The following is a 72089-nucleotide window of genomic DNA, read 5'->3' as shown; positions in this document are numbered from 1 at the left end:
CAGCAAAACAACATTATGCACATTAATTTAAAATTTCAAAGCAGAAGATGGTGACATCAATAAATTATCAAAATACAATTTTTAGCAATCAATTTCAGAGCGGGCCATCCTTATCTCTAACACGAATTTGGACTTGCATGTGTGGTAATGGGCTAACACATGCGGACAAAAGCAAAAAAGGAAAAGAAAATCTAATTTGGAAATATCTAAGTAGGGCAACTTTCTATAAAAATATGATCCTGTATTTATCTAAGCTGGAAAGGAAACAATAAATCACATTTAGTTATACCACTCCGCGTGGGACACCAGACAGGATAGTTCAGATGAGCGTTCACCTTCTTGCGGCATCAGTAGACAGCAGCATCAGGACAGTGCAGAACACGGGCTGCGCATAAGTCAGGTCAGCAGTTCAGAATTGATTGGGCATATTAGTACTGAACAGCGTTTGCAAATAGGGCAATTAAAAGGAATGACTTTATTCTTCAGAGGATAAGTAAGGGTTAGAGGGATTCAGAAGGAGCAGCACCCCGTCTGGAATCACCAGTGCATCGAGGCTGACTCTAGCAGAGTTCAAGGCGGACTCACCCTCTCAGGGTATTCCGCCTTGGTCAGCTGGAACAAATACTGTTACATAGTTTACACTGAAACATGTTCTTTGCCTTCAATACAATAGGACATTCAACATCACGTGAGCAACCTAGGGAAAAATTCAGGTCAGAGGGAAAAGAATAAGCAAGTCATTTTCCTCTACTACTACAAGAATGAAACTTCAAGCGTAGTCCCGCTAAGAAAGCGTAAATGCACATTAATAAAATTAATAGACATAAATCCTATTACGCACCTTACCATTGAATCATATATAACAAGCTAATTATTTTAACTGCAAAGGTTATTACCGGCATATTAGAACACAATTGAAACGCATTCATTTTTCTGCACACATGTAACCCATGTTAATACATTTCATTTAAATCAATGTAAATACAATTAATTAATGTTCATTTAATACTTCAGTTCTAAAATTCCTCTAATAAAAACACTCTTAGCATTAATTTATGTTAATAGCGTACTCAAAAATAAATGCACAAAGTCTTCATGTTAAATGTGATGTCAAATACAAATGGAGGCCACATTGTCCATCATAATTCAAACGTGCACATTTTACATTGCCATGTTAATTTTCTCTGTTAGACTTTTAAATGAAGGCTTGTAAGTCACCATATGCTAACTTTTATGCCCATAAGGCATTAGTCAAATGCGATCTCTAGCAAGTGCGAAATGTTGGCAAACAGTAATTGTATGCTTCAGCGGGGGAAACACAAGACCAAAGGGGCATAAAATTACACTTTTGACTTTTGTCGAAAAGAAATTGCATCGAGAAACTCAGACAACAACCACAGAGTGTGCCATGCTTTATCCTGGGGTTCACTCCAGCACAGGAAAAAGGAATCTGCAGAAGGCAGTGGCCTGTGTGTTGTAGGCTACAGCTAGCATGTTGTTTCAGTGGTTTATATAGGTACTATCTGAATTGATACCACCCCTTTCCAACTGTTCATTAATCATATAAGTATTTGTATTATGAAAACAAGTCTGACTGTACCTTTATCAGTTAAATTAGTGTCGAAATATAATAATTTCATCTGTTTACAAATTTCCAAATAAAGATGGCTGAAGACAAATAAAATTAGCAAACCAATGTCCAAAAATAAATGCCATATAACAGAGAGCCTTAGTTCTAATACAGTACTGAAATGAATGAGTAAAGACACCATACATAATTTAATACCAGTAATTAGATACAAATAGTGCAGATCCAGTATTGGTGATGATGGTGAGGCTACCACAAATGGGAAAAACAGTTCGTACTTGGTAAAGATAAGCTTTCCAGTTCTCAACTTATTACCGCTGGTAAAACCTACTGGCCAAATAACTTGCTGTTAGGTTGAAACCAAAAACCACTGTAAAAAGTAATTACTAATTGGCAGCAGAGATTGTGCCCGCCAAGCAATAGAAAGGTCAAGCAGCAAGAGACTTGTTGCAGTCCAAGAATGAGGACCTTGAAACCTGGTTCAAGAGAGACAACTTTAGAATTTTTGGTCTTTCAGAATCTACCTGAATTGACAGATCGAGACATGTGGAATCCATGCTGCACACCTTATTTGAAGGTCACCTCACCTCTGTGTTCTCACTGGAGTGTGCCTATTGCTCCATGGGCCTGCTCCCACTGCAGAGGATAACTAAACATCCAGTACTAGTCCGCCTGTTGCATTCTCGAGTTTGGGATACAATCGTGCAACTTGCTCGAGAACAGGAGAAATACAATACAAATACCAGGGGAATTGGATTTATTTTTACCCTGACTACACTTTATCAGTGCAGACTGTCCTCAGAGATTTCTTGCCTGCTAAACTCCTGCATTGAAGGTAAATATATCTTCTATGCATTATCGTACCCTGCCAGACTGCGAGTCATGGCCAATGGCGAAATACATTATTTCTCTGATCCCAAACTGGCCACCAACGTCTGCTGCAAATAGGCTTATAAAGATCTTGAGATCAGAGATGCAGAGTGCGAAGTTCCCGGGGGTTATTTGACCGATAATGATTAACTGAATCTTCGTTATTTGTTTGATGAATCTCATCCTGGGGCGAGGTCCTCTAAAGGAACACTTGGTGGAAGTATGCTGATAACTATAATAACGCATCACAACTTTCTCAATGGCTGTTCCCGCTACTTAGAGCACACATTACCACGTAGGTGGTTTGGATCTCAACAGCCATCCCTGACCACCCATCTGCTATGGAGATGGGCTGTCTGCCTATCTCTCTGAGTTACTGTGGGATGGTTCCCATTCATTCTAAAATGGCTCAGTTAGGATGAGGCCAAAAGTTACAGTTAATTGGGCGAGAAGGAGGCTTTGTCGGGTTGGGGGTATTGAAGTGGGTAGTGGTGAGCTGGCTTTGCTGTATGCCTGTTATGTGGTTTCCCGAGTAACTGCAAAGCTACACATTATCTCCATGCCATAAAAGTATCTGAGATCTCAGAGCTGACAGTGGGGTTGCAGATTCCCCCTGCATCTATCGCTGAGGAAATAGACCGCTAACAATAGTTGACAAGCTGACAAGGGATACATTTCTATTGTGGAATATTCAGTGTTTGAACTACCAGCACAAATTAAGGCAGGCAATTGCTTACCTTAGAAGACATAGCATATATATCGGACTCCCACAGGAGCTCCACTTTACTGAATACAATAAGGTGAGACTGCTTTCTGGATGGATACAATAGGCTACTATAGCACTCTGTTCTGCCTATGCCAGAGGGTTGCAGGGGGTGAGCAGGAAAGGAGTGCAGTGGTGCACCTTACAGGCTATTGATGATAAAGAAGGAAGGCATGCTATATTTCAAGGTATACTACAGGTAGAAAAAAGTCACCATGGCCAATGCCTACTGTCCCAACAGTGACTGCCCTTACTTTCTCCTAGAAGCAATTCAAGGACTGGATTGCACCACAACCATATGGGGGTGACTTAAATGTAATCCTAGACTGGTGTGCTGACAAATCCCACTCTTCCAGGAGACCACATTCACATGGGCCCAAAAGCTAGCAGCAATTATAGGAGATAAAGGTGGTCATTACAACCCTGGCGGTTGGTGTTAAAGCGGTAAGACCGCCAACAGGCCGGCGGTAAAAAATATGAAATTACGACCGTGGCGGAAACCGCCAACAAAGAAAGCCACTTTAACACTCCGACCACCTCGGCGGTACAAACAAACAGCGCGGCGGTCACCACCAACAGATAGGCGGAGGACAAAGTACCGCCCACAGTATCACAACCTACCAATCCGCCACCTTTTCCGGGGCGGATTCACCGCGAACAAAAACATGGTGGAAACAGGACTTCGAAGGGAAAACGCTCACCTCTACACACCCCACGAGGAACCAGGATGCGATGGAACCAGAGCTTCACATTTTCCCAGCCTTTATCTTCTTGCTCCTCTACCAGGAGCACGAACGCCGGCGGCGAAGACCACGGTGAGTACTGCACCTACGACACAGGGCGGGGAGGGAAAAAACAGGGACACACACATGCAACACGCAACACCCCCACCCTCACCCACGACAACACCCCCAACCCCCCCGGAAGAATGCAAAGACAAAAGGAAATGAGTGTAACCATTGTAATCTATTAAAATCCAGTAACCAAAAATATATATACACTATTAACAAATATATACACCAAGAATAGAAGTCCAGGTATTTCTCCATTTAAGTCCGTGGAATACTGGGCCCACACTGCATGGTCGAGGCCCACACAAGGTACCCGAACATGACGGAGAGAACACTGCAGGGGCATCAGATAGAAATAAAACAGGCACCTCAGGGGGAAGGGAAAGGGGGGGCACCTCAGCCGGATGAGTGCACGGCGCCAAATCCACGAGGGGGCCACATGCCCACTGTTCAATCCTAGGGAGTGCAAAGCCACAGTCTCTCAAGTCTGTACAGTGGGTGGTTTGCCCACTGTTCAATCCTGGGGAGTGCAAAGCCACAGTCTCTCAAGTGGATAACAGTCTCCACTGGTTCTGGAGGGGGCTTGGTGCCCAGAGTGCTTCATCCTGCCAAGGACTGAGGTAGTGGATGTAAATCTCCACTGGTTCTGGAGGGGGCTTTGTGCTTGTTGCGGCGGTGACCTTGGCAGCGGTGCTTGTGGCGGCGGTGTCCTTTGTAGCGGTGCTTGTGGCTGCGGTGTCCTTTGCAGCGGTGCTTGTGGCGGCGGTGTCCTTGGTAGCGGTGCTTGTGGCGGCGGTGTCCTTTGTAGCGGTGCTTGTGGCGGCGGTGTCCTTTGCAGTGCTGCTTGTGGCGGCGGTGTCCTTGGTAGCGGTGCTTGTGGCGGCGGTGTCCTTGTCAGCGGTGCTTGTGGCGGGGGTGTCCTTGGCAGCGACTCAACTGCTGGCAGTCCTGTCTGGGCCTGCGGGGCTGCTGCTGGCGGTAGCCTCCTGGCCAGCGGGGCTGGTGCTGGCAGTCCTGTCTGGGCCAGCGGGGCTGGTGGTCCTGTCTGGGCCAGCGGGGCTGGTGCTGGCGGTCCTGTCTGGGCCTGCGGGGCTGCTGCTGGCGGTCACCTCCTGGCCAGCGGGGCTGGTGCTGACTGTCCTGTCTGGGCCAGCGGGACTGGTGCTGGCGGTCACCTCCTGGGCAGCAGGGCTGATGGCGGTCGCCTCCTGGGCTGCGGGGCTGATGACGGTCACCTCCTGGGCAGCGGGCTGATGGCGGTCTTCTCTGCCGTGCCGATCTTCCCAGACTTGCCAGGTTTCTTGTGCCCCTTCCCCATCTAGGAAGGTGTCGCAGCTGACTCCACACTCCCACCTGTACCCATGAAAGTAGCTTTGGTGGCTGGTGTCTTCCCCCTCTCCCGCTGGGCACTGGCCAACTTTTGATGCTTGACAGGTGGGGGACTGTCCGTGCTGTGGCTCCTTGCCACACTGGCTGCCCTGCTGCCTGGTGCACTCCAGAATCCGGTGACTACTGGCACCACTGATCCCGCTGATGTTGTGGCTGAGGCGCTAGGTTGGGACCTGGAGAGTTGGGCCCTAGGAGACTGACAGGGTGGGGGAGGTGAGGGAAAGAGGTCAAGGGTGGACAGGAAAAGTTTCTTGGGAACACTGGGACGGGTAGCTGGAGGGGCTTTGGGAGTGGAGGAAGAGATTGTGGTTGTAGGAGGTGTATGTTTGGTGACTTTGGGTGAAGGTGCATGTGCTTGAGGCTGTCGTGAGGTGGATGGCTGTTGGGTGGGTTTGTGCCTGCATTTGTGTACCTTGGGAGGTGGCGTCACAAACCCACTGGGAGAGGACACAGGGGATGTGTGAATGGTAGTGGGGGTGGTGACTGCACGTGAGCGGGGTGTGCTGGTGATGGAAGTAGTGGCAGTAGATGTAGTGCATGCAGGTGTGAGTGGAGACGAGACTGGGAGGGAGGAGGGAGACGAGGAGGAGGGGGACACAGTCGAGGCAGTGGATGTTGGTATGTCTGCATGTGTGTGATGTTTGTGTGAGTGCCTGTGGTATGTGTGGTGCTTATGTTTGCCTGAGCTTCCTTTGTGTGTTGGGGTGTGTGCATGCGGGTCTGATGGTGTGCTTGGGGTAGGCTGAGGTACAGGGGTGTGGGTCTGGGTGGAGGAAGTTGGAGGGGGGAGGCTAGAGACAGGGACAATGGCTGCCATCAGTGCTGAGGCCAGAGTCTGAAAAGCTTGCTGAAGGGTTGCCTGACCAGAATGAATGCCCCCAGGAATGCATTGGTTTGTTGCAACTGCCTCTCTACACCCTGGATGGCATTCAAAATGGTAGACTGCCCAACAGTGAGGGACCTGAGGAGGTCAATGGCCTCCTCCCTGAGGGCAGCAGGGGTGACTCGGGCAGGGCCTGAGGTGCCTGGGGCGAAGGTGATGCCCAGTCGCCTGGATGAGCGGGTACGGGGCAAAGGCTGAGGGGCTGCTGGGAGGGCGGTGCTGGAAGGGGGGGTGGAGGCTGTACCTGTAGATGGGGGGGGGCACAGATGGGCCCGCCACCACAAGGGAGCTCCCATCAGAGTCCGTATCACTGGTGTCAGCTCCTGTCCCCGCCGTGGAGCTCCCCTCGCCCTCCGTCCCACTGGTGAAATCAGACTCCATAGTGTCGCCCTCCAGGGCCATGTGGGATGCAGCTCCCTCCTGCTCCGGTGCCACTGCTCCTCTGCCTGATGATGCTAATGCACACAAGAACAGGGAGACCACAAAAATGGGGGGGGACAACAGAAGAAAGACATGTTGAGTGCATGCATTACCGCTACCGTTGGCGGGCACGACAGACACAGAGGCCCCCTGCACTACGCTGCGCACTTGGGGTCCACTATTCAATCCCTGGGACATGGCCTACAGAGCTATGGCCGACATCTGCACACATGGATGTCACAGGAGCCTGACTAGGTGTAGTTGGCACTGTACCCAGGTGGGGTGGGGTGCCACAGGGCCTGCCTGAAAAAGGGGACCTAACTAGAACACTCGCCCTGGCCTAGGGGAACCCACAGCCCACCTCCCCCACCCAGACACCTCCACTGCGTGCTGAATCAGCAGAATGAGAGTGTACTCACCCCCTTGTTGCTGCTGTGATGCCCTCAAGCGCCCATCCAACTGCAGGTACGCCACCGCCAGGATCCTGAACATCAGGGGGGTCATGGTGCGACGGCCACCCCTCCCACATTGGGAGGCCATCCCCAGCCTCTGCCGTCTTCTTGCTCCAGCGGCGAATGTCCTCCCATCTCTTACAGCAGTGGGTGCTCCGTCTGTGATAGACCCCTAGGGTCCGGACGTCCTTGGCGATGGCACGCCAAATATCCTTCTTCTGGTGGGCGCTGACCTACAGGAATTGTACAGGGGAAAAAGAGAAGTTATTACCAACTGCACCGTCACAGTCATTGGCCCGCATCCCTACCCTTGCCATGTGGCACATGCACTCACCGTTGTTTCATGCACACCTCATTCTTCCCCCACCCCCCTATCTTTCATCAAACCCACTCCACACTGGCATAGCCCATACAGCATGCTCCCAGTGTACTTACCTGTTTGTCTGGAGGACCGTAGAGTAGCGTGTACTGGGGGAGGACCCCATCCACGAGTTTCTCCAACTCCTCCGATGTGAAGGCAGGGGCCCTTTCCCCAGACGCACAAGCCATTGTCTCTTCCAGACTGAGGTCACAGCAGCACTTGCAGTGTAGGTCCTCTCCTGTCGAAGATCAGGTACAGAGTGATTGAAGTGATAGAAAATGGCGGTCACGTCCGCGGCGGTGCGTACCGTCACCGCCGGCGTACATCGTCATTGGCTCCTGGGACCCATAGGGTCCAATGTTAACCAATGCAGAACTGCGCCGCGGTCTTCGACCGCCTACCGCGACGGTGTACAACGCCAGCGCAGTTACCTCATATCCCATTGTCCCACTTTACAGGTCAGGCAGCCGCCATTTCAGGGGCCCACATGGCTCTATTTTTAACTGCGTCACACATAACTAGGCCTTGCCTCAACACTAATACATGCTAATTTCGGATTATGAATCGTGTTCTGTGTAAACTGTGTGTACGTACCTCTGAGTTGGTTGACTCTGTGCTCGCTGTTGTCCTTCATAGGCACCGTCCGCTGGGACATGTGAGGAGATAGCGGCATCCTCCAGTGTACAGACCGCTGGTGGACCTGTCGACAATGGAGGAAAGACATGAAATCATCACCTACAGGCTTGATCGTGCCACAATCCTGGAACTGTGTGCCCAGTTGGAGCCAGACCTGATGTCAGCTATCCGCCATCCCACAGGAATCCCCCTCAAGTGCAGGTGCTGTCAGTACTCCATTTCCTTGCAAGTGGGTCATTTCAAACAACAGTGGCCATAGCATCAGGGATGTCCCAGCCTATGTTTTCCAACGTGTTGTCCAGAGTGTTGCCTGCCCTGCTGAAACACATGCGGAGCTACATCGTTTTCCCTCAGGTAGAGGATTTGCCTACAGTGAAAGTTGACTTATATGCCCTGGGACATATCCCCAACATCATAGGTGCCATTGATGGGACACATGTGGCCTTGGTCCCCCCGCAGGAGTGAACAGGTGTACAGAAACCGGAAGAGTTATCATTCGATGAATGTGCAGATGGTGTGTTTGGCAGACCAGTACATCTCCCATGTGAATGCCAAATTCCCTGGCTCAGTGCATGACGCTTACATCCTGCGTAATAGCAGCATCCCTTATGTGATGGGGCAACTCCAGAGGCACCGGGTGTGGCTATTAGGTGAGCACCTGGAACCAAATCAGTGGGAATAGTTGTCTGGGTCTGGGGATATCCCTACAGGTTACTGTGTGTCTAACAGTTGTCCCTCACCTTTTTCAGGTGACTTTGGTTACCCCAACTTGTCATGGCTACTGACCCCAGTGAGGAATCCCAGGACAAGGGCAGAGGAACGCTACAATGAGGCCCATGGGCGAACTAGGAGGATTATAGAGAGGACCTTCGGCCTCCTGAAGGCCAGGTTCAGGTGCCTCCATATGACAGGTGGTTCCCTATTCTACTCACCAAAGAAGGTATGCCAGATCATTGTGGCCTGCTGTATGCTTCACAACTTAGCTTTGCGACGTCAGGTGCCTTTTCTGCAGGAGGATGGTCCAGATGGAGGTGTTGTGGCAGCTGTGGAGCCTGTGGACAGTGAAGACGAGGTAGCAGAAGAAGAGGACATCGACAACAGGAACTCGGTTATCCTGCAATACTTCCAGTGAAACACAGGTAAGAAGACAAACCTGCTTACTACATGTAATTTAACACTACGACCTCTCTACTGTCTGTCCATTTCACCTAGTGTAGGGTCACTGAGTTTTCACTTTCCCTTACGATTTCACAGATGTGTGTCCCACTGTGTGACATCTGCTTTGTTTCCTCAGGGACTAGAGCTGTGTGACATAGGTATGTTGACATTACAATTGAAAGAGCATTTTGTCACTGTAATTGCTAATACACTATTTCGAAATCACAGACAGACTCCAGATTGTTTTGTGCTTTAAGGGTGTTTATTTAAGTGCTCAATATTGGAGGGTGCTGTAAAATGGGGAGGGGTGATGGTGGAGGAATGTCCATGGCAGAGTCCAGTCTATTTGTTTCACAGGTGCATTGTCCAAAGGGGCATAGGAAGTGGAGCTGGGGCAGTTTGAGGATGGACAGGGTGACAAGGAGGGACAAAAGGATGACATTCAGGGCGGTCTCATTTCTTGGCGGGGGTCTTGGCATCGTTCTCTGTCTTTGTCCTGGATCTCAGGGACCGTTTGTGGGGTGGTTCTCCATCTGCAGGGGGTGGGGTGCTGGTGTGGTGGTCCTGTGGCGGTGCCTCCTGTCCACTAGCGCCGGCGGACGTGGTGGGCAGTTCATCGTCCAGGCTAGTGTCAGGGGCCCCTTGTTGTGCCACAGAGTCCCTCCTGATGTTGAGGACTTCCTTCAGCACCCCTACGATGGTGCCCAGGGTGGAATTGATGGATCTGAGTTCCTCCCTGAAGCCCAAATACTGTTCCTCCTGCAGCCGCTGGGTCTCCTGAAACTTGGCCAGTACCGTTGCCATCGTCTCCTGGGAATGATGGTATGCTCCCATGATGTTGGAGAGGGCCTCGTGGAGAGTAGGTTCCCAGGGCCTGTCCTCCCCCTGTCGCACAGCAGCCCTCCCAGTTCCCCTGTGTTCCTGGGCCTCTGTCCCCTGAACGGTGTTCCCACTACCACTGCCCCGAGGTCCCTGTTGTTGTTGGGGTGGTGGGTTAGCCTGGGTTCCCTGTAGTGGTGGACACACTGCTGATTGACGTGTCCTGGGGACAGAGGTATGGGCCCGCTGGGTGGGTGCTGTTCTGGTGTTTCCAGATGGGGGAAGCTCTGTGGTGGTCTGTGACTGTGTGAGGGGAACCGACTGTCCTGAGGTCCCAGATAAGCCGGGCTGGTCGTCTAGATCCAGTTGGACAGAGCTGCTGTCATCACTGTGGGCCTCTTCTGTTGGTGGTGTGGACATGTGTGGACCCTCCTGTGCGGTGACGTTGGGTAGGGGTACTGCAGGGGTGTAAAAGCATGATTATTGCATCTGTGTGTACCATGGTGTGCAATGGGTGGGTGACAGTGTACCACAGTGCTTGCATTCCTGTGTGGGACCTTGTGTGATGATGGTTTAGGAGGGTGTAGGAGGCTGGCCTGGCTTGTAGTGGGTACCAAGGGGTACTTACACTTTGTACCAGGTCCAGTTATCCCTTATTAGTGTAGAAGAGGTGTCTAGCAGCTTAGGCAGATAGAAAAGGGTAGCTTAGCAGAGCAGCTTAGGCTGAACTAGGAGACGTGTAAAGCTCCTACTATACCACTGGTGTCATATGCACAATATCATAAGAAAACACAATACACAGATATACTAAAAATAAAGGTACTTTATTTTTATGACAATATGCCAAAAGTATCTCAGTGAGTACCCTCAGTATGAGGATGCCAAATATACACAAGATATATGTACACAATACCAAAATTGTGCAGTAATAGCAATATAAAACAGTGCAAGCAATGTACAGTCACAATAGATTGCAATGGGAGCACATAGGTATAGGGGCAACACAAACCATATACTCCAAAAGTGGAATGCGAACCACGAATGGACCCCAAACCTATGTGAGCTTGTAGAGGGTCGCTGGGACTGTAAGAAAACAGTGAGGGTTAGAAAAATAGCCCACCCCAAGACCCTGAAAAGTGGGTGCAAAGTGCACCTAAGTTCCCCAGAGAGCACAGAAGTCATGATAGGGGAATTCTGCAAGGAAGACCAACACCAGCAATGCAACAACGATGGATTTCCAGACGAGAGTACCTGTGGAACAAGGGGACCAAGTCCAAGAGTCACACTCAAGTCGTGAGTGGGCAGATGCCCAAGAAATGCCAGCTGAGGGTGCAAAGAAGCTGCCACTGGATGGTAGAAGCTGTGGATTCTGCAAGAACGAAGAGGACTAGGAACTTCCCCTTTGGAGGATGTATGTCCCACGTCGTGAAGAAGCTTCCAGAGGTGTTTCCGTGCAGAAAGACCACAAACAAGCCTTGCTAGCTGCAAGGGTTGCGGTTAGGGTTTTTGGATGCTGCTGTGGCCCAGGAGGGACCAGGATGTCGCCAATTGCGTAAGGAGTCAGAGGTGGCGTCCAGCAAGACAAAGAGCCCACTCAGGAGCAAGCAGCACCCGCAGAAGTGCCGGAACAGGCACTACAAAGAAGAGTGAACTGGAGCTCACCCGAAGTCACAAAAGAAGGTCCCACAACGCCGGAGGACAACTCAGGAGGTCGTGCACTGCAGGTTAGAGTGTCGGGGACCCAGGCTTGGCTGTGCACAAAGGAAATCCTGGAAGAGTGCACAGGAGCCGGAGCAGCTGCAAATCATGCGGTACCCAGCAATGCAGTCTAGCGTGGGGAGGCAAGGACTTACCTCCACCAAACTTGGACTGAAGAGTCACTGGACTGTGGGAGTCACTTAGACAGAGTTGCTGAGTTCCAGGGACCACGCTCGTCGTGCTGAGAGGGGACCCAGAGGACCGGTGATGCAGTACTTTGGTGCCTGCGGTTGCAGGGGGAAGATTCCGTCGACCCACAGGAGATTTCTTCGGAGCTTCTAGTGCAGAGAGGAGGCAGACTACCCCCACAGCATGCACCACCAGGAAAACAGTTGAGAAGGCGGCAGGATCAGCGATACAAGGTTGCAGTAGTCGTCTTTGCTACTTTGTTGCGGTTTTGCAGGCTTCCAGCGCAGTCAGCGGTCGATTCCTTGGCAGAAGGTGAAGAGAGAGATGCAGAGGAACTCTGATGAGCTCTTGCATTCGTTATCTAAAGAATTCCCCAAAGCAGAGACCCTAAATAGCCAGAAAAGGAGGTTTGGCTACTTAGGAAGGAGGATAGGCTAGCAACACAGGTAAGAGCCTATCAGAAGGAGTCTCTGACGTCACCTGCTGGCCCTAGCCACTCAGAGCAGTCCAGTGTGCCAGCAGCACCTCTGTTTCCAAGATGGCAGAGGTCTGGAGCACACTGGAGGAGCTCTGGGCACCTCCCAGGGGAGGTGCAGGTCAGGGGAGTGGTCATTCCCCTTTCCTTTGTCCAGTTTCGTGCCAGAGCAGGGCTGGGGGATCCCTGAACCGGTGTGGACTGGCTTATGCAGAGATGGGCACCATCTGTGCCCATCAAAGCATTTCCAGAAGCTGGGGGAGGCTACTCCTCCCCAGCCCTGACACCTTTTTCCAAAGGGAGAGGGTGTAACACCCTCTCTCTGAGGAAGTCCTTTGTTCTGCCTTCCTGGGCCAAGCCTGGCTGGACCCCAAGAGGGCAGAAACCTGTCTGAGGGGTTGGCAGCAGCAGCTGCAGTGAAACCCCGGGAAAGGCAGTTTGGCAGTACCTGGGTCTGTGCTAGAGACCCGGGGGATCATGGAATTGTCTCCCCAATGCCAGGATAGCATTGGGGTGGCAATTCCATGATCTTAGACATGTTACATGGCCATGTTCGGAGATACCATTGTGAAGCTATACATAGGTAGTGACCTATGTATAGTGCACGCGTGTAAGGGTGTCCCCGCACTCACAAAGTCCGGGGAATTTGCCCTGAACAATGTGGGGGCACCTTGGCTAGTGCCAGGGTGCCCACACACTAAGTAACTTAGCACCCAACCTTTACCAGGTAAAGGTTAGACATATAGGTGACTTATAAGTTGCTTAAGTGCAGTGGTAAATGGCTGTGAAATAACGTGGACGTTATTTCACTCAGGCTGCAATGGCAGGCCTGTGTAAGAATTGTCAGAGCTCCCTATGGGTGGCAAAAGAAATGCTGCAGCCCATAGGGATCTCCTGGAACCCCAATACCCTGGGTACCTCAGTACCATATACTAGGGAATTATAAGGGTGTTCCAGTATGCCAATGTAAATTGGTGAAATTGGTCAATAGCCTGTTAGTGACATTTTGGAAAGAAATGAGAGAGCATAACCACTGAGGTTCTGATTAGCAGAGCCTCAGTGAGACAGTTAGTCATCACACAGGGAACACATACAGGGCATACTTATGAGCACTGGGGCCCTGGCTGGCAGGGTCCCAGTGACACATACAACTAAAACAACATATATACAGTGAAATATGGGGGTAACATGCCAGGCAAGATGGTACTTTCCTACACAACCCCCCCCCCCCCAAACGAAGGACAATAAGACTAGCCATGACCTGATGAGTCTTCATTGTCTAAGTGGAAATATCTGGAGAGTCCATCTGCATTGGAGTGGGTACTCCCAGGTCTATGCTCAACTGTATAGTCCATTCCCTGTAGAGATATGGACCACCTCAACAATTTAGGGTTTTCACCTTTCATTTGTTTTAGCCAAAGTAGAGGTTTGTGGTCTGTCTGAACAATGAAGTGAGTGCCAAACAGGTATGGCCTCAACTTCTTCAGTGCCCAGACCACAGCAAAGGCCTCCCTCTCTATGGCAGACCAACGCTTTTCTCTAGGGGTGAACCTCCTGCTGATAAAAGCAACAGGTTGATCCTGACCCTCAGAATTGAGTTGTGATAAGACTGCCCCTACCCCTAATTCAGATGCATCAGTTTGGACAATGAATTTGTTGGAGTAACAGGGGCTTTTTAGGACAGGTGCAGAGCAGATGGCCTGCTTCAGCTCCTCAAAAGCTTTCTGACAGTTAGCTGTCCACAATACCTTTTTAGGCATCTTCTTTGAAGTGAGGTCATTAAGATGGGCTGCTATGGAGCCATAGTTCTTTATGAACCTCCTGTAGTACCCAGTGAGGCCTAAGAAGGCTCTCACCTGAGTCTGAGTTGTAGGGGGAACCCAATCTATGATAGTTTGGATTTTCCCCTGAAGTGGTGCAATCTGTTCTCCACCTACCAGGTGTCCCAGATAAACCACTTTCCCCTGCCCTATCTGGCACTTTGAAGCCTTGATAGTGGGGCCTGCCTTTTGCAGGGCCTCCAACACTTTCCACAGATGGACCAGGTGATCATCCCAGGTGGAGCTAAAGACAGTTATATCATCTAGATATGCTGCTCTAAAAGCCTCCAACCCTTGCAGGACTGTATTCACCAACCTCTGAAAAGTGGCAGGTGCATTTTTCAAACCAAAGGGCATTACTGTGAATTGGTAGTGCCCTCCAATGGTAGAAAATGCAGTTTTTGCTTTAGCATCCTCTGATAACTTGATCTGCCAATACCCTGCAGTCAAATCAAAGGTGCTTAGATACTTGGCAGATGCCAGTGTATCTATTAGCTCATCTGCCCTGGGTATAGGGTGAGCATCAGTTTTAGTTACCTGGTTGAGACCTCTGTAGTCTACACAAAATCTCATTTCCCTTTTCCCATCTTTGGAATGAGGCTTTGGTACAAGTACCACAGGAGAGGCCCATGGACTTTCAGAGTGCTCAACCACTCCCAGTTCAAGCATTTTCTGAACCTCTTGCTTTATGCAGTCCCTGACATGGTCAGGCTGCCTATAGATCTTACTTTTGACAGGCAAGCTGTCTCCAGTATCTATAGTGGGCTCATACCAAGAAGTGGTGCCTGGCACAGTAGAAAATAGTTCAGAAAACTGACCCAGGAGATTTATGCAGTGGTCTTTCTGCTCAGCAGTAAGACAATATGCCAAAACTACACCTTCCACTAGAGCATCTTGTTCTGTGGAAGAGAAGAGATCAGGGAGAGGGTCACTCTCTTCTTCCTGTCCTTCATCTCTTGCCATGAGCAGGGTGAGATCAGCCCTGTCATAGTAGGGTTTCAGGCGATTGACATGGAGCACCCTAAGGGGACTCCTGGCAGTGCCTAAGTCAACTAAATAGGTGACTTCTCCCTTTTTCTCAACAATAATGTGGGGTCCACTCCATTTGTCTTGGAGTGCTCTTGGGGCCACAGGCTCCAAGACCCACACTTTCTGCCCTGGTTGGTACTGAATCAGAACAGCCTTCTGGTCATGCCATTGCTTTTGGAGCTCTTGGCTGGCCTGAAGGTTTTTGCTGGCCTTTTTCATATACTCAGCCAAGTACATAGTCCACTATGTCTTGCTTAGGAGCTTTTAAAGGTTGTTCCCAACCCTCCTTTACAAGTGTTAGAGGACCTCTTACAGGGTGCCCAAATAGGAGTTCAAAGGGGCTGAAGCCCACTCCTTTTTGGGGTACCTCCCTGTAAGCAAAAAGGAGGCAAGGTAACAGGACATCCCATCTCCTCCGGAGTTTTTCAGGGAGTCCCATTATCATTCCTTTGAGAGTTTTATTAAACCTCTCAACCAGTCCATTTGTTTGTGGATGATAGGGTGTGGTGAACTTGTATGTCACACCACATTCCTTCCACATGGCCTTTAAGTAAGCAGACATGAAGTTGCTACCTCTGTCTGATACCACCTCTTTTGGGAAGCCCACCCTGGAAAAGATTCCCAGGAGGGCCTTTGCCACTGCAGGAGCTGTAGTGGTCCTTAGAGGAATTGCTTCAGGATATCTGGTGGCATGGTCCACTACCACCAAAATAAACCTATTGCCTGAAGCAGTAGGAGGGTCAAGGGGGCCAACTATGTCAACCCCTACCCTTTCAAAGGGAACCCTAACCACAGATAGTGGAATAAGGGGTGCCTTTGGGGTGCCACCTGTTTTGCCACTGGCTTGACAGGTGACACAGAACTTACAAAATTCCTTTGTGTCCTCTGACATTCTAGGCCAATGAAACAAGGGAACAAGCCTGTCCCAAGTTTTCATTTGTCCCAAATGTCCAACCAAGGGAATGTCGTGGGCTAGAGTTAGGAGGAACTCTCTGTATTGCAAGGGAATGACCAATCTCCTGGCTGCTCCAGGTTTAGGGTCCCTTGCCTCAGTATACAAGAGGTTGTCCTCCCAGTAAACTCTGTGAGAGTCACTGACATCCCCATTTTGCTGTTTGACAGCTTGCTGTCTTAGACCCTCCAGTGTGGGACAGGTCTGCTGTGCCACACTCAGCTCCTCCCTGGCAGGCCCCCCTCCACCCAAAAGCTCAGCAGTGTCTGCTTCCAGCTCCTCTGGTGTAGGTTCTGCACAGGGTGGAAATTCTTCTTCCTCAGAAGTTGAATCCACTGTAGAGGGATGGATGGTAGGTAGTGTTTTACCTTTACTAACCCTAGCTTTAGGGAGCACTTTGTCCATTGTTCCCGGATCCAAGTCACCCTGTCCTTTTTGCTTTTTGGCCTGAGCCCTTGTCAAAGCAAAAATATGCCCAGTGATGCCCAGCATTGCTGCATGAGCCTCCAACTCCACTTCTGCCCAAGCTGATGTCTCTAAATCGTTCCCTAGTAGACAGTCTACAGGTAAATCTGAGGCAACCACAACTTCCTTTGGACCAGTAACCCCCCCCAGTTGAGATTCACAACAGCCATGGGGTGGCTGAGAGTGTTGTTATGAGCATCAGTCACTTGGTACTAGTGACCAAGTAGGTGTTGTTCAGGGTGGACCAGTTTCTCTATTACCATGGTAACACTGGCACCTGTGTCCCTGTAGGCCTGAACCTCAACACCATTTATTAGGGGAAGTTGCTTGTACTTATCCATATTAAGGGGACAAGCAACCAAGGTGGCCAAATCAATGGCACCTTCAGAGACTAACACAGCCTCTGTGGTCTCCCTAACAAGACCAACCCCAACTAAATTACCAAAAGTGAGCCCAGCTACTCCCTTGGATTGGCTATTAGTAGGTTTGCTCCCACCACCACTGTTATTACTAGGGGCACTAGGTGTAGCAGTAGGGGTTGTAGTGGTGGGAGGCTTGGTGCTTTTCTTTGGACAACTGGCATCAGTTTTCCAATGGCCTTTTACTTTACATAAATAGCACCATGGTTTCTTTACTTGATTAGAAGAGGATTTGGACCCACCACCCCCACCAGAGTGTTTTTGTGGGCCTGATGAAGACTCATTTTTAGATTTGTCCCCACCCTTGTCTGAAGACTTACCATCCTTCTTCTTGCCATCCTTGTCACCCCCTGTATGAACTTTTCTGTTCACTCTTGTCCTGACCCATTTGTCTGCTTTCTTTCCCAATTCTTGGGGAGAGGTCAGATCTGAGTCCACTAGATACTGGTGCAACAAATCAGACACACAATTATTAAGAATATGCTCTCTCAGGATTAAGTTATACAGGCTTTCATAGTCAGAAACTTTACTGCCATGTAACCACCCCTCCAAGGCCTTCACTGAATGGTCAACAAAGTCTACCCAGTCTTGTGAAGACTCCTTTTTGGTTTCTCTGAACTTGATCCTGTACTGTTCAGTGGTTAAGCCATAACCATCTAGGAGTGCATTCTTAAGAACTCTAAAATTATTGGCATCACTTTCCTTCACAGTAAGGAGCCTATCCCTACCCTTTCCACTGAAAGATAGCCATAGGATAGCAGCCCACTGCCTTTGAGGGACCCCCTGTACAACACAGGCCCTCTCAAGTGCAGCAAACCACTTGTTAATGTCATCCCCCTCCTTGTAAGGGGGAACTATCTTGTGCAGATTCCTAGAATCATGCTCTTTTACAGGATTACTATCTGTAATACTGCTGCTGCCACCATGGGGTCCAAACCCCAACCTCTGTCTTTCTTTTTCTAAGTCAAAAGTTTCCCTGTCTAGAGCCAGCTGTTGCTGTTTAAGCTTCAGTCTGGTCTCTTCCACTCTCAATCTATTGAGCTCCCTTTCTAACATTCTGTCATCAGGGTGGGTGGGTTGGACATGCTTAGACACAGAAGAATGGTGTGAAAGAACAGAAGGAGACCTGTCCCTAACAGTTGGCACTCTAACAACCTGGCCTAAAGGAGTAATCTCCCTACTGTGATGAGAACTCACCTTAGTACCAGCCCTGCTAGGTGGCCTGCTAAGGGGCAGGTTGGAAAGAATACCATCTAACACTTTAACTGGGGCTACCCCAGAATCAGAGTGTGAACCATCAGCTAATCTGTCACCTGATGTGCCAGCTAAGGCCTTATCATTTTCTATGAGCATATTAACTAACAATTCTCTGGAGGGATTCTTCCCTACCCCTAAACCTCTATCAATGCAGAGACTCCTTGCACCTTTCCAGCTAAGGAGGTCATAAGCAGAGCTGGTCAGATCCAGAGTTTGACCTGTACCAGACATGATAGAAAAGGGTTTAAGGGACAGAAAAAGAAAGAAAAAGTTTCAGAACTTTTTAAGGAACAGAAAAAAAACTTTTTCAACTTTTAAGAAACTTTTTGAAAGTTTTAGAGGTACTTTTCAGCACTAAGCAATAGAGTAAGAGAAGAAAAGCAAAACTTATTGGTTAGGTGTACATACACTGAACTTCTTTTGTATATTATTCTCTTATGAAAAGTACAAAATGACAAAGTGGTAAGTAGTTACAAGTACTTATCCCACCGCTGCACAACCAATGTAGAAGGCTGGCCTGGCTTGTAGTGGGTACCAAGGGGTACTTACACTTTGTACCAGGTCCAGTTATCCCTTATTAGTGTAGAAGAGGTGTCTATCAGCTTAGGCTGATAGAAAAGGGTAGCTTAGCAGAGCAGCTTAGACTGAACTAGGAGACGTGTGAAGCTCCTACTATACCACTGGTGTCATTTGCACAATATCATAAGAAAACACAATACACAGATATACAAAAAATAAAGGTACTTTATTTTTATGACAATATGCCAAAGTATCTCAGTGAGTACCCTCAGTATGAGGATGCCAAATATACACAAGATATATGTACACAATACCAAAATTATGCAGTAATAGCAATAGAAAACAGTGCAAGCAATGTACAGTCACAATAGATTGCAATGGGAGCAGATAGGTATAGGGGCAACACAAACCATATACTCCAAAAGTGGAATGTGAACCACGAATGGACCCCAAACCTATGTGAGCTTGTAGAGGGTCGCTGGGACTGTAAGAAAACAGTGAGGGTTAGAAAAATAGCCCACCCCAAGACCCTGAAAAGTGGGTGCAAAGTGCACCTAAGTTCCCCAGAGAGCACAGAAGTCGTGATAGGGGAATTCTGCAAGGAAGACCAACACCAGCAATGCAACAACAATGGATTTCCAGATGAGAGTACCTGTGGAACAAGGGGACCAAGTCCAAGAGTCACACTCAAGTCGTGAGTGGGCAGATGCCCAAGAAATGCCAGCTGAGGGTGCAAATAAGCTGCCACTGGATGGTAGAAGCTGTAGATTCTGCAAGAACGAAGAGGACTAGGAACTTCCCTTTTGGAGGATGGATGTCCCACGTCGTGAAGAAGCTTGCAGAGGTGTTTCCGTGCAGAAAGACCGCAAACAAGCCTTGCTAGCTGCAAGGGTCGCGGTTAGGGTTTTTGGATGCTGCTGTGGCCCAGGAGGGACCAGGATGTCGCCAATTGCGTGAGGAGACAGAGGGGGTGTCTAGCAAGACAAAGAGCCCACTCAGGAGCAAGCAGCACCCGCAGAAGTGCTGGAACAGGCACTACAAAGAAGAGTGAACCGGAGCTCACCCGAAGTCACAAAAGAAGGTCCCACGACACCAGAGGACAATTCAGGAGGTCGTGCACTGCAGGTTAGAGTGTCGGGGACCCAGGCTTGGCTGTGCACAAAGGAAATCCTGGAAGAGTGCACAGGAGCCGGAGCAGCTGCAAATCACGCGGTACCCAGCAATGCAGTCTAGCGTGGGGAGGCAAGGACTTACCTCCACCAAACTTGGACTGAAGAGTCACTGGACTGTGGGAGTCACTTGGACAGAGTTGCTGAGTTCCAGGGACCACGCTCGTTGTGCTGAGAGGGGACCCAGAGGACCGGTGATGCAGTTCTTTGGTGCCTGCGGTTGCAGGGGGAAGATTCCGTCGACCCACGGGAGATTTCTTCGGAGCTTCTAGTGCAGAGAGGAGGCAGACTACCCCCACAGCATGAACCACCAGGAAACAGTAGAGAAGGCGGCAGGATCAGCGATACAAGGTTGCAGTAGTCGTCTTTGCTACTTTGTTGCGGTTTTGCAGGCTTCCAGCGCAGCCAGCGGTCGATTCCTTGGCAGAAGGTGAAGAGAGAGATGCAGAGGAACTCTGATGAGCTCTTGCATTCGTTATCTAAAGAATTCCCCAAAGCAGAGACCCTAAATAGCCAGAAAAGGAGGTTTGGCTACTTAGGAAGGAGGATAGGCTAGCAACACAGGTAAGAGCCTATCAGAAGGAGTCTCTGACGTCACCTGCTGGCTCTGGCCACTCAGAGCAGTCCAGTGTGCCAGCAGCACCTCTGTTTCCAAGATGGCAGAGGTCTGGAGCACACTGGAGGAGCTCTGGGCGCCTCCCAGGGGAGGTGCAGGTCAGGGGAGTGGTCATTCCCCTTTCCTTTGTCCAGTTTCGTGCCAGAGCAGGGCTGGGGGATCCCTGAACCGGTGTAGACTGGCTTCTGCAGAAATGGGGACCATCTGTGCCCATCAAAGCATTTCCAGAGGCTGGGGGAGGCTACTCCTCCCCAGCCCTGACACCTTTTTCCAAAGGGAAAGGGTGTAACACCCTCTCTCTGAGGAATTCCTTTGTTCTGCCTTCCTGGGCCAAGCCTGACTGGACCCCAGGAGGGCAGAAACCTGTCTGAGGGGTTGGCAGCCACAGCAGCTGCAGTGAAACTCCGGGAAAGGCAGTTTGGCAGTACCCGGGTCTGTGCTAGAGACCCGGGGGATCATGGAATTGTCTCCCCAATGCCAGGATGGCATTGGGGTGGCAATTCCATGATCTTAGACATGTTACATGGCCATGTTCGGAGTTACCATTGTGAAGCTATACATAGGTAGTGACCTATGTATAGTGCACGCGTGTAATGGTGTCCCCGCACTCACAAAGTCCGGGGAATTTGCCCTGAACAATGTGGGGGCACCTTGGCTAGTGCCAGGGTGCCCACACACTAAGGCCCTCATTCTGACCCTGGCGGTCGGTGATAAAGCGGCGGCCAACCCGCCAACAGGCCGGCGGTCCAAAAAATGCAATTCTGACCCTGGCGGGAACCGCCAACACAGCCCGCCGCATTAACACTCCGCCTGCCACGGCGGAACAAACAGCGCGGCGGTCCCCGCCAACAGCCAGGCGGCAGACAATGTACCGCCCACCCTATCACGACCCACCAATCCGCCACCTTTTCCGGGGCGGGAGCACCGCCGATAAAAACACGGCGGAAACAGACTACGAACTGGAAAACGCTCACCTCCACATACTCCACGCGAGATTCCGGCAGTATGGAACCCGAGTTACAGGTCATCCCCGCACTCCTATACCTGCTCCTGTACCAGGAGCACGCCCGGCGGCGCGGAAGACATCGGTGAGTACTGCACCTACGACACAGGGGAGGGAAAAGATTACCGGCACACACCCACCCACCCACACCCACTACAACACACACATCAATGCATTCCCACAGATCACTGTCACAACCCACAAACCCCCCCCTCCGAAATAATGCAAAGACCAAAAGAAGAGATCTTAAACGGGCAGATATATTGAAAAATGGACAGCAGTAATCCAAATAAATAAATAAACTATGTACAAAATATATACATCTACTATATGTAGTCCAACCACTGTCCGTGGACCACAGGGGTCCTGAGCAAAGAGGCAAGGCACAGTCCCACGACAAGAACTCCACGGAGAGAACACTGCAGGGGCATCAGAAAGAAAAAAGGACAGGCACCTCAGGGGGAAGGGAAGGGGGGGCACCTCAGCCACTTGAGTACACGACGCCAGATCCACGAGGGGACTCCATGACCACTGGGCCATCCTGGGGAGAGCAAAGCCACAGTCCATACAGTCCATACAGTGGGTGGCCTGCCCACTGGGCCATCCTGGGGAGAGCAAAGCCACAGTCCATACAGTCCATACAGTGGGTGGCCTGCCCACTGGGCCATCCTGGGGAGAGCAAAGCCACAGTCCATACAGTCCATACAGTGGGTGGCCTGCCCACTGGGCCATCCTGGGGAGAGCAAAGCCACAGTCCATACAGTCCATACAGTGCATGGCCTGCCCACTGGGCCATCCTGGGGAGTGCAAAGCCACAGTCCATACAGTGGGTGGCCTGCCCACTGGGCCATCCTGGGGAGTGCAAAGCCACAGTCCAAACAGTCCATAACAGACTCCACTGCCACTGGAGGAGGCATGTTGGCCAGAGGACATCCTGCAGCCCTGCCCGAGACAGATCCTGCCCTGCCACGTCTGCCAAAGGACCAGCGGTTCTTGCCTGGAAGGGCCCAGTTCAGCGGTTCTTGAGACGGCGGTCCCCAGCGGAGCGGTGCTGGAGACGGCGGGGCCCAGTTCAGCGGTTCTTGCCTTGAAGTGCCCAGTTCAGCGGTTCTTGCCTTGAAGGGCCCAGTTCAGCGGTTCTTGCCTTGAAGGGCCCAGTTCAGCGGTTCTTGCCTTGAAGGGCCCAGTTCAGCGGTTCTTGAGACGGCGGTCCCCAGCGGAGCGGTGCTGGAGACGGCGGGCCCAGTTCAGCGGTTCTTGCCTTGAAGGGCCCAGTTCAGCGGTTCTTGCCTTGAAGGGCCCAGTTCAGCGGTTCTTGCCTTGAAGGGCCCAGTTCAGCGGTTCTTGAGACGGCGGTCCCCAGCGGAGCGGTGCTGGAGACGGCGGGGCCCAGTTCAGCGGTTCTTGCCTTGAAGGGCCCAGTTCAGCGGTTCTTGCCTTGAAGGGCCCAGTTCAGCGGTTCTTGCCTTGAAGGGCCCAGTTCAGCGGTTCTTGAGACGGCGGTCCCCAGCGGAGCGGTGCTGGAGACGGCGGGGCCCAGTTCAGCGGTTCTTGCCTTGAAGGGCCCAGTTCAGCGGTTCTTGCCTTGAAGGGCCCAGTTCAGCGGTTTTTGCCTTGAAGGGCCCAGTTCAGCGGTTCTTGAGACGGCGGTCCCCAGCGGAGCGGTGCTGGAGACGGCGGGGCCCAGTTCAGCGGTTCTTGCCTTGAAGGGCCCAGTTCAGCGGTTCTTGCCTTGAAGGGCCCAGTTCAGCGGTTCTTGCCTTGAAGGGCCCAGTTCAGCGGTTCTTGAGACGGCGGTCCCCAGCGGAGCGGTGCTGGAGACGGCGGGGCCCAGTTCAGCGGTTCTTGCCTTGAAGGGCCCAGTTCAGCGGTTCTTGCCTTGAAGGGCCCAGTTCAGCGGTTCTTGCCTTGAAGGGCCCAGTTCAGCGGTTCTTGAGACGGCGGTCCCCAGCGGAGCGGTGCTGGAGACGGCGGGGCCCAGTTCAGCGGTTCTTGCCTTGAAGGGCCCAGTTCAGCGGTCCTTGCCTTGAAGGGCCCAGTTCAGCGGTTCTTGCCTTGAAGGGCCCAGTTCAGCGGTTCTTGAGACGGCGGTCCCCAGCGGAGCGGTGCTGGAGACGGCGGCCATTCTATGGCCAACTGCTCATTGCCTGGTGGTGCCCTCCTGGGCAGCGGGGATGGTGCTCCTTCAATGCCCACCTGGGCTGTGGGTGGTGGGGCCCTCCTGGCCAGCTGGGCTGGGTCCTACCTGGGCAGCGGCTATGGGGGTTGCGGGCTCCTCCTGGGCAGCTGTGACGGGTCCTCCATGGGCAGCAGGGCTGCTGCCTGACTTCTCCGCCTTGCTGCCCTTGCCCTCCTTAGTCGGGAGTCTGTGGCCCTTTCCTCCCTTTGGAGCTGTGGCTGTTGACGGTGGCTGGCTAGTGTCCTGGGGGGATATAGAACCCGGGCTCCTGCGGCGGCCCTTCCGCCTTCTGCTCCTCTTCCCAGGGGGTGGGCTGGCTGTCCCCTTGCTGCTGGGCGAAGATCCAGACCTGCGGGCTGGTGGGCTCCAATACCCCTGCACCCTTGTCAAGGGGGCTGCAGGGCTGGTGGTGGCTGAGGTGCTCTTCTTACCCCGACGAGAAGGAGGGTGGGGCTCAGGGTCAGGAAAGAAGGTAGCAGTAGAGAGATAGATTTTCCTGGGACAATGGATAGTGGTAGGTACAGTGGGTATGGGAGTGGAGGGAGAGGATGTGGTTGTAGGCGAGACAAGTTTGCTGTCTTTGGGTGCAGGTGCAGGAGCGGGAGGCTGTCGTGAGGTGGATGGCTGTTCTGCGTTTGTGTGGTGTGGAAGAGGGGGTGACAGACACAGTGGGAGAGGACACAGGGGACGTGTAAATGGCAGTGGGGGTGGTGACTGCACGTGTGCGGACTGTACTGGAGGGTGTGCTGGTGATGGAAACACTGGCTGATGGTGAGGTGAATGAAGGTGTGAGTGTAGACGTCACAGGGAGGGAGGAGGGAGACGAGGAGGTGGGGGTCACAGAGGTGGTAGTGACTGTTGGCATGTCTGCATCGGAATGTTGCTTGTGTGAATGTCTGCGTGATCTGTGGTGCTTATGTTTGGATGAGCTGCTCTTGGGTGTTGAGGTGTGTGCAGGCTGGTCTGATGGTGTGGTTGGGACAGGCAGAGGAACAGGAGACTGGGAGGAGGGAGTTAGTAGAGGGAGGCAGGAGACAGGGACAATGGCTGCCGTCAGTGCTGAGGCCAGAGCCTGGAACGATCGCTGATGGGCAGCCTGACCCGAATGAATGCCCTCCAGGTACGCATTGCTGCGATGAACCTCCCTCTCCACCCCCTGGATGGCATTCAAAAGGGTAGTCTGCCCAACAATGAGCGTTCGGAGGAGGTCAATGACCTCCTCACTGAGGGCAGCGGGGGTAACAGGGGCAGGGCCTGAGGTGCCTGGGGCGAAGGAGATGCCCGGCTTCCTGGCAGAGCGGGCACGGGGCGAACGCTGAGGGGCTGCTGGGAGGGCGGAGATGGTGCGCTGGGTGGCGGCTGTACCTGTAATGGCGGGGGGCACGGATGGTGCCACCCCCGCAAGGGAGCTCCCTTCTGAGGACGTGTCCGTGTCGCTGCAGGGTCCAGTCGTCCCCGTTGTGGAGCTCCCCTCGCCCTCCGTCTCACTGGTCCAGTCAGACTCTGTGGCATGGCCCTCCTGGGCCATGTGAGATGCAGCTCCCTCCTGCCCCGATGCCACTTCTCCTCCGCCTGATGATGCTGATGCACACAAGCACAGAAAGACAAACAAAAAGGGGGGGGAGAGAGAAATAAAGAGATTTTGAGTACATGGATCACCGGTACAGTTAGCGGACATGACAGACACAGATGCCCCCTGCACTAAGTTGCGCACTTGGGGTCCCCTACGCATTCCGTGGAACATGCCCTACACGCCTAGAGTTGACAACTGCACCCATGGATGACACGGCCCAGGGATGGCTGTACTGGCACACTACTGAGGGTGGTGGCTGGGGACACAGGGGCTTACGGGGGTGCCCAGCCTACAGATATCGCCCTGGCCTAGGGGGACCCACAGCCCTCCTCCCCCACCCAGACACCTCCACTGCGCGACAACAGAGTAGACTATGCTTGTACTCACCCCCTTGTGTCTGCTGTGCTGCCCTCACGCGCCCATCCAAATCAGGGTAGGCCACCGCCAGGATCCGGAACATCAGGGGGGTCAGTTGACGGCAGGCACCCCGCCTACGTTGGGAGGCCATCCCCAGCAGAGACTCGGCGGTCTTCTTGGTCCCGCGGCGGATGTCCTCCCACCTCTTGCGGCAGTGGGTGCCCCGTCGATGGTGGACCCCCAGGGTCCGGACTTCCTTGGCGATGGCACGCCAAATCCCGATCTTCTCATGGGCGCGGACCTATGTGATACGTACAGGGAGGGAGAAATACCACGTTCAAGTTTGTCTGCATTTTCGTTGCCAGTGGCCCAACGCCCCCCATCCCCGCCAGGCCCCCCGCCAGGCCCCCCCGCCAGGCCCAACATGCCCCCCATCCCCGCCAGGCCCCCCGCCAGGCCCCCCCCCCAGGCCCAACATGCCCCCCATCCCCGCCAGGCCCCCCCGCCAGGCCCAACATGCCCCCCATCCCCGCCAGGCCCCCCGCCAGGCCCAACATGCCCCCCATCCCCGCCAGGCCCCCCGCCAGGCCCAACATGCCCCCCATCCCCACCAGGCCCCCCGCCAGGCCCCCCCGCCAGGCCCAACATGCCCCCCATCCCCGCCAGGCCCCCCGCCAGGCCCAACATGCCCCCCATCCCCGCCAGGCCCCCCGCCAGGCCCCCAAGCCAGCCAGTGGCCCCAAATCCATATTGAATTAAACTCACTTGTTGGTCTGGAGGACCGTAGAGTAGCGCATACTGGGGGAGGACCCCATCCACAAGTTTCTCCAACTCTTCTCCAGTGAAGGCAGGGGCCCTTTCCCCAGGCGCAGCAGCCATTGTCCCTTCCAGACCGAGGTCACAGCAACACTTGCAGTATAGGTCCTCTCCTGTGAAAGTTCAAGTCGCAAGTGAATAAGTAGATAGAAAATGGCGGTCACGCCCGCGGCGGTGCGTACCGCGGCGGTGCGTACCGCCACCGCCGGCGCCCTTCGCCATTGGCTCCTGAAACCCATAGGCTTCAATGTTAACCAATGCGGCTTCGCGCCGCGGTCTTCGACCGCCGCGGTGTGCCACGCCAGCGCATTGACCTCACATCCCATTGTCACACTTCACAGGTCAGGCAGCCGCCATTTCGAGGGTCCACATGGCTCAATTTCAACTGCGTCACACAGGCCTAGGCCTTGCATAGCCACTCAGACACGCCATTCACTGCATAGAGAATCGTTTACTGTGCAAGCTGTGAGTACGTACCTGTGGGTTGCTTGACTGTGTGCTCCATGTTGTCCTTCCTAGGCACCGTCCGCTGGGTTTGGCGAGGAGACGGATGAATCCTCCCGTGTACAGGCCGCTGGTGGACCTGTCGACAATGGAAGCACGCCACATTATCCTGACCTACCGGCTTGACCGTGCCACTATACATGAACTGTGTGCCCAGCTGGAGCCCGACCTGATGTCCCCCATCCGCCAACCCACAGGGATTCCCCCTCTGGTGCAGGTCCTGTCAGTACTCCATTTCTTGGCAAGTGGGTCATTTCAGACAACAGTGGGAATTGCTTCTGGGATGTCTCAGCCCATGTTTTCGAAGGTGTTATCCAGAGTGTTGTCGGCCCTGATGAAATACATGAGGAGCTACATCCTTTTCCCTGAGGTGGGCGAATTGGCTGCAGTGAAGGGTGATTTCTATGCCCTTGGACATATTCCCAACGTCATTGGTGCCATTGATGGGACCCATGTGGCTTTGGTTCCCCCAAGAGACAGGGAGCAGGTGTACAGGAACAGAAAAAGTTACCATTCCATGAACATCCAGGTGGTGTGTTTGGCTGACCAGTACATCTCGCATGTAAATGCCAAATTCCCTGGGTCAGTGCATGACGCCTACATCCTAAGGAATAGCAGCATCCCTTACGTGATGGAATAGCTAGAGAGACACCGTGTATGGCTATTGGGGGACTCTGGGTACCCCAACCTGTCGTGGCTACTGACCCCAGTAAGGAATCCCCGGACCAGGGCAGAGGAACGGTACAATGAGGCCCATGGGCGTACTAGGAGGGTGATCGAACGCACCTTCGGCCTCCTAAAGGCCAGGTTTCGGTGCCTGCATATGACAGGTGGATCCCTAATGTACTCACCTAAGAAGGTGTGTCACATCATCGTGGCCTGCTGCATGCTTCACAACCTGGCTTTGCGCCGCCAGGTGCCTTTCCTGCAGGAGGATGGTCCAGATGGTGGTGTTGTGGCAGCTGTGGAACCTGTGGAGAGTGAAGAGGAGGAAGACGACGGGGATGAAACAGACAACAGGGACAGAATCATTGCACAGTACTTCCAATAGGACACAGGTAAAAATTCAAACATAATTTTGTAAATGTAAAATACTCTCCTGCATCTCTGCTGCCTGTCTATTTGCCCCAGTGTATGATGACTGAGTTGTGGCTTTTCCCTCCCTATTTCAGATCTGGGGTCCCCACTACGAGTCCTGTGCTTCGTTTCCCCATGGACTACAGCTTTGTGGCAGCTGTTTGTTGACTTCACTATGTACAAGGACATATTTGCACTGTCATGTCAATTACAATATTTTGAATTCACAGCCAGACTCCAGATAGTTTTGTGCAAAATAGGTGTTTATTTCAGTGCTCAAAATGGGATGGGTGGTTTCAAGTGGGTGGGGGCTATGGTGAAGGAATGTCCATGGCAGAGTCCAGAGTAACAGTCACACAGGTGCATTGTCCATAGGCCTGTGGAGAGATGGAGCATGGGCAGTTCAAGGATGGACAGGGTGACAATGTGGGACAGTGGGATGACATCAGGTGGTATCCTTTGCTGGCGGGGGTCTTGACATCCTACTCTGTCTTCTTGCGAGATCTCAGGGCCCTCTTGCGGGGTGGTTCTTCTCCTGCAGGAGGTGGGGGTTTGGTGGGCTGCTGTTGTGCGGGGGCCTCCTGTCCACTAGCGCCGGCGGAGGTGGTTGGCTGTTCTTGGTCCAGGCTAGTGGCAGGGGCCCTTTGTTGTTGTTGAGTGTCCGTCCTGGTGTTGATGAGTTCCTGCAGCAGCCCTACCATGGTAACCAGGGTGGAGGTGAGGGCTCTGATGTCCTCCCTGTACCCCCGATAGTGTTCCTCCTGCAGTACCTGGATCTCCTGGAACCTGGCCAGTACCGTCGCCATCGTCTCCTGGGAGCGGTTGTATGCTCCCATGATGGTGGTGAGGGCCTCGTGGAGAGTGGGTTCCCTGGGCCCGTCCCCCCCCTGTCGCACAGCTGCCCTCCGAGTTGCCCTGTTTCCCTGGGCCTCTGCCCCCTGGCCGGTGTGCCCACTACCACTGCCCCCAGGTCCCTGTTGTTGTTGGGGTGGTGGGTTATCCTGGGTGCCCTGTAGTGGTAGACACACCGCAGATTGACGCGCCCTGGAGACAGAGGCATGGGCCCGCTGGGTGGGAGCTGTGCTGGTGTTCCCAGAGGGGTTTGGGTCTGTAGTGGCCTGTGCCTGTGTGAGGGGAACCGACTGTCCAGAGGTCCCCGATGGTCCGGGCTGGTCATCAGTGTCCAGGTCGACAGAGCTGCTGTCATCGCTGACGGCCTCTTGGGTGGGGGGTGTGGAGAATTCTGGGCCCTCCGTGGCGGTGTGTTGGCGGTCGGGTCCTGCAGGGGTATAGAGGTATGGTTATAGTTTCAATGTGTGCCATATGGGTGTATCTGTGGGTTCCCGTGTCCCCAAGTGCTGGCATTCGTGTGTGGGGGCTTTGGTGAGGGTGGCTTGTGGGGGGGATGTGTATATGCATTGGGCATGCTTTGGTTATGGGTGTCCATGCTTAGTGGACGCATGCAGGCCTAGGTTTTGGGATGTGTGGGTTGTGATGGTGAGACATTGGCAGGGAATAGGTGTGCTGGGGGTGGGGGTGAGGATGGTGGTGGGGGTGAGGGTGGGGGTGAGGATGGGGGTGGGGGTGAGGGTGGGGTTCGAGGATGGGGGTGAGGGTTGGGGTATGATTTGGCATGCAGGTGGGGGGGAAGCAGTAGTGAAGCTTCAACTTACCAGAATCCATTCCTCCACCGACTCCTGCGAGGCCGTCAGGATGCAGGATGTTCAAGACTTCCTCCTCCCATGTTGTAAATTGTGGGGGTTGAGGTGGGGGTCCTCCGCCAGTCTTCTGCACGGCGATGTTGTGCCTGGATACCATGGAACGCACCATCCCCCGTAGGTCGTTCCATCGCTTCCTGATGTCTTCCCGATTTCTGGGGTGCTGTCCCACAGCGTTGACCCTGTCGACAATCCTCTGCCATAGCTCCGTCCTCCGGGCAATGCTGGTGTATTGGATCTGTGTGCCGAAGAGCTGGGGCTCTACCCGAACGATTTCCTCCACCATGACCCTGAGTTCTTCGTCTGAGAAGCGGGGGTGTCTTTGGGGTGCCATGGAGTGGTGTGTATGATGTGTGGGGTGGAGAATGTGTAGTTAAGTGTGTTGAGTGTGGTGGTGTGTGTTGTTTTGTGTGTGGATATTGTGTGGGTGATGGTGTAGTGTGCCTCTGTGTGATGGTGTTCTATGATCGCTGCTGTGTCTCTCAGTGCTTCTTTTTGGATTTTGGTCGAAGGGGTTTGTGGGTGATGTGGGTGTGTGTTTTATATTGTATTGTGTGTGTGGGAGTGGTGTGTGTATGTGTATCAGGTGTGTGGAATTCAAATCGGCCAATGTGGCTGAGTTTTGTTCGTTTGTGTGTATTCTGACCGCGGCGGTGTGTACCGCCAATGGAAAACCGCGTTTGAAAGACCGCCGCGTGGATTCGTGGGTCGTAATGGCATGGGCGTATTTCTGTTGGCGTGACGGTGGAGGTTTGGTCACCTCCACTTTTCCGCCGACCGCTGGTCTGGCGGTCTGTTGTGGCTGTCGGATTTTCGGAGGTTTGGCTGCTGCGGGTCAGAATGACCGTGGCGGGTTACCGCGACCGCGGCGGAATTATGGAGGATTTCTGACCGGCGGTAGGCACCTTTTACCGCCGAGGTCAGAATGACCACCTAAGTAACTTAGCACCCAACCTTTACTAGGTAAAGGTTAGACATATAGGTGACTTATAAGTTGCTTAAGTGCAGTGGTAAATGGCTGTGAAATAACGTGGACGTTATTTCACTCAGGCTGCAATGGCAGGCCTGTGTAAGAATTTTCAGAGCTCCCTATGGGTGGCAAAAGAAATGCTGCAGCCCATAGGGATCTCCTGGAACCCCAATACCCTGGGTACCTCAGTACCATATACTAGGGAATTATATGGGTGTTCCAGTATGCCAATGTAAATTGGTGAAATTGGTCACTAGCCTGTTAGTGACAATTTGGAAAGAAATGAGCGAGCATAACCACTGAGGTTCTGGTTAGCAGAGCCTCAGTGAGACAGTTAGTCATCACACAGGGAACACATACAGGGCATACTTATGAGCAGTGGGGCCCTGGCTGGCAGGGTCCCAGTGACACATACAACTAAAACAACATATATACAGTGAAATATGGGGGTAACATGCCAGGCAAGATGGTACTTTCCTACAGGGGGTGTATGGGTATGTGCCATGGCCATGCATTGGTGATGGGTGTCCATGCTTTGGTGTTGCATGCAGGGCTTGGTGTTGTGAGGAGGACATGTGTGAGGAGTTGGAGTGATGGGGGTGAGGGTGAGGGTGGGGATATGTGATAGCATGCAGGTAGGGTGGGGGATAAGGTAGTTAAGGTTTGACTTACCAGAGTCCATTCCTCCAGCTACTCCTTCGAGGCCCTCAGGATGCAGAATCGCCAAGACTTGCTCCTCCCATGTTGTTAGTTGTGGGGGAGGAGGTGGGGGTCCGCCGCCAGTCCTCTGTACCGCAAGGTGGTGTCTGGATACCACGGAACGCACCTTCCCCCGCAGGTCATTCCACCTCTTCCTGATGTCATCCCTAGTTCTTGGGTGCTGTCCCACTGCGTTGACCCTGTCCACTATTCTGCGCCATAGCTCCATCTTCCTAGCTATGGAGGTGTGCTGCACCTGTGATCCGAATAGCTGTGGCTCTACCCGGATGATTTCCTCCACCATGACCCTAAGCTCCTCCTCAGAGAACCTGGGGTGTCTTTGCCGTGCCATGGGGTGGTGTGGGTGATGTGTGGGGTGGTGTTTGTTGTGATATGTGGGGTGATATTTAGTGGTGTGTTGTGTGGGGTGCGTGGATGTTATGTGGGTGATGGTGTTGTGTGCCTGTGGATGCTTGGTTATAGATTGTAGTGTCTCTCTCTGGCCTTCTTTCGGGATTTTGGTCATACGGGTTTGTGGGTGATGTGGGTGTGTGCGTTATATTGTATTGGGTGTGTGGGAGTGGTGTGTGTATGTGTATCAGGTGTGTGTATTTGGAATTGTCCAATGTGGATGTGTTTTGTAAATGTGTGTGTATTTTGAGCGCAGCGGTGTGTACCGCCAATGGAATAACGCGGTTGAAAGACCGCCGCGTGGATTCGTGGGTCGTGATAGTGTGGGCGTATTCCTGTTGGCGTGACGGTGGAGGTTTTGTTTTCGCCAGTTTATCACTGACCTTTGGTGTGGCGGACTTGTGTGGGTGTCTGAATTTTGGCGGATTCCGAGCTGTGGGTCATAATGAGCGTGGCGGAATTCCGCGGCCGCGGTGGTGTGTTGGCGGTCTCCTGCACAGCGGTAAGCAGCTTTTGCCGCCAATGTTGTAATGACCCCCTAAGTGTTGATAGATGTCTAGGCATCCTGAGACTAGATATAACTACTTCCTGTAATGCCTGGTCATGGATCATGGTCATGATGTTGTCTAAGCTGGGTAGGTGAAACATTTCCCAGGACCAGTGCTTAATTTGTAAAATTAGTAGTGCTAGTGCCCATAGCTCTGCTCAGAAGCTGCGGCCGGCACTTGTAAATGTCAGAGCACTGAATACCAAGGCTGCGAAGAGTTCAGTCGACCGCACGCCTCTTTAGTCCACTACCAGCCACCACTTTCACCTTTATCTCACTTTTACAGGTTCCGCTTTCTCCATCTGTGGGAGTTTTTTTCCATCCTTTTCTTTCTCCTTCTTTCCCCTTTGTGTGTTTTAACCTCGCTTCAGAAATGACTGATGAGTAAAAATAAATGCTGGTCCACAAAAGTGAGTAGTGTGTGCTCAAATTAAACTCTAAGCAAGACGCTCTCTGACCATGCTCCCGTCCTTCTGATCTCGCATCCGACTGACACATATGAGCGAGCACCAGTATGCAGTGTCCTGTGTGACCTGATCTTTAAGGCTGAAAACAAAACAAATATGCTAGAATAATTTAAACAAGTGGGGTGTGCTGCAGGACTTGCAGGTACACCTAAATTGACTAGAGGGCAAAATCTGGACACTTGAGATTCAATATTTCACTTCTGGTGATGCGCAAGCATTAGCTGGTTTTAGAAATAAACGTACAGAATATAGGCTCTCATTACAACCCTGGTGTTCGGTAATAAAGCAGCAGTAATACCGCCAACAGGCCGGCTGTAACAAAAATGGAATTATGACTACGGCGGAAACCGCTCACACAGACAGCCACCTTAACACACCGACCACCACGGCGGTAGCAACAAGCACCACAGCTGTAACCACCAACAGCCAGGCGGAAGACAATGTTCCACCCACTGTATTAAGACAGGCCTATCTGACACTTTTTCCGGGGCGGTACCAACAACATCAATAACACAGTGGAAACAGAACACAGAAGTCAAAGGACTCACCTCTGGAGACTCAGGGAACAACCACAACACCATGGAGCCCGAGTTGCATATCTTCCTCATGCTTGTCTACCTTTTCCTGCATTATGAACATCAACGCCGGCGAAGACGACCACTGTGAGTACTGCCACCTAGCACACAAGGGAGGAGGGCAGATGCAGTAACATTACATATACACCCCGTACCCCTCAGGAATAATGCTAGGACAAAAGGAATAGAAGAAAGTGAGTGTAATAAGATAAAATAGCATTAATACATGCTTCAAAATCATGAAGTGTATACATATTTACAAATGGAGGGACACTTCCCAGTCCTCAATGTCCGTGGGCCACAGGACCACAACACATAGACCACTCACTCCTGCAACAACACGTAGAAAACACTGCAGGGGCATCAGGTCGAAAATACACAGGCACCTCTGGGGGACGGGGAATGGGGGGCACCTCAGCCGGAAGATGGTACACACCACTGGTCCTTGAGGGGGCTTCATGCCCTGTGCGATGTCCTGGGGAATTCAAAGCCATAGTCTCTCAAGTGGGTGGGTTGCCCACTGCTTGTTCCTCGAGAGTGCAAGGCTAAAGTCTCTCTAGTGGGTGGGTTGCCCACTGGTTCTGGAGGGGGCATCGTGCCCAGTGCACTTCATCCTGGCGAGGAGGGGGTGAGTGGATGGCTTCTTCCACTGGTTCTGGAGAGGGCCTTGTGCCCAGTGTGCTTCCTCCTGGCAAAGATGGGGTGAGTGGATGGATGTTAATCACTGTACCATATCCCTTCATAAAACCAGTTTGATTCAAAGGAACCAGGTTATTTGAGTTTGACCAATTGAGCAGGTCGGCCAGGACTAAGGTGGCGAAGTATTTGGCCTCACTGTCAATCAACACTATCAATCTGTAACTGGCTGGGTTTGCTGTACAGCCCCCTTTGAATATTGGGTTAATGATGGATCCTCTCCAACTTTCTGGAATGATTGTGTTACACTCAACTTCAGTATACAGGATTGACAGTGTTGTTGACCAATATTCAGGGTCAGCCTTAAAGACAGCTTGCGGAAGACCATTAGGACCAGGGGCCCCGTCCCTGCGACCCTTCCTGATGGCTAGGGCGAAGTTCTTGGCGCTAAACGCTGTCCCGCTCTGACTGACGTCTGTGAGTTTTATTGACTCCTTCAGAGGCTGATTTACTTCAGATGAGGGTGGTTTAAAGAAAATGTTGGAAAGGTATTCCATCCATTTTCCTTCTGTGACTGATGTGAAGTTTATTGTTCTTACCTGCCGGCCGATTCCATCCACTGTTGTCCAAAAGGCCCTTGAACTAGCCTTCCTTGAATTATGAAGTAATTTGAGCCAGAAGTCGTCCTCCTTTTTGGTTCGCATTTGCCATACCTGATATCTTGTAATTTTTTCGTAGGGTTTTTATTTGGGCGCATTGGGTTGCTGTAGGAGAGCTATCTTTTATTAGTCTAACGTTGCGCCTCAGTTCCTTCCTTAGTTCTAAAATTTTTACTGGTAGGTTTGAAGACCTTGCCTAATTATTATGTGGCAATTGATGCCTGGCGAGGCCAAGAGAGAGTACTGACTGAAGAAAAGTGGCCCACGCTTTCACTGTTGGTAGGTCCTGGCATATTGCCAAATGAAGCAAAGATTTTATGTTTTTACACAGCCTTGGTAATGAAGACTCCGACCAGATCAGGCGGTTTAGGTTGATAGATGTTATTGTTCCTAGTTCCTTTATAGCTGGAAGAAGGCACGGAGCGTTCCAAACGAGTTCTATGTGCTGAAATGAGTGGTCACTATGGAGAGTAGGTTTAATTTTAAATTTGCTAACATTAGCTAGCAAAGGAAGTGACACGGCTGTATAGTCCATTATTGTTGCAGACTTTGCGCTATGATGAGTAAACATTGGCGGGACGTCATCGTTGATCCTGCCATTTAGTATCCTCATACTCATGTGCTCTAGTTCCTCTACCAGTTGTTTACCTCTTGTGTCCAGTCTTTTCTGCGCTGGCAGTGTTTGCAGCGGTACTGACCATATGGGATTTTCAGCTACCAGTTGCTCATCTGGTTCTGGAGTGGGCATTAAGTTAGCATTGAAGTCGCCTGTCACTAATATGTCCCATGCTGGATTAGCGCATCTTATCTCTTCCACCCTATTCAATAATTCATCATAGAGCAGTACTTTCCGATTTTTCGCGGATGGGCATAGACATTAAAAATGACTAGCGTGGCGTGCTAATTATTACTAAAGGTGATTTTAATGGCCTGCAGGTCGGTCTTTGAGAAAGCCAACTGCTCTGTTGATACAAGTAGTGAGGTTGAAATGTATGTGGCTAGACCACCGCTTGACCTACCTGATTTCTTTGATTTTTTGGCACTAATGTGGTGTAGCGAGTAGCCTCCTAATTCGATTGGGTCCTCCAGCCACGTTTCTTGAAGCAGGATTATAGAATAATTGCAACTAGACATTGCTGTGAACCCGTCTGCTATGATAGTTTTTGCACCGGCGATGTTCCAGGACATTGTGGTGACAGCCAACCTTTGATCTGTGTTTACTGCATTTAATGCGCTAGGTCAATTGTTTTTCCTCGAATTTAAAGTGTGAGCCATCCATCTCCATTCATCTCGGTCTCCCTTCAGTACAGTTGGGGGGCCACTGTTGGTTTTTAAGTCGGGTGCCTTCCATTTAAACTGCCTTTGTTCCAGTTCCCCGGATTCCGGGTCCCCTACAAATTCATTGGCCGTTGGCAATTTTTCTCTAGAATTTAACAATAGGGGAGAGGGATAGCGTTGACTGGATGGTTCTGATAACCGTATGCCCCAAATTTCGAATTGCTGTTTGACTGCCATAATTAATGTAGCAATGTCACTTGCTCTCCACTTTGTTAGAGTTTGCTCCAGCCTCCTTTGAGCGCTGCCATGGAGGAATTTCACCGATGTCAAGTCTGCGGATATGATTTTCTTAGTTGATGGGAACTCGGCGAGAAGTCTCAGAATGTTACCCCTATTTAAGCTGTCTTGAGGGCCTCGTGATTTATATTGCGGGGTAAAAAGGATCTGCCTCAATTCCCGATCATTCTCGGTGGCCTAAGTGGATTGTAATTGGTGGGGGTGATCGATATTTCTCTGTGTCGATGGCCTTCTTAACTGGCCCCCCTCCGACTGGCTACTATATGATACCCTATCTAACGTGGGTATTTGTTTGATTGAGGAAACTTTGTTTAAGAAATTGGTTGTCGAAGTTTGGCTATTATGAAACGTAATTATAGTTTTTGTTAGCCCTTGATTGTTTGTGATTGTAACCACCCTAGAGGGGTGGCTGTGACTTGGGCTTGTTGTCTGGAGCTCTTCACTGCTGATGTTACTAATGCCGGATTGTGAGCCCTATGCTGTGAGTGAGAGTTTATGAGTCTGATTTACGGACCGTGCTTTTGCCTCATCAGTTATTTTTCTTGAAAGTGGGTTGAAATTTGGTTGATTGCCCAACATTGTATCTGGGGAAATTTCTATGACTTGCATAGCACCAGCTTGGGGGCTAGATCCTTTTCATGGGTATAACTTGAGGCTCGACATAATGCCTGCTGTGGTACCCGGGGAGGTTGCTGCGAATTGTGTGGCAGCTGTGTGCGCAGTGGTGGCTTGGCAAGGTGATACTTGAAGCACAAGTTGCTTCTTGTTCTTACCGAATAGAGTGGCGGCTGATGCCGCTGCGTGTGGGACGTCCTTTGGTCTTAATATTCCAGCTGTTATTGACCATAGTTGGTCCCTTCTCGGTATTGGAGCGTCTGGTTGGTTTGGAGATTTTTCGATACTCCTGTGCGTTTTTTCCCTTGGACACCTCTGTCGGGGTGCCTGGTCCAGAACTTCCCTCACCCTAAACTCCGAGGCGTGCGGGTTAAACTGAAATTGTACTGTTGACTGGGACATTTTGTGTACCGCTGACTTTGGTGAAGCGGCAGTTGGTGACGGACCTAAACCATTGACTGCCCCATCCCTTGTGGCTTTCCCGTGATTTGGGGCCTTCTGATTCCCTGAAGCCCCAGAGCCTTGGGTTTGTGGTTTCTGGAGCACCGAAAATATTGGGTAAAGATTATCATTAACTGCTTTGGCACTTGTTTGTTTCCTTGCCTTCCTGGCTCGCTTTTTTTGTCTCTTAGTTAGAGGTTTCGGTTTGCGAGCTGGGCGCTCGTTTGTACACTCAGAATTAGTGGGCACTATTTCTTTCAGCTGTGACGATTCATCCATACTAATTGAGTATATACCCTTGGTATTTGCCTCATTTTTTGTAGGACTACTTGCCGCCAGGCCTGGTGTCTTGTGAAGTGTGACTTTATAACCTGAATCGTGGTTTGTATTGTTGAAAGTTGCTTCATCTGCATTGCTTGTTTTAATTTTCTGTAGTATCTCTGTTAAAATAGTTGGTAACATACTTAGTTTGTCTATTACTGGGCCACAGTTGCAAAAGACTTGCTGTTGACTAGATATATGCTCCAATGGCCGGATGGCCAGCAGATCCAGCTTGCGATTGATGTTGGCGATGTGTATTGCCATAACATTCATTAGGTCCATTTGTAAGTCAAGCTTATCCGATTGCATGTTAAGAGCCGTCGTCGAAGTGTGTAGAGCATTTAACAGTTAGGCATGCAGTCGAGTGAGATCTTCCATTTCGCTGCTCGGGTAACCTGCTTGAGAGGAACTTTTGGAAGACATTTTTTTGCCTTCTCTATTGATAGTCTCTGGGGGAGAAATGGTCAGGATATTTCTTGCCATTGCTACGACGTCATGTTGTGGTTTGCTTATACCACTCGAACTTTCCATAATTGAGTTAGGCAGCCTTTCTTGTTGCGGTATAAAGGAACTGTATTCAGTGCTACCCACCAGTAGCGGTTTGTTTAAATACTGATCTTTAGGATTCATTAGGTCAAGGGTTTTTAGGTCCAATGCTTCACCTAGATCTTTATTGTTTGTTATTGAGAGTGACTGCAACCAAGAGTCTTAATTTTTTTCTGTAGCTGCTTCAAAGCCCATATCCAATCTCTCATTGCTCCCCTGGGTATTAAGATTTGACCGCGAGATGGGGGTCAATTGTTAGTGCATTCCCTCATGCACAATGTTGTTGTGTACCTCTATCAAGATACTTGTGGAGAGTAGAAGCTCTGTGTTACTAGGATTAATAGATGCGCCCTGCTGTTGGTCACTTTGAGAAGATTCCCTCTCTTGAACATGAACCTGGGCCGTGGTCACAATACTGCCCGCCTGCAGATGTTTACACACTGTTGGGCTGCTAGTGACCCTGGAGATGTTTAGTCATTCATGAGCTGTGCGGTCATTCTCTACTTCGGGAGCCAGACGCTTTGAAGCTTCCTGGACGGGTAAATCGGCCCCTAATTGTTGAGTGGGATTTGTTGGTACCTCGAGCCTCAACTGCCCAGTGGCCATTGGTTGTGGAACCAAAGGGGTTGGCAGGCCCACGTCGGTGTCAAGATTTGAGAAGAAGGCTGCGGCTGGATCTTTTAGAAAGGTAGACTTGTTGGAAAAACCTGTTTTCTTGAGGTAGACCTGCAAGGGAGTAAGGGGCGGTGCCTGCTGATCCGACCTACTACCTTGCGGGTTCTGTAGGGAGCAATTTACCTTCCTTTCCGCCCCCCTTTGAGGTCTTGAAGTTTTGACTTTAACCTTTGTTGGCAGCCTGAGGCGTCCTGATCTCATGGCTGCGTTCTCTTAGCCCAAATTTCTGCAGGAGGAACTCAATTTACTTTAGACTGATGGACTAGCGTTGATGACCTGAGATGCTCGGTGAGCGGGGCACCCGGGACTCTCACAAGCCGCACCCGGACCTGGCAGGGCCACTTCCGTGTGGCCCGGTGCACTCTCTCTGCTGCAGTTTACTAAGACTGCTGCGCTCACCCTGGCTGGAGGGAGATGGATGGATCCTTGGCCCGAAGCCTTCTGCCAAATGTTGGTAGGTAAGGTGATGCAGCTGCTGGCCACACCTGAAGAGTTAGACTCCTCAGGACTGATGGACTAGCGTTGATGACCTGAGATTCTCGGTGAGCGGGGCACCCAGGACTCTCACAAGCCGCACCCGGACCTGGCAGGGCCGGTTCCGTGTGGCCCCAGTGCACTCTCTCTGCTGCAGTTTACTAAGACTACTGCGCTCTCCCTGGCTGGAGGGAGATGGATGGATCCTTGGCCCAAAGCCTCCTGCCAAATGTTGGTGGGTAAGGTGATGCAGCTGCTAGCGACGCCTGAAGAGTTAGACTCCTCAGGAGCGAGGGTTGTCGATATTGAGATATTGGGTGCTATAGAAAACAATCTCCTGACCTCTTAAGTAAGTCCACTGAAGAGCAACACCAAACAGGCCTTCAAACAATGCAGGCCCTTCCAACTGACACATCTACCGAAATTCCTGCAGGGAGATTTCCTTTGACACAGTAAAAACTCTGTCCTGCTTTCTCCCGTGCTCCACGTGCCAGCACAAGCTTATCCTGTCACGACCCGGTGCTACTAGCCACAGCCAATTGCAAAGTCAAGCTGTGAAGAACAGTTGAGCGAGGGTGCGAGGGTGTGCAGCACGGGGGCACTGGGGGACCGAGAGGACGCTCCCGATCCTCCACGCAGGAAGCAGCAAGGAGCAGTGGGAAGCTACGCCTCAAACCTTTAATACCGGGCATATGGGAGGTCTCCTAGTTGCCCTCGCAGAGTGCCCCCGTACGCTCCGTACCTCAGGGGTTAGGCTTGCCTCACTCCTCTCTTCGCAGGTTACAGTCCTTCTAAATGCCCACAAGCCCTACGCAGGGAGGCCCCCGCCCACTGCACAGGCCACTGAATTCAAACAGTTGAAAAAAATAAATTCTTCAAAGTCAAAAGTCAAAGGTCTCTCCACATACCACTGGCCCGGTGCTACAGGGTGGGGCGGAGGGCCGGAGGTACACCTACCGATGGCTGATGGCTGTAGGCTGGCAAGGTGCCCTATGAACAGGGACTAGACTGGGGGACAAGGGCGTTAGGCTGTACGCCAGTTGGGATGCCTCCCAGCTGCCCCGACCGTCCCTACACCCGCACCTCTCCTCTCCTCTCCTCTCGTGTCCTGCTCTGCTTGCTCCTCTCCTCTCCGTGCGACCGCGAGCCACCCAGCACGATGCTGCTGGAATAGCCCGTCAAACTCCCACCAAAGCTCGCAGCGAATTCACACTCAACAAATCTCCGTCGGTTTCCAGAAGGGGTATGGTTGATTGCCTTTGAGATTAGACACAGCTAGACATTGGGGGCCTAGAGCTGTTCCATAAGCTCAGTACACACAAACGTTGATGCTCAACAATGCCCCTCCTGGCGCCTTTCCTGACGCTTATCGGCTCTTACCGGCTCTTCTCGAGTCCCCGACTCCTTTCTCGCCAGGGACTCGCCTGCTGTTGTCGTGCTGCTGTCAGACCGTGGCACCTCGTCGGGTTTCCGTGGCTTGTCGCGGACCTGCTGGCCTGTCGAAGGCTCCTCCACAGACTCGCAGGCTCCTCCGCTCGGGCCTCACCGCGTCCTCACTGAGCATCCCTGCCTCGAACCACCTGGCACGGCGTCTGTTGCTTTGCGTCTACTACGTCCGCACCCACTCAAACTCAACTGGTATAATACAGGAGAATAATCACGGACTATTTCCTTCCAGCTACGATAGAAAGCGGCCTTTGGGCTGCCTCTTCCTCTTACAATCAAAACGCCGCCGAACTTCCACAAATCTTGTTACTCGCTAACTCCAGGTACTACAAATGTTGCAGAACTTTAGTCCGAAATACCGCCTTTCCGCTCAGTCATAGCGTAGACCTACAATTCCTCAGGCTTGTCTCATTCAGCTCGAGCTGGAGGGCAGCGCGGAGCACTTGCACTTGTCCCAAGAACAGCACAATAGCGCTTTGAAGTGACCCTGTACCGACAGGCCTTCAGAGAGATGGCTTCTTCCACTGGTCCTGGAGGGGGCCTTGTGCCCAGTGTGCTTCACCCTGGCAAGGAGGGGGTGAGTGGATGGCTTCTTCCACTGGTTCTGGAGGGGGCCTTGTGCCCAGTGTGCTTCATCCTGGACAGGAGGGGGTGAGTGGATGGCTTCTTCTACTGGTTCTTGAGGGGGCATTGTGCCCTGTGATGCAGATCTTGGGGAGCGCAAGGTCACAGTCTCTCACCTGGGTGTCACACTTACAGGATTTGCAGGGTCCAGGGCACACAACAGCCCATGGAGGCAGCAATACACACTGCCCGCCGGCAGTGACAGCTGCTCAGTGGTGGTAGTGGCGGGGCTGGTGTCGGGGCTGGCAGTGGTAGGGGGAGGCTCCAGCCCATCCCCTGCAGCCTCGGACGGTTGCCCACTGGGGCTGCTGCTGTTGGCAGTGTTGCTGGTGGCGGTGCTGGCAGTGGTGGGGGGAGGCTCCAGCCCTTCCCCTGTAGCCTCGGACAGCTGAACTGCCATGGTTAGTGGTAGGGGTACCGAATGAGTCCCAGCACCAGGCTCCTGTCCTTCCTGCCTGCTGGTGCAAGCCCCTTGCCCTTCCCTTTCGCAGCTGGTGGTGCCTCCTTGCCCTTCCCGTTGGCAGCTGGTGGTGCCTCCTTGATCTTCCTTTTGCCAGCTGGTAGTGCCTCCTTGCCCTTCCCTTTGTCAGCTGGTGGTGCCTCCTTGCCCTTCCCTTCGGCAGCTGGGGGTGCCTCCTTGCCCTACCTTGACGCACCTGGTGCAGGCACACTTTCAGTGCTGTTGCCTGATTCCCTGGAGCCTCTCCTACCTGCAGTAGCTGTCGACACTACTGTGCCCGTGGACTGGGTGACTGAGGTGCTCGTCTGGTTCTGACCACCCTGGCCGAACGTGAAGGACGGGGGGAGGGAGGGGAGAGGTCAACGGTAGAGAGGAAACGCTTCTTAGGGACATTGGGGCGGTAAGAAGGTGAAGGTTTAGGAGCGGAGGAAGCGGAAGTGGTTGAAGGTAGTGTCTTTCTGCTGATTTTGGGTGCAGGTGCATGGGCTGGATGCTGTTGTGAGGTGGATGGCTGTTGGGTGTCTGAGTGCTTGCGTTTGTGTACTTTGGGAGGAGGAGGCACTGACACAGTGGGATAGGACACAGGGGACGTGTGCATGGTTGTGGGGGTGGTGACTGCCAGTGAGGGGCGTGTAGTGATAGGCGTGATAGTGATGGAGGTAGTGGATGAGGATTTAGTACATGCAGGTGTGAGTGTAAACGCTACTGGGAGGGAGGTGGACGAGGAGGAGGGGGACACAGTGGAGGCAGTGGATGTTGGTATGACTGATACTGGATGGTGTTTGTGTGAGTGCCTGTGGGATGATGTGTGGTGCTTGTGTTTGTCTGAGCCACTCCTGTGTGTTGTCTTGTGTGCATGCTGATCTGCCTGTGTGCTTGGGATAGGTTGGGGTTGAGGGGAATGGGACTGGGCAGAGGAAGTCGGAAGGGGGAGGGTGGAAACAGGGTCAATGGCTGCCATCAGAGAGGAGGCCAGAGCCTGGATTGATCTCTGTTGGGCCACCATGCTAGAGTGAATGCCCTCCAGGAATGCATTTGTTTGTTGCAAATGGGCTTCCAGCCCCTGGATGGCATTCACAATAGTTGACTGCCCAACAGAGATGGATCGCAGGAGGTCAATAGCCTCCTCACTCAGAGCAGCAGGGCTAACTGGGGCAGGGCCTGAGGTGCCTGGGGTGAAGGAGATGCCCACTCTCCTGGTTGAGTGGGCAAGGGAAACTCGCTGAGGGGCTGCTGGGAGGGCGATGCTGGTACGGGGTGACGGGGGTACCTTTAGTTGGGGTTGGCACAGAGGTTTCCACCACCACCAGGGAGCTTCCACCCGAGGAGGTATCACTGTCAGAACTGTCCCCTCCTGTCTCCGCCGTGGTGCTCCCCTCACCCTCCGTCCCACTGGTGCCCTCACTGTCAGTGGATTCGGCCTCCTGGGCCCTGTGGCAAGCAGCTCCCTCCGTCACCAGTGCCTCTGCTCCTCCGCCAGATGATGCTAATGCACATAAGGACAGGGTGACAAAACAAAAAGGGGGGAAGAGACAAAGGATACACTTGATCAATGGCTGCTCCAACACCACCCTTGGTGTACACAACACACACACACACACACAGGGAAGAGCCCTACTCACTAGGCTACTGACCCCAGTGAGGAATCCCAGGACAAGGGCAGAGGAACGTTACAAAAGTAGGCACATGGGTGGGCAAGAAAGATTATAGAGAGGACCTTTGGCCTCCTGAAGGCCAGGTTTCGTTGCCTCCATCTAACTGGTGGATCCCTGTACTACTCACCCAAGAAGGTCTGCCAGATCATCGTGGCATGCTGCATGTTGCCTAACGTTGCTTTGAGACGCCAGGTGCCTTTTCTGCAGGAGGATGAGGCTGGAGATGGGCGTGTGGCAGCAGTGGACCCTGTGGACAGTGAAGATGAGGAGTTAGAGGATGAGGATGAGGACAACAGAACAGCAAGAATACAACAGTACTTCCAGTGACACACAGATAAGACACTGTAACCTCACTTTACACTGCAGTTTTGTGTTGGACATTGTACATGGCAGGCAGATTCTCCAAATTCTATGGCCACTTAAGGTACTCCTTGGCATCTCTATTTTCAGATATCTGTGCCCACTCTGGCACCTGGTGTGTTGACAGCAGGCTACAGGGCATTCCAATGTATACATTCCTGTACAGTTGTTTTGCAGTGTTTAAACCTTGTCAAACGAATACATACTTAAATCATTTGACATACTCCATACATGTGTTTTTTCAAAGTATGTTTATTGCAGTGCTCTGATGAAAAAGGGGAAGTGCAATGGGCTGGGGGGATGATGGAGAAAAGTCCAGGTTAGAGTCCAGTCTATTTGTATCACAGGTGCATTTTCCAAGGGGGAATAGGAAAGGGAGAAATGGCAGTTCAAGGTGGACAGGGTGACAGAGTGGGACACAAGGGTGACAATCAGGAGAGTCTAATTTCCTGGTGGGTGTCTTGGCAATGTTCTCTGGCTTCTGCCTGAATCGCAGGGACCATTTGCATGGTGGTTCTCCTTCTACAGGGGGTGGGGTGCTTGTGGCCTGTTGTTCTTGTAGTGGGGCCTCCTGTCCACTAGCGGTGGCGGAGGTGGAGGGCTGATTAGTGTTCTGGCTAGTGTCAGGGGCCAAGTGGTGTGCCACTGCCTCCCTCATGGTGTTGGCCATGTCTGCCAGCACCCCTGCAATGGTGCCAGGGTGGTGTTAATGTCCTTCAAGTCCTCCCTGATCCCCAGGTACTGTCCCTCCTGCAGCCGCTGGGTCTCCTGCAACTTGTCCATTAGCTGGTCCATCATCTCCTGGGAATGGTGGTATGCTCCCAGGATGTTGGTGAGTGCCTCCTGGAGAGTCGGTTCCCTGGGCCTGTCGCCCCCCTGTCGCACAGCAGTCCTCCCAGCTTCCCTGTTGTCCTGTGCCTCTGTCCCCTGAACTGTGTGCCCACTGCCACTGACCCCAGGTCCCTGATTGTCCTGCGTTTGTGGGGTGTCCTGGGGTCCCTGTAGTGGTGGACACACTGATGATTGATGTGTCCTGGGGACAGAGGTATGGGCCCGCTGGGTGGGTGCTGTGGTGGTGTTTCCTGAGGGGGGAAGCTCTGTGGTGGTATGGGACTGTGCCTGGGTAACCGACTGTCCAGTGGTCCCTGATGGTCCCGCTTGATCATCCAGATCTGGGCGTCCAGAGCTGCTGTCATCACTGTGGGCCTCTTCTGTGGGGGGACTGGATGTTGCTGGCACCTCCTTTCCGGTGACGTTGGGTGGGGGACCTGTGGGGATGTAAATGTAGTATTATTGTTTCTTCATGTGTCATCTTGTGCATGGGTGTGTTGCCTTCTGTGGTTGTGATTGCCCTGGCAGCTTTGACTTGTGTGAGTAGTAATTTTGCGGGCTAGGTGATTGTCTCTAGTGTGCATGCTTTAGTTATGGGTGTCCATGCAAGTCTGTGATGGGGGTCCATGCATTGGTGTTACGTACAGGGCTTGGTATTGGGATGGGTGGATTGTGATGGTGGGGTGTATGTGAGGTGGTGGAGTGAGGGTAGGGTTGGGGGTATGTGATGGCATGCAGGTAGGGGGTGAAAGTAGTAAAGAGTTGATTTACCAGAGTCCAGTCTTCCTGCTACTCCTGCCAGGCCCTCAGGATGCATGATTGCCAAGATTTGCTCCTCCCATGTTGTTAGTTGTGGGGGAGAAGGTGGGGGTCCACCGCCAGACCTCTGTACTGCTATCTGGTGTCTTGCTACCACGGAACGTACCTTCCCCCGTAGGTCGTTCCACCTCTTCCTGATGTCGTCGTTTGTTCTGGGGTGCTGTCCCACGGCGTTGACCCTGTCTGCGATTCTCCGCCATAGCTCCATCTTCCTAGCAAGGGATGTCTGCTGCACCTGTGATCCGAATAGCTGTGGCTCTACCCAGATGATTTCCTCCACCATGACCCTTAGCTCCTCCTCTGAGAACCTGGGGTGTCTTTGTGGTGGCATGGGTGTAGTATGAGTGGTATGTGTGAGTGTGTGTGGGGTGATGTGTTGGAGTGTGTGCTTAAGTGGGTGGATGGTGTATGGGTGATGGTGTTATGTGGCTCTGGTTCTGTGGGTGCTCTTGCCTTCTCTCTCTCAGTTGGCAGTTTTTGTTAGTCATAAGGGGTTGTGAGGAGTGTGTGTGAGTGTGTGTGTGTTTTATAGTGGTGTGGGTGTGTGGGTGTAGTGTGTGTATGTGTGTCTGGTGTGTGTAGTTTGAATTGTCCAATGTAGTGTTGTTTTGTATGTGTGTGTGTATTTTGAGCACCGCGGTATGTACCGCCAATGGTTTACCGCAGTTGAATGTCTGCCGCAGCGATTCATGGGTCATCATGCTGTGGGCGTAGTTCTGTTGGCGCAACGGTGTGGGTTTTGGTACCGCCAGTTTATCATTGACCTTTGGGCTGGCGGACTTGTGTGTGTGTCTGTATAGTGAGGAATTGCTATGTGTGGTCTTTCTATACGCAAATGATATAACCTTCTATGTCAAAAAGCCCAAGGCCAATCCATAACCAGGAACTAATTAGATTTAGTGGCTTTACAAGAATTGTTATTAATTGGTCCAAGTCCGTTATACACCCACTGACACCAAACACGTCGCAGTTTGAATCAGGATTCCCTCTGAGATGGGCAGATTTGATGGTCAAGTACTTGGGGATCTGGACCAGCAGAGATTTAGATTTAATAAGGCAGAAGAATTATGGCAGAACCATTAAGTGGTTGAAGGACAGGAGTCAAGATAGATGAAACTGCTGCTCTCAAAGGCTGGTAGGATAGCCATTGCTAAGAAGGGGTGTACTGCCTAAATGTTTTATCTTTTTCTTAACATCCCTATGCCATTAACAAATGTCTTTGAACCCATTAGATCCCCAATGATAGGTTTGACCTGCACCGGGAAGCAACCCAGAATTGCTACTGTGCCCAAGCCCAGTTGATACATCTACCCCATCCCTCATCAACCACATGTGTCAGTTGGGGCTGACAGTTCCCATCCATGTCCACTAAATACATCAGTTTGCTCCCTCCCAAGACACCTTAGAGGCAAAATTGATACCATAGCATGTACAGTGTGGTTCTGGAATGAAAGGAGACAACAGCTCAATTGGACTGCATATTTGCTAATGAGATGCCCATAGCACAAAACCTTATGTTTTCTTTCTCCACAAATGCACATTTGGGGCATCAGTTGTGATGCATACATCTGACTAAAATGGGTGATATTTACCACGAAGGAAACTTTATCTCGCTCCAACAAGCCCACATGTAAAAAAAACACCACACTTGCCCATCATCTCTGCCACAACTGCACACATTGAAGATAACACTGACGTCATCCTCATTTGGGAGACTGGTCACTCAACTCTACACAACCATGCAGGACATGGACCTATTGTTGATACAAGAGCTAGAGCAGATTAGCAGATCTTGACACTGAATTTACAGATGATCAGTTGTGTTACTGTTGCACGCAGATAGGCACGCTCTCATCCAACTATAGACTTCATTTTACTTTTGTGTAAAAAATACCATACCCCAACTGTCTTATGGAAGATGATAACAAAGGATGATGAGCAATGGATGTGCTGTGGTGAGGACAACAGAGATCTCTTACACATTGCTTAGCACTGCTCAGAAGTAGCAAGCTTCTGGACAAGGCTACTGGTAATAAAGCTCAGCAATCCCTACTGGTGGAACTTCTAGGCAATGTCAAGGAAGTGCCGCCAAATGTAGGAAAACTTACAGTGGTCTTGCTACTATTGCCTAAACAAAAAGCAGCTGTGCATTGAGGGTGTGGAACCGTCCCATAGAACAAAAGCTGGCTAAAAGATGTTACATATTGCCTAGAACAACTAGAGGAGTATTGGTCAATGTTACCAGTCTGATTCAGCCTGAAAGATATGTGGTGATACCTTAGTGTGTACATATCACAGAATATAGAGAGAGCCTGAGACTTTGAAAATAGAGTTCATAAAGACCAATATTATAATGTGTTCCTGATGAAGTGCTGTTGAAGGGTCGAAACATGTTGACTGGACTGTCAGTTTGTTTACTATATGTTGCAAAGAAGAATGAAGAATAAACAAAATGCATAATGAATTGACCTTTCAGCCTAAAAGTAGACTGCATGTGGAATAGTTTGTGACCATCACTGATAAAACAGATGCAATTGTCATATTGGATGAAGAGATTCTGAGCTATATTCAAGATAAACGTTTTTGTAGTGCTTCCCTCCTTTTTGTGTTTGTCTAATTTGTGTAGAGCACGAGGTTTTTTGGCAGAAGAACCTCAGGGGGTGGGCACTGAAGTTAAATTCCTAAGGGCATCTAAGACAAGTGTGGTGGAAAGGAACCATCACAGACCTGTTTACTGTTGTTTTTTTAAAATAATGAGGTGGGGATGCTGACTGATTGTGACACCTTCATCAGAGGAGATGATGTTGAAACATGATAATTGTCACCTAGCAGGTAGCCTCCAAAGCCTTGATATTAGAGAATGACTAGTTTTAACACAAATAGGCAAAATCTGGTCTGCATTGTGGAGAAACGCAAACTGGTGATGCATATTATTTAGTAAGTACGTATCATATGTATATTGTAGCCACTGAAATGCTGTACCACTAATCTGCTTTTATATTGATTTGATGTATTGGTTTCCTGGGGAGGCACAATTGTTCTTGATAGTATTAAAAAGTCAATAAACAACATTTAAAAAAAAATAAGAGTAGCTGTTCTTCCTTGAATATAATTTTCCTTTTTAGGTCTGGCTAGAGAGTGCAGCTGTCTGCAAGACTTATTGTTGCCAATTAGATATAGTAGGTTTTGACTCCACCCATAGGATTATTACTGTTGCAATGCACATCCGCACATTAAGTAGTTCTCTACTTGCAGAGACTACTATGGCAATGTGCATTTTTTTTATACCAAAACAAAATTGTAAATATTTTTGCTTTGCCAATTTTTTTTATATTAGTGATGGCCCAGTAGCTGCCCCAACAATAAAAAAAAAAAAAAAACATAACAAAACAAAACGAACATTGAGAAAGTCAAAAGGCAGAGAGCCAACACCAGACCTATAGGCTTTATCAATTCATTTTTAGTTTTGTTTTATTCACTGCAGCATGCTTTTTAAACAATATTTTGTTGGGACTCAAACTACAAGCCAGACTTACTGGTTTTGCCAATAGGTGTTTACATTTTTGTGAACCTTTTCCAAAGTTTTCTTTTGACCCCTTCACTTCTAAGCCTTTTACCCCTCCTGTGCTAAGCCTTTTTGTGGCTATTTGGGGTATTTCATGCTTAGTCCCCCATAACCTTTTGTCCACATAAACTATCCACGCCAACTGTGTGTCCGTTTTTTTCAACATCCTGGGGATTTTAAAGGTACCCAGGGATTGTGGATTCCCCTGGAGCCAAAATAGAACTAAAATGTGTTTGTTTGGGGGAAAATGGGCAAAAGTGCTGCAGAAGAAGGCCTTTAAATGGCATTAACAAAGAGTATGCAGGGCTAAAATCACCATCTTCCCAGCTTTCAGGAACTGGCAGACTTGAATGAGAAAATCAAAATTTTCAACACATTTTTGGCATTTTACTGGGACATGGCCCATTTTCTTCTTTTTCTGCTTTCAACCTCCCTCCAGTTAGTGGTAAAAAGTGGTGTGAAATCAATGATGGATCCCAGAAAGCTATACATTTCTGGAAGGTGTTCAACATTTTGAATACATCAAGGGGTCATTTGTGTAGATCCTTCAAGGTTTTTCTATAGAAAGTAACAGTTGAAATATACAAATATTAAAATTGAGTGGGAAAAGCAGCTATTTGCATCTATGTTTTCATCTATACCTTCTTCTAACAATGGCAGATTTTCAAAAATAATATACCATTGCATCTGCTGGACTGCTCTGGTTGCGGGGATATATAGGGCTTGTAGTTTCACCAAGAATCCTATGTTCCCAGAGCCAATAACTGAGCTGCACCTTGCAATGTTTTTCATTGTGTACCAGGCATGCAGCAATTCATTTGGTGAAATAGCAACAGTGAAAAATAGGTACCTAGTAAACCTATGTATTTCCAAAATGGGCACAAGATATGGAGTTTAGAAGCAGTGGTTATTTGCACATCTCTGAATTACAGAGCATTTCTCAAAATTACTTCTTTCTTACACGCTGTTTTACATTTGGAAGGTGCAAATGCAGACAAAGACAATTGGTGGTAACACTTGTTCTGCTACTCTGTGTTCCCCTGAGTTTCCTAATAAAAATGATACCTCACTTGTGTGGGTAGGCCTAGTGCCTGCGACAGGAAGCACCCCAAAACACAACATGGACACATCACATTTTTCCAGTGGAAACTGACTCGTTTTTTGCAAAGTGTCTAGCTGTGGATTTTGGGCTCTAACTCAGTCAGCACCTAGGGAAACCTAGCAAACTTGTACATTTTTTAAAAACTAGACACCTAGGGGAATCCAAGATGGTGACTTGTCAGGCTCTCGCCAGGTTCTGTCACCCAGAATCCTTTGCAAACCTCACGATTTGTCCACAAAAACATTTTCCTCACATGTTTGTGATGCAAAGTTGTGGATTCTGAGAGGAGCCATAAACTTCCTTTTACCCAGCATTTCCCCAAGTCTCCTGATAAAAACTGTACCTCACTTGTGTTGGTAGGTGTTTAGGTTGGTCTGGCGAGGATCTGCTCTTCGGGCGTCGGGCAGTGCGGGATACTGTATCCAGTGTTTTTGTGCCCCAGCGTATGTTCCTCAGAAAACAAAAGAAACAAAGGATGGGCTTCAGGTAAGTATACCTTGGGGTTATTTTGGGGTAGCGGCACCGAGGAGGTGCAAGTGGGAGGACAGTGAGGGTGGATTGTTTTCATTTTCTACTTCTCACAGTGGTTCACCAAAAGAAAAATATATAAGTGCAAGTCATGCATAGGTGTGCATTTTTCTCATAGGCTACTTCCACTAGGGGTTAACTTTATCCCCAATTAGGGGTTGCGATTTCAATAAGCCCCTTCCCTAGGTCTCTTTTACTGTCTCTCCCTCCTCCTCCCCTCACACGTTTCAGCATGGCCCGTCCCTCCTGGAAATGACCCCGTCCCTTGTGGAGCCACGTCGCTCCTAGAACGTGGCTGGGCTGCTCTGTTTTTAGGGGTTCCCAGCACTTCTCAGGTCTGCTCTCGGACTCCAGTGCTTCTTCTCCTGGCTTCGTCTCGCTTGGGCACTTCCTCGGTTCCTGGAAACTGGGTCCCACGTCTTCACCTCTCGACGGTGTAGTTGGCATTTCTTCCTCCGACTGCCATATGGAGAGCGTGTCTTCCTCTCCTCTCTCAGTGTTTTCTTCCACCTCTTCTTCCGCCAAAGTCTGCCTTTTGAGTTCGCGACCCCGGATATCTCCAGTGTCCCCAGGATTCTTCCATCAATGCCCCTGGGAAACACATTATGGCCCTCATTACAACCCTGGCGGTAAATCCCGCTTACCGCCGTGCAAAAGACCGCCAACATACCACTGCGGCCGCGGAATTCCGCTACAGGTATTACGACCCACAGCTCGGAATTTGCCACAATACAGACACCCACACAAGTCTGCCACACCAAAGGTCAGTGATAAACTGGCAATAACAAAACCGACACCGTCACGCCAACAAGAATACGCCCACACTATCACGACCCACGAATCAACGCAGCAGACTTTCAACCGCAGTAAACCATTGGTGGTACACACCGCCGCACTCAAAATACACACACACTTACAAAACTCCACCACATTGGACAATTCGAAATACAAACACCTGATACACATACACACACCACACCCACACACCCAATCCAATATAAAACACACACCCACATTACCCACAAACCCTTACAACCAGAAATTTAAAGCAGGCCAGAGAGATACACTACCTTAAACAACAGCAGCATCCACAGACACACAATACCATCACTTACACAACATCCACGCACCTCAAACAACACACACCAACACATCCACTCACACATCACAACAGCACCACCTCACACATCACCGACCCCACATCATGGCAACTCAACGACACCCCAGGTTCTCTGAGGAGGAGCTTGGGGTCATGGTGGAGGAAGTCGTCCAGGTAGAGCCACAGCTATTTGGATCACAGGTGCAGCAGACCTCCATTGCAAGGAAGATGGAGATAAGAGGCAGAATTGTCGACAGGGTCAACGCAGTGGGACAGCATCCAAGAACACGGGATGACATCCGGAAGAGATTCAATGACCTACGGGGGAAGGTGCGTTGTGTGGTCTCCAGACACCAGATTGCAGTACAGAGGACTGGCGGTGGACCCCCACCTCCTCCCCCACAACTAACAACATGGGAGGAGCAAGTCTTGGCAATTCTGCATCCTGAGGGCCTCGCAGGAGTAGCAGGAGGACTGGACTCTGGTAAGGCAAATCTTTACTACTTTATCCCCCACCCTACCTGCATGCCATCACATACCCCACCCTTACCCTCACACCCATCACCCCAACAACCCACAGATACCCCACCAACACAACCCACACATCCCAAAAACAAGCCCTGCATGTAACACCAATGTATGGACACCCATCACCAAAGCATGTCCAGTACAGATACCCACACAGACCCCAAACTAACTATCAAACAAGGACCAAGCCAAGAATGCAAGCACTGGAGTAGAGGGTCACTCACCTATTGCACACAATGGCACACACAGATGCAATAAATATGCTTTTACACCCCTACAGGACCCCTAGCCAACGTCACCGGACAGGAGGTGCCAGACACATCCAGTCCCCCCACAGAAGAGACCCACAGTGATGACAGCAGCTCTGCACGCCTGGATCAAGATGACCAGCCCAGCCCATCAGGGACTTCAGAACAGTCGGTTCCTGTTAGAAATGGGGTCTCTAGTTGGCAGTCGGTTTGCACCCTGTCCAAGTAGGGACCCTCACTCTAGTCAGGATAAGGGAGATACCCGCTCAGATAACCCCTGCTCAACCCCTTGGTAGCTTGGCACGAGCAGTCAGGCTTATCTCAGAAGCAATGTGTAAAGCATTTGCATATAACACACAGTAATAAATGAAAACACTACAAAAGGACACCATACCAGTTTTAGAAAAATAGCCAATATTTATCTATATAAAACAAGACCAAATACGATAAAAAATCCAACATACAGTAATAAAAATATGAATGCTGCAAGATGTACTTAACAGTACAGTTCCTTGAAGTCGATAACTCCACCTGGAGCTATCACAGCGTCGTGAACAACAAAACCAAAAGTTCAGGCTGGCCTCGGCGTCGCGGGCCAGCTGCGGTGTCGGGAAGACCCACAAACAGTACCTTAGATTCGCAGGGAGTTGTGATCCTCGCAGTGAGCTCCAGAGAGCGGCATCGCTGGAGTCGGTTCCGGAGTCAGTGCAGGAGTCGTCGGGCCCTTGAAGTCACGCACCTTGGGGATCGAACTCTGGGCTGATGAAATCAGGTGCGCTGGCGGGGATGACTTCGGGGCTGCGGTGCGAAGCAGGACGATGCGACGTGTGGGGCCCACAAGTCACGGTGCAGGCAACGGCTCGGTGACAGCGTCCAGCGGCGTCGGTGAGACCAGGGCTGCGGTGTGAAGCGGGGCGGTGCAATGTGCGGTGTCCATAGGTCAAGGTGCAGGCAGCGGCGGCGGCGTTGCGGAAGCGCTGTCGTCTGTAGGCCCAAGCCAGCGGTGCGGGACGGGACGGTGCTTCGTGACCCTCACGAGCAGTGTCCACAGGCCACGGTGCAGGCAAGGATGCCTGGTGACGACACTGGAGCGATGGTGCTGGCGTCGGTGGACGGGGGCTGCGGCATGGGACGGGACGGTGCTTCGTGCTCCTCACGAGCGGTGTCCACAGGCCACGGTGCAGGCAGCGGCGCCGGTGTCAGCAGGGGCGACGTCGTCGGGGATGCCCAGGCTGCGGTGTGAGCAGGTGACGCCGGAGTGCGGGCCCACAGGTCGCGGTGTGGGCAGCGGCTTGGTGAAGTCATCCGATGACGGCGTTGGTGAGACCAGGGTCGCGGTGCAAAGCAGGGCAATGTGACTCCGTGCGGCATCGGCAGGTCACGGTGCAGGGCAGCGGCGTCGTTGCCGGCGTTGCGGTGGTTTCGCCTCTTGGACAGCACAAAACACACAGTTCCCAGTGCTGCAGGTCGAGGAAACTGAAGTATTTGGTGTCCCTGAGACTTCCAACAGGAGGCAAGCTCTACTCCAAGCCCTTGGAGAATTTTCTCAAGCAGGACACACAGCAAAGTTCTGCCTGCACTTTTTTCAGGCAGAAGCAGCAACTGCAGACAAGTCCAGCAAAGCAACACAGCAAATGGACAGTACGCCTCATTCAGCTCTTCAGCTCTTCTCCGGGCAGAGGTTCCTCTTGATTCCTGAAAGATTCTAAAAGTCTAGGGGTTTGGGTCTGCTTCTTATACCCAGTTCTGCCTTTGAAGTTTGCAAACTTCAAAGCAAAGTCTCAAATTTTTGCAAGATCCTTCCTTGTCCAGGCCAGGCCCGAGACACTCCCCAGGGGGTCAGAGACGGCATTGTGTGAGGGCAGGCACAGTCCTTTCAGGTGTGAGTGACCACTCCTCCCCTCCAGCACAGATGGCTAATCAAGATATGCAGGCTACACCTCAGCCCCCTTTGTGTCACTGTCTAGAGGAGAGGTGTGAACAGCCCAACTGTCAAACTGACCCAGACAGGGAATCCGCAAACAGGCAGAGTCACAGAATGGATTAAACAAGAAAATGCATACTTTCTAGAAGTCGCATTTTCAAACGCCAATCTTAAAATCAACTTTACTAAAAGATGTATTTTTAAATTGTGAACTCAGAGACCCCAAACTCCACATGTCCGTCCGCTCCAAAAGGGAATCTACACTTTAATCAGATTTAAAGGTAGCCCCCATGTTAATCTATGAGAGGGACAGGCCTTGCAACAGTGAAAAACGCATTTAGCAATATTTCACTGTCAGGACATATAAAACACATTACCATATGTCCTACCTTAACCATATACTGCACCCTGCCCTTAGGGAAGGTTTAGGCCTGGCAAGTGGGTACACTTGCCAAGTCGAAGTTACATTAAAAACTGCACACACAGACACTGCAGTGGCAGGTCTGAGACATGATTACAGAGCTACTTATGTGTGTGGCACAGCCAGTGCTGCAGACCCACTAGTAGCATTTGATTTACAGGCCCTGGGCACCTCTAGTGCACTTTACTAGGGACTTACCAGTAAATCAAATATGCCAATTATGGACAAACCAATCCACAGTACAATTTATATGGGGAGCACTTGCACTTTAGCACTGATTAGCAGTGGTAAAGTGCGTAGAGACAATAAACCAGCAAAAACACAGTCCAAAACCAGGAGGTCAGAAGGCAAAAAGACAGGGGAGGCACGCCAAAAAGCTGCCAGGTCTAACAGTTCCCCTGACACAGTCACAAGCCACCACACAGCCTCCCCCCTCAGGAAACACCAGCACAGCACCCACCCAGTGGGTCCCTCCCTCTGTCCCCAGGACACGTCAATCAGCAGTGTGTCCACCACTACAGGGAACCCAGGCAACCCCACTAAAACAGGATGATCAGGGACCTGGGGGCAGTGGGCACACGGTTCAGGGGACAGAGGCACAGAACAACAGGGAAGCTGGGAGGACTGCTGTGCGACAGAGGGAGGACAGACCCAGGGAACCCACTCTCCACGAGGCCCTCTCCAACATCATGGGAGCTTACCATCATTCCCAGGAGATGATGACAACGGTACTGGCCAAGTTTCAGGAGACCCAGCGGCTGCAGGAGCAACACTACCTTGGGATCAGGGAGGACTTGAAGTCCATTAACAACACCCTGGTCACCATTGCAGGGGTGCTGCAAGACCTCGTCAACACCAGGAGGGACACAGTGGCACAACAAGGGGCCCCTGACACTAGCCTGGATGATGAACAGCCCTCCACCTCCGCTGGCGCTAGTGGACAGGAGGCACCGCCACAGGAACACAACACCAGCACCCCACCCCCTGCAGATGGAGAACCACCCCGCAAACGGTCCCTGAGATTCGGGACAAGACAGAGAACATTGCCAAGACACCCACCAGGAAATGAGACCCCCCTGAATGTCACCCTTCTGTCCCACTTTGTCACCCTGTCCATCCTTCAACTGCCATTGCACCACTTCCTATGCCCCTTTGGACAATGCACCTTTGAAACAAATAGACTGGACTCTGCCATGGATATTCCTCCACCATCCCCCCAGCCCATTTTACAACCCCCTCCACTTATTAGCACAGAAATAAACACACTTCAATCCCAAAACAATCTGGAGTCAGTCTGTGCTTTCACAAATGTGTAATTGCAATAATCATGGAATATAGCAATGTCAATTTACTTGTGCACATACCAATGTAACACAGCTGTAGGCCAGGAGGAAACATAGCAGAGGGCACAAAGTGGGAGCCACATCTGTGAAATGGAAAGGCAAACTGACAAGTCATGGTCCATACACTGAGTGAAAATGACAGACTTAAGTTAGCTCAAACAATAGTATGAGATGTGGGAGGCAGTGACATCTTCTTACCTGTGTCTCACTGGAAGTATTGCATGGTTATGTTGTTTCGGTTGTCGATATCCTCTTCTTCTGCCTCCTCTTCTTCACTGTCCACAGGCTCCACAGCTGCCACAAGACCACCATATGGCCCATTATCCTGCAGAAAAGGCACCTGCCGTCGCAAAGCCAGGTTGTGCAGCATACAGCAGGCCACGATGATCTGGCACACCTTCTTTGGTGAGTAGTATAGGGAACCACCTGTCATATGGAGGCACCGGAATCTGGCCTTCAGGAGGCCGAAGGTGCGTTCGATCACCCTCCTAGTTCGCCCATGTGCCTCATTGTAGCGTTCTTCTGCCCTTGTCCTGGGATTCCTTACTGGAGTCAGTAGTCATGACAGGTTGGGGTAACCAGAGTCACCTGCAAATATCGTGGGACAACTGTTAGACACACAGTAACCCGTAGGGACAACCCCATACCCAGACACCTATTCACACTGTATTGGGTCCTTGGCCTCACCTATTAGCCACACACGGTGCCTCTGGAGTTGCGCTATCACATAAGGGATGCTGCTATTCCTCAAAATGTAAGCGTCATGCACCGAGCCAGGAAACTTGGCATTCACATGGGAGATGTACTGGTCTGCCAAACACACCATCTGCACATTCATCGAATGGTAGCTCTTCCGGTTTCTGTACACCTGTTTACTCCTGCGTGGGGGTACTAATGCCACATGTGTCCCATCAATGGCACCAATGATGTTGGGGATATGTCCCAGGGCATAAAAGTCACCTTTCACTGTGGGCACATCCTCCACCTGAGGGAACATGATGTTGCTGCGCATGTGTTTCAGCAGGGCAGACAACACTCTGGACAACACGTTAGAGAACATTGGCTGGGACATCCCTGATGCAATGGCCAGTGTTGTTTGAAAAGAACCACTTGCCAGGAAATGGATTACTGACAGGACCTGCACTAGAGGGGGTATCCCTGTGGGATGGCGGCTAGCTGACATCAGGTCTGGCTCCAACTGGGCACACAGTTCCTGGATTGTTGCACGATCAAGTCTGTATGTGACTATGATGTGTCTCTCTTCCATTGTCGACAGGTCCACCAGGGCTCTGTACACCAGAAGATGCCGCCATCTCATCACCTGCCCCAGCAGATGTGCCCTATGGAGGAGAACAGCGAGCAGAGAGTCAGCCAACACGGAGGTATCACAAAATGTACTTTGCTGAAAATGTATTAATCTGCAATATGCCTGTAACTGTGTGTATTCCAGGCCTAGATAGGTGTGACACAGTTATTAATAATGCCACGTGGCCCCCTGAAATGGCGGCTGCTTGACCTGTAAGGTGGGACAAGGGGATATGAGGTAACTGCGCTGGCGTTGTACACCGTCTCTGTGGGCGGTCAAAGACCACTGCGCAATTCAGCATTGGTTAACATTGGGCCCTATGGGTCCGAGGAGCCACTGACGATGTATGCCGGCGGTGACGGTACGCACCGCCGCGGACGTGACCGCCATTTTCTGTCTGTTCACTCACTTAATATCTGACCTTCAACAGGAGAGGACCTACACTGCAAATGCTGCTGTGACCTGTGTCTGGAAGCGACGATGGCTACAGTGTCTGGGGAAAGGGCCCCTGCCTTCACTTCGGAGGAGTTGGAGAAACTAGTGGATGGGGTCCTCCCCCAGTACACGCAACTGTACGGTCCTCCAGACAAACAGGTGAATACACTGTGAGCATGCTGAATGGGCAATGCCTGCTTTGAGTGGTGTGGCTGGAAGTAACATGGGGAGGGGGCTGAGGCCTACATGTGCCGATGCTGAGTGTATCTGCATCATGGCATGGGTGGGAACTGGTGGGCAATGAGTATGACGGTCCGGCCAGGTGAGTACTGTCCTTTCCCCCGTACCATTCCTCTAGGTCAGCGCCCACCAGAAGGCTATTTGGCGTGCCATCACCAAGGACGTCCGGACCCTGGGGGTCTACCACAGACGGAGCACCCACTGCCGTAAAAGATGGGAGGACCTGCGCCGCTGGAGCAAGAAGATGGCGGAGGCCCAGCTGGGGATGGCCTCCCAGCATGGAAGGGGTGCCCGTCGCACCCTGACCGGTCTGATGTTCTGGATCCTGGCGGTGGCCTATCCGGAGTTGGATGTGCACTTGAGGGCATCACAGCAGCCACAAGGGGGTGAGTACACTCTCCTTCAGCTGACTCTGCGCACATTACGAGGTGTCTGGGCAGGGGAGGTGGGCAGTGGGTTCCCCTAGGCCAGGGCGATCTCGGTAGGCAAGGTCCCTTGTGAGGCAGGCTATGTGGCACCCCAACCCCACTAGTAGTAAGAGCCATCTACACCTAGTCAGGCTCCTGTGACTTCCAGGTGTGCAGCAATTGGGCTTAGGCCTCTTACCCCATGGCCATGTGAAAAATCTAGGAACTATAAGTGCATGGCGTAGTGCAGAGGGCTTCTCACTGTCTGTTGTGTCCGGCAACGGTAGTGGTGTTGCATGGACTGAACATGTCTTTCTTCTGTCTCCCCCCCCCCTTTTTGTGGTCTCCCTATTCTTGTGTGCAATAGCATCATCAGGCGGAGGAGCATTGGCACCGGAGCAGGAGGGAGCTGCATCCCACTTGGCCCTGGAGGGTGAAGCTACGGAGTCTGAAGCCACCAGTGGGACGGAGGGTGAGGGGAGCTCCACGACGGGAACAGGAGCAGAGACCAGCGACTCATCCTCTGATGGGAGCTCCCTTGCGGTGGCAGGCCCCTCTGTGCCCACCGCATCAACAGGTACAGCCGCCAACCCCCTACCAGCACCGCCCTCCCAGCAGCCCCTCAGCGTCTGTCCCGTGCCTACTCACCCAGGAGGGTGGGCATCTCCTTAACCCCAGGCACCTCAGGCCCTGCCCCAGTCAGCCCTGCTGCCCTCAGTGAGGAGGCTATTGGCCTCCTGGGATCCTTCACTGTTGGGCAGTCTACCATTGTGAATGCCATCCAGGGTTTTGAGAAGCATTTGCAACAAACAAATGCATACCTGGAGGGCATTCATTCTTGCCAGGCAGCCCAACAGAGAACATTTTAGGCTCTGGCCTCAGCACTGATGGCAGCCATTGTCCCTGTGTCCAGCCTCCCCCCTCCAACCTCCTCCACCCAGACCCAATCCCATGTACCTCTGCCTATGCCAAGCACACCATCAGACCAGCATGCACACATATCAACACACAAGAGTGGCTCAGGCAAACATAAGCACCACACATCCCACAGGCACTCACACAAGCACCATACCCATGCACACATACCAACATCCACTTCCTCCACTGTGTCCCCCTCCTCCACGTCTCCCTCCTTCCTCCCAGTCTCGTCTCCACTCACACCTGCATGCACTACATCCTCAGTCACTACCTCCATCACCAGCACACCCATCACCACACACCGCTCACGTGCAATCTCCACCCCCACTACCATTCACACATCCCCAGTGTCCTCTACCAGTGTGTCTGTGAGCCCTCCTCCCAAAGTACACAAACGCAAGCACACACCCACCCAACAGCCATCCACCTCACAACAGCCTCCAGCCCATGCACCTTCACCCAAATTCAGCAGACGTACACCTCCCAGAACCACTACCTCTTCCTTCACTCCCAAACCCCCTCCATCTACCCGTCCCAGTGTATCTAAAAAACTTTTCCTGGCAAACCTTGACCTCTTCCCTTCACCTCCCCCCCCTGTCCTTCCCCTAGGGCCAGGCTTTCCAGGTCCCAGCCCAGCACCTCAACCACCACATCCCCAGGCACAGTGGTGCCAGCAACTGCGGGGTCATGGAGTGCGCCACCCATCAGGGCTGCCAGTGTGCCACGTAGCGAGTGCAAGGACATTCCGCCACCTGCCAAGGTGAAAAAGGTGCCCTCATCCCTGAGGGAGAAGCCGAAACTACCAGCCACCAAGGGCTCAGCGAAAACCAAAGGGGATAGTGGCAAGACAACTGCGCCACCATCAAAGGTGTGGAAGGGGCAAAAACAGAAGAGCAGGTCAGGAGGGGGCATGGTGGCACCGACTGAGGGACCAGTGTCACACCTTCTGTCCACGTCCACGCCAACCTGTACGGCGGCGAACACCGCGAGCTGCACCGCCACCTGCGCCGCCACCTGCACCGCCACCTGCACCACCTCCGGCATGTCTACAGCCGCTGCGACAGTTCCCCAGCCTCTTCCCCGGTGGGCAGCCGTCCGAGGCTGCATGAGACATCCTGCTTTCTCCCTCAGCAGGTGCTGACCCATTCACCGCCGCCAGCCCCGCCGCCACAGACCCCGCCGCCACAGACCCTGCCGCCAGCACCACCACCACAGACACCGCCGCAAGCACCGCCGCCACAAACACCGCCGCAAGCACCGCCAGCGGTGCCGCGACATCCTCGGACAGTGGCACCACTGCTGACATGCCTACCATCCCCAGTGGTCAGTCGTCCGAGTTTGGAGGAGAGTTCCAGGACCCTGGGCAGCTTCCATGATGCATTACTGTCATCACTGTTGGCACCTGCAGGTGGAAGGCGAAGCCGCAGCAGTGTTGGGTATGTCGCTGCTTCCATGGCGTATCATGCTACCTGTACCTCGCCAATGTCGTGGCACGCACACCCAGGTGAGGGAATTGTACTGGCCACACTGCATGTGGAGCACTCTGAGCACCAGGCCCCCTCCAGAACCAGTGGAATATCACATCCATATCACATCCACCACCTCAGTCCTTGGCAGGATGAAGCAATCTGGGCACCAGGCCCCCTCCAGAACCAGTGGAGTATCACATCCACTACCTTAGTCCTTGGCAGGATGAAGCACTCTGGGCACCAGGCCCCCTACAGAACCATTGGAGACTGTTATCCACTTGAGAGACTGTGGCTTCGCACTCCCCAGGATAAAGCAGTGGGCAACCCACCCACTGGACAGACTTGAGAGACTGTGGCTTTGCACTCTCCAGGATAAAGCAGTGGGCAAACCACCCACTGGAGAGACTTGAGAGACTGTGGCTTTGCACTCCCCAGGATAAAGCAGTGGGCAACCCACCCACTGGAGAGACTTGAGAGACTGTGGCTTTGCACTCGCCAGGATACAGCAATGGGCATGGAGTCCCCTCGTGCAGCAGTGGTGTCATGCATTCATCTGGCTGAGGTACCCCCCCTCCCCCTGAGGTGCCTGTTTCATTTCGATCTGATGCCCCTGCAGTGTTCTCTCCGTTTTCAGTCAGGTATCTAGTGTGTGCTTTGCCCGTGCATTTTGGGCTCAGTGGTCTATGGACAATGATTGGTGCACTATCCGGACTTGTGTAGTTGGTGCACATAATTGTATTTACTGGATTTTGAACTTTGATAATGAGCTTTCACATGATTACATTCGTTCAAATCATTTCCTTTTGTCCTTGCGTTCTTCCAGGGGGTGGGAGGGTTTATACGTAATGTTGCTGCATGTATTTGTGTGTATGGTGTTGTGGGTGAGGGTGGGGGTGAGGGTGTTGCATCTTGCGTGTGTCACTCTCTTTTCCTTCCCCCCTCCTCTGTGTTGTAGGTGCAGTACTCACCGTGGTCGTCATCGCCGTCTTTGGTGCTCCTGATAGAAGAGAAGGAAGACCAGCATCAGCAGTATCTGCAATTCGGGCTCCATGGCGTCCTGGTTCCTTGTGGGGTGTGGAGAGGTGAGTGTTTTCCCCTTCTGTGTACTGTTTCTGCCGTGTATTTGTTTGCGTTGGTTCCGCCCCGGAAAAGGTGGCGGATAGGCCTGTTGTGATACGGTGGGCGGTACTTTGTCTTCCGCCTGTCTGTTGGCGGTTACCGCTGCGGTGTCTGTTTCTACCGCCGTGGTGGTCGGAGTTTTAAAGTGGCTGTCTATGTTGGCGGTTTCCGCCATGGTCATGATTCCGTATTTTTTTCGCCTGACTGTTTGCGGTATTACCGCCGCTTTAACACCAACCTCCAAGGTTGTAATGAGGGCCTATGTGTTTCACTCGTCATCGTGCCCCCGGAGGTTGTCTCGCTCTGTCTGTGAAAGGGGTCACAGTCCGAAACCAAGGCAGTCCTGCGATAGTAGGCCTAATACCCGCAGCAAGAAATACCCCAAAAACGCAATGCGGACATTTTTCCACTGAAAAATTTCCCTCTTTTTTCCAATGTGGATAGCTCTAGATTTTGGACCCTTCCTCAGCCGGCACCTATGGAAACCTAGCCAACCTGTATATTTTTGCAAACTAGACATATAGGGAAATACAGGACTTGCATGGACCCCATGAGGTTTTGTTACCCACAATGCCCTGCAAACTTCACACTTTTCCTGAAATCACCCCTTTTCCTTACATTTCTGTGATGCAAACCTCTGGGATCTGCAGGAATCCACAAAATTCTCTACGCTTGTGGATCGTCATTTCAATGAAAACAAAAAACAGCCTCGGTAGGTGGGGAAGCTGTTCCATAAGGCTGTTTTTTGAAGCACGGAATATCTCTGGTACCTGCACCAGAGGGATTACCTGACTCATGTGGGATAACAGCCGTCATCCACATGGAAGTAGTTAAGGCTCTGGGTTTTGATTATTTCGTATATACTCTGCTCGCTTTAAGCCTTTACTAAAAACCGTTGTTAATAAAACTTGATTTATACCAACCCATTACTCTCCTCACTATCAAACTAACATCTTCACATTGTAAAATATATAACGAGCTTTGGCAAAGCTAATAGGTCTCACTTTAATTTCCTAACAAATGTACATACAGGCAGCCACAAACACTGTTTGCATACATTGTGTGTACACATGCTGTTTATCACATAAAATCCTGTGCTACTGACTTTCCCAGTGCTGTGAAAAAGTAGCAAAAACATTGCTTCCTGTGTAGAAATCTAATAGGAGAAAAATAACTTAATATGACACACAACATGGTTGAGTTTATGCTTCAGATTTAGAATGATCCGTCATGTATTTTAATGGAAACACTTTCCTGAAGGTGGAACTATACATCCCCAGATGATAACATGAGGTGAAAGAGTAATACTCCTCTCAGTGGAGCCAAGCCAAAGCCAACTGTGTGCTAATATAGAAGAATTGCTAAAAAATATGTCATTCAGAGAGTTGTGCTGTCAAGCCACACCTAAGGGAAGTTTACCTTACCTAGCTAGGCCATTATTATGAAAACTTTGGACTAGTCGTGCACTAATATTTGGTGTATTTCATGATTCACGGACATACTACTCTCGGGGTCATTTAGAATGCGTGAAGCTGTAACAAATCTGGTTAAATGTGTGGAAAGTATTGGTAAGTGCATTTAATGTTATTTTTGCATTTAACATTTAAAGAAAAGTCCTGGATTCCATGGCTATTAGTACCAGAGCACAAGCAAAAAGCCGGTGCTATTGTTGCACCAAAAATTGCAGCAAGACTAAACAGTCCTTCCACATTTATTTTAAAATATGCACAAATGTCATAATAATTTGTTGTGGTATCGGTATTAACATATTGTGGTACAACAGCATAACATGTGACATTCTGTAAATAACTTTGTTAGTGGGAAGGTGGTTATCTCTTCCAAAGACAAAGCAGTACAGCTCTACTGTAAATAAAAAGTAGAATGTAGTCCTGAAAGTGCTTCCACTTTGTGCCCTAAAGATGTTTTCTAACTCTTTAAAGAATTAAGGGCCAGATGTATCAAGGTTTTTTGCATTTGCAAATGGTGCGAATGCCTGTTTGCGAATGCAAAAAGACAGTTCAGAATGTATGAAAGACATTCTGAACGCAATTTTAAGGAATTGCTAAAATTGCGACTCTCTAAATAAGAAATCGCAAATAAGGATTCCTTATTTGCGATTTCTTAGCACATGTATGAAGCCATTCCTAAATGCGATTTGGGCATTTAGTTATCGCTATTTACCACCAGGTAGAACCTGGTGGTAACCATGTGCAAAATTTAAAAATGCATCTAAAATGCATTTTTAAAATGTACATGTAAAGCACACATGCCCTTTTGGCATGTGTGCACCTTACATGTCCCCACATTTTTTTTTGGGGTGCAGCAGAGAGGGCCTTAGGCCCCCAGCACCCTGGGGTTCTGCATTTCCAAAATTGCGATTTCTAGTTAAGAAATTGCAATTTTGGAAATGCAAAAAATTTGCAGATATGGGCCAACAGGTCCATGGGTGCGAATGGGGACAGATTCTCTATTTGCGATTCGGTAATAGCATTTGCGATTTTTAAGAAATCGCTATTACCTTTTTGCATTTTAGAAATACCGATTTCTTAAAAATCGCTATTTGAGAATCGCAAATCGGTTTTATGATACATCTGACCCTAAGCTTTTCTGTATTGCTCGCCACCATTAAGGACGTTATAACAATGACCATGTTATCAGACGGTAACTCCTCCCCAGGGACCCAATACCGGGGCATTAATAACTATGGGCACCGAAGTGGCACTTGAAATAACAGGGATCACAAGTGGGACCCTAAAAGTCACCTTAGAAATTAGCAAATACTGAGGAATGTGTAACTTGATTCCCATCTCTTCCAAGTATTTTATCCTTAAGCTCGCCTTGCGTTCAACAGGAAGAGTCTGTGAGTGAGCATTGAGAGGTAGTAAGGAGTTTGTAGGGTTCACGAAAGGGTAGCATTAATGGGTAGGAAGGGGCTTTTAGGGTTCAGGGAACTTGTACTGTTAAGACAGCAGTAAGAATTTTTATGGTTCAGAGAAGGGTAGCATTAAGAGATAACAACTTAATAGCGGGCAGTAACAAACTTGCTAAAAGCTTTGTGTGAGGGTCGCTGTCACAGCATCACCACATCCTGTTGTGAATACGCTGAGGCAACACATAATGCCACTTCCTGCAACGGGGATTCTGGCATCCGAGAAGATAACTGAAAAGAAGTGTCCGCCTCCTTCTGGCTGTACCACATGACAGCCCAATAGCTCTCCCTGCTGGTGGAAAGGCATACAGGCAGCTTTTGGGTACTGGCTGTAAATGTTTTCTTTAATCGTGTGTCTGAAAGTCACTCGCAATGTAACTTGAACAAGCAACTGTTGGTCTGTGAAGAGTAAAAGTGTAAATTCCCTGGGATTTTTGTTCTGATTTTTACAATTTTTAGGTGCAATATTTGCCATAATTTTTATTTTTTCCAATGGTTTTTTATTTTTTGGTATTGTACAGTATTTGCTTCACAAGTGGGATTGTGCACGAAGTGATATTATTTAGTGTGTGCTCATCTCCATCTGTTAAGATGAAGTGCACTTCTATCGCAGCTTCTGCAAGTTGGGCTCCACTTCTTTTTAGACAATGTGGAACATCTCACCATAATATGGAGACTGAGCAGTTGGCATTATTATGTAAAGGTAAAGCTTTGCTTGCTTACAGGAAAGTTTCGCAGATACCGGTTGAACACAGAAGGTTTGTGCCTTTCATCACTTGTTAAATATTTAGCCGTTCCTGCTTCAAAACCGGTCTTTATCGAACTTGACTGTCTTTCTCAGCCAGTTCAAATATCTTTATTCCGCTAAAGCTTTTAACAATAAAAAGAGACAATACATAAGGATGTAAAACACAATAAAATGTCCAGCATCCTGATAAAAACGACATATACTAAAAACCAAATGAATTCGTACATTTGTAAATATAGTGGGCCACCTAATCATAGCAGCAACAAATGTAAATCATATAATTCAAAGACAAGTTATTTAGTTTGGAAATCCTTCCTCAGTATTTTCCAAGTTTGCATTACTTTAACAACAGCCCAGCACGTGTGCTGATGGCAACTATTGAATATATATCAATAGCTGTCTGTATTGGCGAAAGTTAGCACTCTTTAGCATGGGGACCAGGTATCTTTCCTTATGGGCATATAAAATGTAGAAAAGAAAAACAAGCATTTGCAATGCAATAGGTCTTGTATATTTCGAGCATGTTAATTGTTATCTTTTGAAAACAGCGCCCACGAGCAAAAACAAAAAACATGAGTGGAAACTGAGAAAAGATGACTTAATAAAATAAAGTTAGCTTTAAAAAATAAAACTTTACGTTTTGTTTGTCCTCCAGGGCACCTTTTTGCCAGTCACAAGCCTTCTGTGTGCGGGGCACTGGAAGTTAGAACAAAATAGTACCTCAATCACGTTGGGAGCAGCGGACGGGTGCACTAATTAAGTTAAAATCAATTGGTGCTTGATCTTTGCTCCACACAGAGGAACGGAAATGATGCCAGACATGCCTAGACAAATTACGAGGCTGTAAAAAAGAGTGCCACGTAAACCAACAAATGGTGAGTGACAGGCGGGCTCCATCCTCTTCATTGAACACAACAGCATGTCACAAAAGAGATGCATGCGCAAGTGCATGCACTAGCAGGCTCAACCCTAAAAAGTTAATAGCTTACTGAGAAGGGAGTCACATGGACACACCGGCAATTGCCTGATATAAGATGGAGCTGTAGGAAAAGCAACTAAGTGATGCAATGTTTAGTGACAGGTGCATCAACAGAAACCTATGCTTGGCTATTGTAGACCCAAATAAGATAGGGTTTGAGGTCCAGAGATGTTCGAATAAGCATATACTTTGAAACTGTACGCTCTCTCTCTTCCTCGCACATAGCAAAGAACTTTAATTCAACTGTGTCTTTTCATACCGAAGAGAGCCAGGTTCACTATATAACTTGGGCATATTCAGGTTAAGACGGAGTCACTTTATTCATGCTAGCCAAGGTATTTCAAGGCATTGTCTGTACTCAAGCAGTCTCGCAATACTAAGCCGTTGAAGGATGCCCCTTCCCTTGCCCAAATTTTCTGCCAAACAAGCACAGATCGTACCTCAATATAATCTGTGACACAGCTTTGAGTGACACATAGAGTTAGCAGCATTCTGAGGGATGGATAACAGCCTTTTCAAACAACCATCTTCCACTTGCTGTATGCCATCTACCTCCCTCAGACCCCATGGCCCTGCACCATCGGGAACAATAGACACACATTTAATCGTATATATTGCATTCAGTCGTTTTAGGTGTTTCCTTCCTAATTTAAAGGCAAACTTGAACAGGGCCATAATAGAGTTTGCAAAAGCAGACGCCCTGTTGCTCACTATAGAGTTCCAGTTGCACTTATCCTCAGACAAAACCTCTAAATAGCAAAAAGTTGGGATCAGAGGTGATTTTGCAGCAGTTCACAAAGCAAGGTCATATTTTAATATTTTTGGGCCCTAGAACCGTTACTTGTATCTTCGATTGGTTAATAGTAAGGTCTATATCCTCCATAAACAGACAAAATTTGTCCAAAAGCCTCTGGAGGCCAAGCAAGGTCCAAGCTGGCAGCACTGCGTAATCTGCAGACAGAGTAAGGTTGGTATATCACTTGAGCCTGCTCTCGGTACATCCAGATCAAAACTGACAAGATACTCATTAAGACAGCTAATATAGAGGGTAAAAAGAAAGTAGACAAGTACACACCACCTGGCAAACCCTTCCGATAATAGCAAATGATTCAGTTGTCTCACCCCTCGGGCCATACCTTATACTTGCCGTCATCCCTATATACAGTTGCCTCAAGAAGGTGACTATGCAGTCCTCTGCCCCATATCAGATACCAACTTCAAAAAATTGGACAAATTAACACATTTAATTGCTTGGCTTAGATCCAAAAACACAAGAAACACAGTGCTACCCCTAGCAATAACATATTTACTAATCAGAAGATGTAGGTTTAAGCACTGCTCTGCAGTTCCTAATCTGGCTCTAAAACCATATTGCAAATCAGACGGAATATTACTTACACTGCCCCACTTCTCCAGCCTTTCTACAAGGATCCTTCCCATGATCTTAGCTGTCAAATCTATTAAAGAAATCGGGCATTAACACTTAGGATCCTCTTTCCCACCCTTCTTAAAGATGGGAATGATAGTGGTGTGAGACCATGAAGCTGGGGGGCCTAGGTAAGTGCCTTCAAAAGTTTGTTAATAAGGGGACCCAGAGATAAGGATTATCTTTGATATATCACATGGAACACCATTGGGACACGGTGCCTTGCTACTGGGGCACTTATCCAAAGCTGCCTGTATGTAGTAGAGATCAATTACCAGGCAGTCTGGGTAGCCTACTGTATTCTTGATACAACCTGCTGACTTCCCCAGGTGATCGGTCAGGATAGACCTTGGTGAAATGGGTAAGCCAAGTCTTTGGGTGGAATTACAGTGTCCAAACCTAATACAGCCCTTCCTTAAAATGTGGGAAGTTAATAACCTGCCACAAAGCCCTGTGGTTTTTGCAGTTACTAGCCTTGAGGAACAAATTGTAAGCCTCCTTTCTTATATCCTCCTTTCTCTTGGTCACAACCTTCTTGTACTGTGTCTGACGGCGATGCATCTGCTCAGGGATTCTGGGTACTGATTTAAGTGCTCTAACCAGGTTACTACGAACCTTCGAACATTGCTTATCAAACCATCTCAGATGGGCGATTTTCTTAGTGGAGCGTACAGGGACCATTTATAGCTTTATGATTGAAGCACACAATGTTGAATAACAAGAGATAATCTCATCTGGGCTAGCACCCAGATCTAAGCACCTAAAGACCTCAGTACACTTCGTGTTAATCAGATCGCTCTGCACTCTTTCCTTGTCAGCGCTATTCCATTTCAGCAACACACCCTTATTCCCATCAGCACGAACGGGGAGGTGATTCAAGGGAACAGGGATGGTGTTTTCAAATGCAAAATGAGTGTTTCTGGAGAGCAAGCTCCTTTCTTGGTATCCATTGGTGTTGTATGTAGTCATCGCTTTCCCAGCAAACGTGGGGAACACCCCAAATTTGACAGACATTTGGTATTCACAAACTTTTTGCAGGTCGTAATCACCATGTAAACAGTTGCTGTCTTACTCCTGCCAATAGTAGGATTGCGGCTTTTTATGGTGACAAAGGACAGGGATTGTCTACCGAATTAGTGTTGGGGAAATGCTTTTTACAGAGGAAAACAAAAAAATAGAGGGTCTTAAATATTTTTAGGCAGATGGCCCATGGATCCCCCATGGGGACAGAGTAATTCACTCTGTCCCCAAAGGGGAGAATCCTCCCACCTAATTTATAATTGACTGCCAAGCACGTGGTCATTTATAAAGGCTTTGGCAGGAACCATCGTCACGAGGATTCCTGTCAATGTATTTAACTGTTTACTACAGCACTGCATCAGAAGGACGCAGCCTTGTAACAGTGTTCTTTTTTACTTTTCAAAAAGAAAATCCCAAAACTGGATTTTCTTTTTGAAAAAAAAATAATGCTCCCCTCACCAAAATGCAGTTTGTGGCTGTTTTATGGGAGAACCTCCTAAGTGAGTCTGAACAGAGGTAATCTTTCTGTTGTTGCCTGTGTGAAAACATTCCTTTCCCTGTACTATGGAGCTGCATTTTATGTTCTAGGGATCAGTGTTAAATCCTGCTGTGATATCTATATTATATGTCATATGTTGTTCCCTTTATACCTTTCATCTAACTGTATCAATGGATGCTTTTTGTATTTTGAGTAGTATGCTTTTTTGAGTTAAAAGGATCACAGTATCTTCTCTAGTATATGCACCTCTCTTTAGTTGATGTTGATTATGTTGTATAGTTGTTCGAGCTTTATGTGTTCTACTGTGCTAACTCTCCCTTGAGAAGTGTGGCACAGATTTGGTTTATTTTGTGATGCATGTCTTTTAAGTCTTGCCACATTTTGCTGTTTTTGTGTATGCTCTCTTTTGCTTGTTAACTTCACATGATCAATCAATCAGATATTTGTAAAGCGTGACTTATCACCCGGGAGGTCTAGAGGCGTTGATGGGGGACACGGATTAGTCGAAAAGCCAGGTCTTGAGGTCTTTCCTGAACTGAGACAGTGAGGGGGGCTGCCTGAGGTGAAGCAGCAGCGTGTTCTAGATCGTGTGGTGAGGTAGGAGAAGGGTTTTCCTCTGGCCGTGTCCTACGGGATCTTAGGGATGGTGACAAGGGCCAGTTGAGTGGAGCAGAGTTGCTGGAGGATGCATAGAAGGAGAGGCGGTGGTTGAGGTAGGCAGGTCGGATGTTGTGTAGGGCCTCGTAAGCGTGTGTCAGGAGTTTGAAAGTGATGCATTTGTTGATGGGGAGCCAGAGTAGGTCTCTCAGGTGGGAGAAGATTTGGCTGCTGGGGAGGGGATGTCCAGGATGAGTCTGGCCAAGGCTTTCTGTATTCTCTGGAGTCTTGTTTGGAGTTTCTTGTTAATGCCACTATAGCGTGCTTTTCCATAGTCAAGTTTACTGCTGACGAGAGCATGGGTGACTGTTCTTCTTGAGTCAATGGATATTCACTTGAAAATCTTCCAAAGCAGGCAGAGTGTGTGGAAGCACATGGATGAGACAGCATTGACTGGGTGGGCCATAGACAGCGAGGAGTCAAGAATCTTGCCAAGTTTGCATGCGTGGTTGGTGGGAGATGGTTCAGTTCTGAGGGCAGTTGATCACCAGGAGTCATCCCAGGTGGTGGCGGTGGGGCCCAAGATGAGGATATCCGTCTTATCCGAGTTGAGCCTGATGCAGCTGTCTTTCATCCAGTTGGTGACTCCCTTCATTCTATTGTGAAAGTTGCTTTTGGCTGTTGATGGTTCGTCAGTGAGGGAGAGAATTAGTTGTGTGTCGTCGACGTATGAGACGATGCTAAGCCCGTGGTGCCTGACTATCTTGGCGTGCGGGGTCATGTAGACATTGAAGACGGTGGGGCTCAGAGAGGAGCCCTGGGGTACTCTGCAGCTGGTTTCTGTCAGTTTCAAAGTGAAAGGTGGGAGCCTAACTGTCTGGGTTTGGCTGTGAGGAAGAAGCGGATCCACTCCAGGGCTTTGCCATGGATGCCAGCGTTGTGTATTCTGGTGCACAAGGTGGTGTGGGAGACGGTGTTGAATGCAGCGGAGAGGTCAAGGAGGATGAGGGCAGCTGTTTCTCCGTGGTCCAATAGGGTGCAGATGTCATTCGTGGTTGCTAGGAGTGCGGTTTTGGTGCTGTGGTTGCTCCTGAATCCAGCCTGGGAGGGATCTAGGATGTGGTTTGTCTCAATGAACTTGTGGGCTGTGTGTTATTCTCTAAGTGTGGTCATTCCTTATCATGGATTGTAAAGATATTGTTTGACTCTGTGTATGAGTATGAGGGTTGGGATTTTAACCGACAGATTAGATATCATTACTATTATTATTTAGTATTGGACCTTGTGTGCTGGGTGCCGACTGTGAATCTGATGGTGAACTTCATGGCAGAGGCCTAAATAAATGGAAGAGTCACAGAGTTCTAAGTCTTGCATTGTGGATAGTCAGCTACTCTTGGGCCTGTCCCTGAAGTCCTGCTGAAGTAATGCTTCACAAATCCTAGATGGACATTTTATGAAAGACCAAAGA

The sequence above is a fragment of the Pleurodeles waltl genome, chromosome 9, assembly GCF_031143425.1.
Source record: "Pleurodeles waltl isolate 20211129_DDA chromosome 9, aPleWal1.hap1.20221129, whole genome shotgun sequence".
Taxonomy (NCBI): domain Eukaryota; kingdom Metazoa; phylum Chordata; class Amphibia; order Caudata; family Salamandridae; genus Pleurodeles; species Pleurodeles waltl.
The sequence above is the reverse complement of the archived record's forward strand: the minus strand, read 5'-3'. Positions refer to the sequence as shown.